At 32.9% G+C, this 72,089-nt stretch overlaps 2 protein-coding genes across 2 annotated transcripts; one reads left to right on the top strand and one right to left on the bottom strand.

Annotated features, from left to right (window-relative positions):
• Positions 1–15,994: 15,994 nt before the first annotated feature.
• Positions 15,995–33,899, top strand: LOC133202211 (heparan-alpha-glucosaminide N-acetyltransferase-like). The gene is made up of 17 exons (XM_061337987.1): positions 15,995–16,125; positions 19,351–19,526; positions 19,882–20,012; positions 21,102–21,217; positions 21,622–21,691; positions 22,278–22,347; positions 22,677–22,813; positions 23,560–23,667; positions 24,188–24,336; positions 25,488–25,606; positions 26,394–26,515; positions 27,389–27,515; positions 28,057–28,143; positions 28,457–28,531; positions 30,914–30,984; positions 32,723–32,835; positions 33,372–33,899. The coding sequence occupies exons 1-17, from the start codon at positions 16,092–16,094 to the stop codon at positions 33,548–33,550; spliced, it is 1,884 nt and encodes a 627-aa protein (XP_061193971.1). The 5' UTR covers positions 15,995–16,091; the 3' UTR covers positions 33,551–33,899.
• A 6,314-nt stretch (positions 33,900–40,213) lies between these two features.
• LOC133201943 (papilin-like) lies at positions 40,214–49,344 on the bottom strand. The gene is made up of 7 exons (XM_061337731.1): positions 49,338–49,344; positions 48,721–49,116; positions 47,311–47,673; positions 46,459–46,853; positions 45,922–46,318; positions 45,561–45,652; positions 40,214–40,405 (listed from the first exon to the last, which is right to left on the bottom strand). The coding sequence occupies exons 1-7, from the start codon at positions 49,342–49,344 to the stop codon at positions 40,214–40,216; spliced, it is 1,842 nt and encodes a 613-aa protein (XP_061193715.1).
• Between the last annotated feature and the right edge of the window lie 22,745 nt (positions 49,345–72,089).

Genomic DNA, 72,089 nt, shown 5'->3' on the forward strand with positions numbered 1-72,089 from the left:
TGCGATGCCCACATCATTAAGGTACAAAAGGTCTATCAAGAGTTGGGGTTCTCTTTTCTAGTATTTTTGAAAATTAGCGCTATTAAAAAATGCTGAATCTTAATGATTCATATCGAATGAAATGAAATTAGGCAACTGGAAGCAATTATACCTCTGTCTTTAATTGCAAGAGTTTTTAATTGTGCAAAAAAAAAAAAAGCATTAGCTATTACTGAAATGGAAAGAATATCAAGCCAGACAGATTCCAATTGACTATGGAATGCTGGAATTAAAGCTATGTGGCAACGCACTTTGAAAAAATTACACATTTGAAAAAAAAAATTTCAAAGTGCGTTTAAATTGGGACACAATCAACGCACTTTGAAAAAATTTTTCAAAGTGCGTTAAATTTTGGAAAAAATCAACGCACTTTGAAAATTTTTTTCAAAGTGCGTTAAGAGTGTACATCAACATTTTTTACCATGGAGACACGTAATGCACTTTGAAAAAATACGTATAAAAAAAATTCTAGACTTAGATTTTAATTATAGACAGCATTAATTTGTTATATTTCTTCCGAAAAACTGATGAATTGATCTACCCTCATTGAGAACGAGGAGAAGACAGGTAGAAAGTCCCTCAGCCCAACTCTCTATCTTTCCTACACAAATATAGATATTTACATTACTGGTATGACATTGATATTATATTTCTCTCTTAAGAAATAAATAAGTTTAAAAACTTCAATGGGAATTGAAGTGGGTCGGTCACGTGATCAAATCCTGTGTTATTTATTACTTATATATACATTTGAGACGGACAATCGAATATAAATATTGAACTAACTGCACGTCGTAGATTTTGACTAATTACGCTAGGTGTAAATCGGCTTGAAAAGCGGTTATGCTTCAAATTCATCTGGCAAAGGATTCTGTTTTGAAGGGAATATTCTGTGAAAGGCTACTTGTGATCAATTATAGTGAGCATATTGGTGTCTTGGAATTTTTGTATTCATGAGAACCCATATTCGATGTTTAAAGACACAAGAAACACGTCCGATGTTTGATAATAAAAAGTTGGAGGAATTTCGGTCGGAAAGGGATGGATGGAGACACTTGTCCGGACCAGATAACTTGAAATCAAGTACAAAATTTGATCAAAAACATAAAATCTACGATTTCAGTAAGGCATATTTATTAATTTATGATGTTGACATGGAGACACTGGCGACAGCTTACATTGTTAAGACAACGTCACAACGATCTCGATGATGGAGGTGTGCATACCGAAAATCCAAAGTGCAGTGTTTGTCAGCTGTTTGTGGCGTGATTGCATTACATTGATATTTTTCAACAGATTTTCAAATTTATTGTGAGTAAAGTTTAATGAAAAAAAAATTATAGCATTCAGAGGTCTGCGAGAAAAATAAGGGTAAACGTAGAGACTATGCAGCTCAGACATGAAACTTACAACACGTAGTTTTCTATTCTCTATGTAAAATCGATCAAAAACGGTATTAAATACTCGTTTACATTGTAAATAAAATGATTATTATTTTACTTGCGTATTTTGTACATTTTTATGCATGAAAAACATGCTATATTGCTTAGTGGAGTAAGTCTTTTTATGTAGATATTACTGCGCTGTGTGATTAGGTCACGTAATGACCTATGACCTTCGAAAAACTTCATACAGGTATGAAGATATTTGCTCTCTGCATGTTTATATAATAGAGAGATACCACAAATGTATATATTGTCATATTAAGGATTGTAAATTTGAGTTAACGTAAAATAGATGAAAAAATCGAGATAAGCTTTCCTGAGAAAAAAATACACACCCTTTTATATTAGAGAAGAGAGACGCATAAACTTTATTCAAAATCTATCCACAATGATTCCTCTGAAAAAATGCATTTACATGGTAATTAAAACATGCTATTTGACATTTCTAGCGTTTTTATGATATCAAATTACAGATTTAGAAGTAATTTGACTGCATAACTCTTTTGAGAAAAAGTGAACGAGGTAAAAATTTCAGTCGAGTGAGTAATGTGGCTAAGGTTTATTTTCTAGTATCAAATAAATGAGTCAACCATTGTTTCATATATGTTCACAATAGATAGATAGATGAATATGATAGAAAAATAGATGAGAGAGAGAGAGAATTTTCATGGTATGAAAAAATCATAATGGCTCCCTTTTCCCTAAGAAAATGCGATGCTTTAAGTCACTAATCGACACCTACATCTACCAAACTTATTAGCGACTGGATAAAATTTAAAAAAAGAAAAGAAAAAAAAGAAAAGAAGCGAAACTGCTATTAAACAACCATTATTTCTAAAAGACCCATTTCCCTTTTATAACAGTTATGAGAACCTTTGGAAACAAGACAACTCCTAAAAATCTTTAAAGCGTCTATATCTCAGATCCTGATGTCATCACCGAAAAGTTATCTAACCAGATTCAAATAATTATCTATCATACCTAAAATTTGCAAGAATATTGACCAAGCCGTGCACATTTTTTTCAAAGTGCAAGAAATTTTTTTTTTTCAAAGTGCGTTAACGTGGAAATCAAAATTGACGCACTTTGAATTTTTTTCAAAGTGCGTATACGTAAATTTTCAAACTGCGTTGTAACAAAGCCAGAGGGCTTATTCATGTCATTGTTTTTACCCCGGCCACATCACTACACATATCGACTTCAAATGTCTCAAACCAACAGGATGGACACCGCTGATGAGTCTGGTTAACCTACGAGTCCATTTTTTTTTTTTTTGCAAAGCCCGAGGGAAGAGTCAGATTTCATCAGCTTCGTAATGCACATTTTGAAGACAACTGCCCCCGGAGGTTGATAAAAGTGGTGATTGTATAATGAAATGGTCAACAGTATTGGTTCATATATATTCCAAAGACTTTGACGGTACAACGGTATTCTGACGATGTCCTACCTGCATAAATAAAGCAGCATCCTGGAGTCGTTACGGTATTTCAATCTGACAATACACATCTAATAACTACTCGTTTGACAATCGCAATCTTGTATAGCCACGGCATCCTGTTCTGCCTTGGCCATCTAAATCCCATTGAGTAGGCATTGGAAAAAATGGATAGGCATATCCGCCAAAGACAACTGCATCCCCAGACTTTGCAACAGCTGACCCAAGCTCTACATTTAGAGTGGGATAACATTCCTATATATACAATACACTCATTTGTTCCACTGGGATAACGTTTTAGGCTATCATTGGTGTCGGGGGGATACCAGACATTGCTCTTTAATGATCTTGAACTATTTATGATTGATTTTTACTGTGTCGCTAAAATTTTACTAAGTGTGTGTGTGTGAGGGTGTGTGTGTGTGTTGAACAGTATACTATATGAGGCGCCGTTTTGGTATTTACTGCCAAAAAGTGATATCACCTATTCGAATAGGTGATATCACCTATTCAATTGGTGATATCACCTATTCGAATAGGTGATATCACCTATTCAATTTGAATGAGTGATATCACCTATTCGAATAGGTGATATCACCTATTCGAATAGGTGATATCACTTATTCGAATAGGTGATATCACTTTTTGGCAGTAAATACCAAAACGGCGCCTCATAATACTAACCTATTGATTCGAAGAAGATATGCAGTTATTGAGTGAGTAACTCATACCACACTCTCTCCAACTTGCATTTTGTAGGACCCTGCACTTTCGCGATTACTACGAAGTTCCGCGAAAATCATGGAAATGTTGAAGACGTAATATTTTAATGTGACAGGGGCTTGAATATTTCGCCAGCAACGATATATGCACACCGGCTTAAGATATATATAATATTTCGCTAGCGACAAATTATACTTTAATAACCAAGTTGAACTCTTAATGCAATATCAATCTCTAAGTAAATTATCCACTAAATTGGCGATCTTTTCTTACGCTCGTACATAATAAATAAACAGTGGGACGGACAACTTCGGAATGGACATTTTTCCGAACTTGCGCACCCTTTTCCTTTAAAGCTATTATCTTAGGATTTTTTTTAAATGGTGGGGTTTTTATATTTAAATTGATTTGTGAAATAAAAAATCCAACATTTTCAGCTAGTTTTTGAGATATTAAGTGGCAAAGATAAAAATCCCATGGGGAAACATGTACTTAAAATTACCCCATAAAAAACCCCACAAAAACCCCATGGGGTTTAAAATTTTCCCCATGGGGAAAATTTACCCATACAATTCAGTGTGGGTTTTTTTAACCCATGTGTTGCTTATATTGTAATGTGGGGTTTTTTCCCCCACATTTCTTCATCAAGGGGTTAAAAAACCCATATATCAATATTTATTTTCTCTAAGATAATTCCTAAAGACTGTCTTTTTAAATGCATCATTTTCTTTTTTGTCTTTCTATAATAGTTAATAGTTATTACAAATATATATTTTCATTTATTTGTGTATCTATTCCTTAATTTCATGGGAACGTGTTTAAAAAAGTTTCATATGAAATAGTCAAGAAAATAGTTAACTCTTTTTAATCATTTCTAGCTGTTGGCAAATTTTCATCCCCACTCCCCTTACATCCACCACTCATAAGTTTGGATCATGGTCATCCATTTCTAGTAAGCTAAATGTTTTATGTCTAAACCTAAACAGTTATATACCCTGAAATAAAATATAAAAATCCTTTGATCCACCACATATATTTAAAATTTTTAATGTCCACTCCCCTTGGATCCACCATTCATAAGTTTGGATCTTGTTCACACATGACTTTGAAGTCAATTAGACATAATTATTAAAGAAAAAGAAATTATCCCAAGATCCACCTACCAATATTTTGGATCCCAGTCACTCATTAAAAATATTCATATTGATTTAAAGTCTTGATATTTGACGTTACATTTAAAATAAATAATCAATAAATATCTTCAAAATCTTGAATCCCATTCCCTTTGGATCCACCATCAATTTCTGGATCTTGATCATCTATTAAACTTGCCTCGGGTAAGACAGAAACCTAATATAAATTACACCCCTCCCCTAATATTCACCTCATAAAATACTGATCAGAGTCAATCATGCAACTGTACAATAAACAAAGTGTTTTACAGTTTAATTTAAAATGCTCACATAAACCAAATATTTTTTGTCATGTTCCATTCAGGTATATACAGGCCTAAATAAAGTTATATACAGATATAGGTCCCCATTCAACTTGCCAGGATTTATAGCATGCCAATAACTTACATCAGTTACATGTAAACAAAGTTGCTTGTCTGTAATGACAGCAGAATGGACAGGTCAACTGGTGATGTTAGTGGAGTAATTCACACATGCTAAATCAAATAGATTGATTTAAAACTTGCATGAATTAATCCTTGTTATAATAGACTTCTACGATAGGGATAGCCGACAGGTGATGTTTCTATTCTGTTCATAAAGCGCTCTTCTGACTTGGACCAAGTGTTGACTAAAACATGAACAACACAGAGAAATCTTAAATCGTAATCCAAAGTATTTTTTTCTGGTACCTTTTTTTTTATTTAGAATAATGACAATTATTTAGTACGTTTTTTACTTATAATATGATACTTGCGAAATCGTTCTCTGTGTTTTGTTATTTTTCCTTTTTTTTTTTTTTTTTTTTTTTGCCTGATCAGCTAAATAAAACGCAATGAAAGCTACATGCTGAAATGTTATATATTAAGTGGAAAACCTGGGCGGTCTTGCATGGCTATATAATTATCTGATTATTCAGTAGTTGCGTGGGCTATTACGATGATGTTTTGGGTGACTTTGCTTATAACACGGAATGAAGTCCCACGGAATAAAGAACTGAATTAACATGTTCATAACACAGTTTTATCGTAGCTCTGATTTTACTTCTTGGTTTTATTTGCAATTAATAAGTTTCGAGAAAACAATTATATCGTTTATAGTTAGATCGAAATTTTTCCGTCCCTCCTTTTCCCTCTTTTCCCCTAAAATAAAAGTGATATGTTGTTAATTTGACATAAATGATACATCCAATTTTTTCTATACAAACATCATTTCCTATCAATTAATTACCTTGATTTATTCACGTTTACACGCACGTACCGCATACATGGCTATTTAACCCAAAGAAGTTAACCACCCCCCCCCCCTTTTTTGATTATCTTTCTTAAATAGATTTTTGCTTTCAGAATCTTTTATTATACGGGGTTGAATCCTCGAGAGCTCCTAATTATATACTAGAACAATTAGCAATTAGCAAACATAACAATATAGAAGGTGTTCGGATATTTTCTAACCTTTTCATATTATCGTAGACTGTGACTATATATATAACAGAAAAACTGGACCCTTTATAGTTCTGGTCTATATTTGCTTATTTTTATTCTTTCAGCAAACCAAAGTACACAAACAAAAACTTAATCAGTGAATTCTTTTGTAATCATTGTTTTTACAACACATTTGTTCTAGACATCTATATCTTTCGAAGAAACCTGAAAACTATGCAAAATGACGTCCGAAAATTAATGTGAAAATAAAGAAAAAATAATTAATTCAGCATGGCAAACGCATTAGATCGCATAAAGCACCCCTTCCCCTATAGCATGTATAGTCCTATCCTATATGAACACATCCGCTACACATCGATGAACTTACAATGTGTATATATCTGCTATCGATGTTCACCTCTGTTTACACCCGATAATCAGCCATTGTCACAGTTCACGAAAGCGTGACTGATCCGCCACCCCTTCCCAATCGGATCATTAATTTTATTTGTAACTTTGAGACAAGGAAATCGGACTTCCAAAAGACTTAATTGTTTGTAAATGATAGAAATATCAAATTTCTAAACACATCAAACATTAAACAAAATTGTACATATTTAAAAAAAAAATAATCTAGCTATGTTTAAAATTCTTATTCGAGAAACTTTGAATGAAAAATTAAACTATTAATTTAATCAGTATTTTATTATGTAAAGTCAGTTTACATAATTGGATTGGACATCAGATTGGACATCAGGCATGACCTATATAAGTCCTCTCCAAGAAGGTCAGGGTTACAAATGTTAAGAATTGACAATGATTTACAATCATGATGAAATAATTCATAACAAGTTACATTAATTTCTTTTGTTAACTAGAAAAATTAAACTATATGGCTAAACTGATTCATTAATACATAAAGCCATTGATTTCTTTTTTTTTAATCTTTTTTTTTTTTGGGGGGGGGGGATCTGCCTTTAATAAATGTTGTTCTAAGAGGAACTTACGAAGTTATATAAATTTGTTTCCAATCCATTTAATGTATTCAAAACAAATCTTTTGTGGTACGGGATATGCAAACTATATGACATGGTACGTACAGGTATACTGGCATTTCGGTAGATTAATTTGTATTTTATTCTTGAAACCGTTAAATACTATTTCATCCCATGCAAATGCACGGAAATCATGTAATAGGGGGTACAGTTAATCAGTGATTTAAAATACTGCATGCTATCGATCTTTCAATTCACACCTTTGATTGAAAATCGATTGCAAAATTCACCCGCAGGGCTGAATTCACACCTTATAGAATTACCGGCTAATAGCGGCATATCGAAACCAAGACATATATTCAAGAATTCGGCTTCACACCAATCGATATCTGTCATTACATAATATTGACAGGATTGTCCCTAAGACCCGGGAGCCGGGGAATTTCCCCGCCTTTAAAGACATAATGTCCCGCGCGGTTAATCTGGCATTCCCACTCAAATCCCTGTTACATGTAGAGGAGGAACCCGAGACCCCCTTCAGTGTTCCCTGCTATTTTAATTCTTGGGGACAACCCTGATATTGGTAGTCCTGTATTCATGCAAGTGCATGGTAGCATTGCAAAAATAACGAAGGCTGTGTAATATAAGAGAGTACATGTGAACTCAAAATTAATGTTGTATATTTCAGACTGAAAATCACGGTCATACTACATAAAAATAACCAACGATTAAACTAACACATAATTTATAATTAGTAATGATTATCCAAGCTTATCAATGGTTGGATTAAATTTTCTGAGTTCGAAGCATCTATATATTTGTCATTGAAATGCTCTTTTTTCTGTAATGTTAACATTTGTTTTTAGAACCTTTACGAACTCCTTAATATCAGAGACATATTAACCCGATTAAAAAATTTCACGGCTCATGAAAAAGAAGACAAGCCCTGAAGGGGGCTTGGCAGGGTGGCCATTGTCCTTTTGTTCATGTCAAAACTTCTACTTCTTTAAAGGTAGTAAATATTCTTTGGATCCGTACTAATGTTTCTTTTTAAAAGGGGCGCCTCCCAAAAATACTTACCCCCCCTAAAATCTAAATCCTATTGAGGTGGGGGGGGGCTGGACCTTCCTCTTACTTCTTGGTACCTTGTTTTTCAAATCCTGAAAATTTGCCTGTGTTTGGGCTTACACAGCAAGAAGTGTGTGTGTGTGTTGTTGGGGGGGGGGGGGGGCTAACCAGCATCTGAATGAAAATTTACCAAACTGAAAGACTATAATAGTGGGGGTGGGGTGGGGGGTTCAACATCTAATTATAGGTTTCTCTTAATCATTTCATTAACATGATTAAAGCTTTAGCCAGTAGAATTAAAATAATTGCATGATATTTGTGGTTTTCTTTAATCCAATGATCACTTGCATGTCTTCAAAGCGAGAGTTTTTTTTTTTTTTTTTTTTTTTTGTAAAATTATTTTTTCTTCATTATAAGATAATTGGCAGTGACGTAACGTTTTTAAAATAACATAGTTGTAGTATCGTATTGTTTTCACAGTAAATAAGATAATTTGCATGCAGTGACGTAACGTTTTTAAAATAACATATCTATAGTAGTATCGTATTGTTTTTACAGTAAATGGTAGGCCTCCTTTGAGCAGTTAGGACCAGGTGAACTACAAATGGTTCAGTTAATGATAATGATTACAAACTTGTATCAGTGTTATCACTGTCAGTCTTGAGGTCATCGGGTCATTGTACAGCACAAAGGCCAAACGTCAAAAGTTAAAAAAAAAAAGAGTTAGGTGTCAGTCGCATACAGGCTGTTAAGCTAATACGTCCGCTAAGTAACAACGATAATTGTTAATTACACACATTTGTAAATAACATACACATAGCATAATTTTTATTCCTGTGTGATGGAATATTATTTTATTAATTTGTTAGGAATTGTTTTCAGATGTGACACGGTGTAAAGCTTGTGGTGATCATGGTGATAAAAAGGTTGAAGTGGTAAAATTAACAAAAAAATGCATTGAGTAACAATATGGTGACTATGGTGTTGTATCAGGGACTTATATACTAGTATATAGGTCCCTGGTTGTATTATAGTAATACAACTAATTTCAATTGCATTTTAAACAAGCACTGCACCTTTGCCCCCGTTAAGTTATCAAAATTATCAGTCTCACTCAAATTTGCTCATATTTATATAAATATAGTAGTAGATACTACTTTATATCTGTATGCTTTTTCATCAAATTAAAACATGTGAAAGTGTCTGTTTGAAAGAAAGAATGGGAGATTCAGTTCAAGATTGCCCTTTTCAGTGTTTCGGCCGTAATGAATTGGACCGTGTATACATCTTCAGACTACCCTCTATTGTTATCGATTGGAACTGTATACCGTGGTATATACATAGTACAAACACACAGGAGTACTGTATCTAGCGGTTGCAGGTGCCCGAACAGAGGCGGATCCAGTACATATTTCTTGTCATTCGAAATACGTTTACAAGGGGGTGAATCCGAAAAAAGATCATATGATCATGCACTCCCAAAATGCCCATAATCAATTAATTGCAATTATATGATAATAAGCACAATGTATTGTCATATTCACCACTTATTCAGTAATTAGATACCTGACAGGCGTACAAAACTCTCATTCACTCGAATTAAAATATAGCCCTCCGTTTTCTCCGTTTTAATTTTTGTTATGGCACAACAATAAAAAAAAAAAAACGTATTGGGCGGGCTAATTTTAATTAGACTGTGGCATAACAATTAAAATGTTAAATAATTAAAAAAAAAAAAAACGTAAGGGCTAATTTAAATTAGTCTAAGACTGAAATCTCATTTTACAAAAAAAGAAAATAATTGTGTGAGGAGGGGAGTTGACTTTTTAAAAAAAACTTATTCCAGCACGTTCAATATTACCTGAAAACAACGTCAAGAACGTAAAATTTATAATAATATGATGAAGTTTGCCTTCGCAGATCTAAAGGGGGGGGGGGGTTAAGGAAATGTTGAAACCCCAGTCTAATTAAACTGTTGGAAACCCCCTCCTTATAGAAAACACAGACCCCTTGTGAAATAGTAAGGAAAGTTGTTTGCTTGACAAAATAATTTGTATCTGTGCCTGCGGATATTTCCTGGATCCGCGCATATATTCATGCCCGAAGGAAGCAATTTTAATTTGGAAAAGAGGGGGAAATCCAAACATTTTCAGGGCACTACCGACCAAAAATACCTTGTCGAGAAGCAAAATGAATATATATATAATAAATAAAATAATATATGTAATATTATTGTCATATAATGAGGGGCATATCCATAAAGTAGCTTTGATTTCTAGTATACAATAAATCCTAAATACCTGGTCAGTATTTTAGGAACTGTCATCAAATAGTATGAAGTCTACAGTAACATATATTCATAAATCGTTCATTCAAAATGTAATCTTACAATTGCATTAAATCAAACGCACCCGGGAATCGGACAATTAAAAGCACGTGCACCGACTACCAAGATCGGCGACTAAGCATGCAAAATTTAGACTGCTTAGTGTTTTCTCAGTGGATTAAATACGAAGCTGTAACTTGTGATTTATGTGATGTATGTGATTAAGAACTTTTTATTGGTTGGTATACTAGGGAACTAAGTCCTAACTTCGACGCCGTCATAGGCGACTGTTCAGTGATCAGCTGTTCCATTCCAAGATATATTTCGCGTGCGCATTCACCAGCTGTCCACGATGTAAGTATCAGTGAGTATATACACATAAACAAACTTTATCTGTTACATGTAGAACTGTACACGCGGTCCTCAGTCACAGATATATATACATGTACATGTAGTACATTGTCACGCACAACCTATTAAATGTAAATATTTATAAAATACAAAATATCTACATGTATACTATAAAATTAGTTTATTCATGCACCAATTAAACATGCGTGTTGCTTTAAACGAACGCAGGCGTGGGTTCCTCTACTTTTAAAGAAAGCCAAGGGCCCGTTAAAGAGAGAGAGAGAGAGGATGTACAAATCAGACATGATTTTAGACATATGGTCAATTGACTGCTCCTACTGACAGTGCATGTAATGTAGGGGGCCTACCTATAAAAATATATTTCTAAAGGCAGTTATATAGTACAGATTATTAAACATGATTAAATGGTCAATAATTAATATCATGGTGAAATTATACCAATACATGGGGCAAGACAATGTGATTTATGTGACATTCACTGTCATTTTCATTGGTAAGAGGCTTAGGGTTGTTGACGAAATTTATTCTACTGAAATAAAAGCAAATTTCATACTTATCAGATGATTTCATAGATATAAAAATGATTTCAAAGAAAAGTCCATCTATAACATGTATAAGGAAAGATTTGTGTGTCCTTTAGTTAACACATAATGTCGCACATGGATTAAGCCTTATAATTCTGTATCAAAAGTTAAGTTATTAAAAAAAATATATTATTGACTGCTTAACCCAACAACTCTTACTAATTAACCTGTTACTGAAATAATTGATGAGTAAGAAGAAAAACAAGTGAAAATAAATTGAAATAAGGAGAAGAAACAGGGTCTAGATGGCTAATTTAGTTGTCTTTGATATCTCGAACCCAATATCTTGAATACCAGGGATATGTCAAAGAGAGTTGTCTGTCCCAACCATGTTCTTAATGTTTTTTACATTTAGTTATCTCAAATCTTTGGATACTTTTAGGTTTGATTTTAATTTGGTCCTATCAAGTTCGAGATAACATTTAGGTTTGACTGCAGGTATATCAAGTAACTCAACAGCTCACTCTGCTACATGCAAGACAATTTCCTTGATTGAATATTGCTATTATAATACCTGGGTATCTACATTAACTAAGAACTGCATGTTGATCTAATTTTTTACCAAGATTTAATTGACAATTTTTAGTACAAAATAAATCCTATACCATTTCAATTAGAATTTTAGATTCAAAAAGTTGACAAATGGAGAAATATTGACATCTTGTACAAGTTGCAACTTTCACCCCCCAATTTAGGCTCACTGAGAGTCTTAAATTTTGTAATGTATGTTATTAATATATGTTATTTTTGTAAACTGATGGGCTGTATTGCCCAAAATTACATCCTGAATAAGCTTATATACATTCTACTGCAAAGTAAATACAAAAATTTAGATTTCTGATGAATTACACAGTGCTTGTCAGTGAATTTTCATCTTGATTTTGGGGTAATTTTAAAAGGATTTGTTTGGGACTGGGTCCCAGCTGGCTTCTAATGGACCTACATGCATCAGATATATACACATGTATACATAGCAATAGATACATGCAATCTCTATAATACAGTGAAATTAATGGTGTTTACTAGTTAGGTCAACTGTCATTAGGTGTGTTGGGTTTCATGGGTTTTTTTTTTTTTATGTACATGTACAAAGATTGCTGTTGAGGTTTGGTCAGTTAAAAAAATGTAATATACAAGGGATATTTTAAAGTGATTAATACATACAAGTTTTGGAATTAAAGATATGATTGTCATCTTCATTATCTCAAACCCTCAAAAGTTTCAGAAATCAAGCAACAGCTATACTTTTTAAGGAGGCTGGGGGGTCGACAAATTGACCATCAGATATATAACTTAATTTTTTTAGATATGATATTTTAAGCTGTCAACTATCATTTGGCAAACAAAAATTTCATACATTTTAGTTTTAAAATTTGATCAGTTTTGTATATCTTTATATGGAGCTCTTCTTCTAAAGGAGATCAATATAGTCTGAAAATGGCCACAACCACCCAGCCCTCTTAACTGCATTCAGTCAATATGCTTTAATTTCTTTGAAGTAGTATACTTATTATTTTGTGATATTTAGGGCCTTTCATGGAATGCGGGAAAACAATTAGAATCGCATTGTCCATCCATCAACACTTTGTTTTTACACGATAAGTCAAACAATTTTTAAATTTTGTACAGAAGTTAATTCTTTACAATGAAAGGAGAACCTATATCATACAATCAGATTATACTTGTGAACAGTCTGGGTAATTGGGAGTGATCCAGTTGTTGATAGCAGATTTAATTTTATTTAATTTTTTTTTTAATAATACAAATTGTTTGAAAGTTAGCATTAATAAAATATTATCAGGTGGAGATGTAAATGGAAGGATTATTAGTAGGTTGTACATGTATGAACATCTCCACTGACAGAACCAGAAATTAATCTTTTTTTTTTTTTTTTTTTTTTTTTTTACAAATTGTTTTGTTGTTCCCCTTGATTTCTTCTGCTGCCATTTTCAACATACACTCATTTAGGTGCTGGTTCCAAGGAAACAACTGAATCAATGCTGTTGGCTTAGATGTGATTTTTAAGTTAACCTAATTTTTTTTATTCTGCTCTCAAATTTTATGCTATTGTCAGTGCATAACGAACAAGTGTAGATGCTGGAATTAATGAGAGTACATGATAATGAATTCTTTCATCTGCATTTTTTAAATTTCTAATTTTATTTCCTTATAATATTTAAAATCAAAAATACATTACATGTGTTTACAATTTAATAACAGGTATTAGGGATAAAAATCTTAAGTTGTGGATCCAAAGGAAGAGGAACTTTTTCTAATCACATACAATGTATGTATTGATTTAATTTGAAGAAAAAATATTCAAATATAGATCCAGAGAATTTTGTGGTGGATCCAAGGGTCTAATCTTTTGAGAGGGGGATCCAAGGGGAGTGGGAAATATATTATGAATTAAAAAGTTTGAGATATTAAAAGTATTTTATATTTAAGAATAAATGATTTTTGATATATATGTTAAACCTATGAATAATTGAGAACATCAGACATGTCTAATGTTCATGGCTCTTTATCGAAAGGGAGAGGAATGTAGCTTTATCTTATAATATGAAGTTTTGTTTTAAGCATAATGTCAAAGTTACATAACTTTAAGCTCAATATAAGTGAATTATATAGATCCAAAGAATTAAGTGATGGATCATAGGATCCAGGTTTTTGAATGAGGGATCCAAGGGGAGTGGGGAATAATTTATCAATTTAAAAAAAAAGAAAGAGATATTCATGAAAAAAAATTTGAAATATAGCTATGTAACTCTTCTGTATGGGAGATAAGAAAAATTTATCCTTTATATAAATGAGTCATATATTATATATAGGTTTGAATTATATATAGATTCAAAGAATTTAGTGGTAGATCCAAGGGTCTATTCTTTTGAGTGGGGGATCCAAGGGGAATGGGACATAATTTTTTAATTAATTTATAAACAGCATTTGCATATCCTTATATTTGAAAAAAAAGATATTACATGTGTTTACAATTTGATAACAAATAATAGGATCAATTAAATTTTAAATAAGTTGTGGATCCAAAGGAAGAAGAACTTTATCTAATCACATATGTGTTGATTTAATTTGAAGAAAAAAATATTCAAACATAGATCCAGAGAATTTTGTGGTGGATCCAGGAGTCTAATCTTTTGAGAGGGGGATCCAAGGGGAGTGGGAATATTTTATGAATTAAAAAGTTTGAGATATTAAAAGTATATTTATTTTAAAGTAAATGATTTTAATATGTTAATAAGGTCTCAAGAATAAATGTTTTATGTTCAGGCTGTTGATTGAAAGTGAGAGGAACATACCTTTATCTGATAATATAAATTATTTTTTGATTTCAACAAAATGATATCAAGCACACGTACATAACTTAATTAAGCTTAACATGAATGAGTTAAATAGCTCCATAGAATTAAGTGATGGATCCAAGGATCCAGTTTATTTGGGGATCCAAGGGGAAATTTGAAGGAAAAAAAGAAATATGAAATAAATATTGAAATATATATAGCAATGGTACTCTTCTGTATGGGAGATAAGAAAGTTTATTCTTTATATGAATAAGTCATATAGAAAATATATCTATGTAACATGAATCATACATAGATTCAAAGAATTTATTGGTGGATTCAACGGTCTCTTCTTATGAGTTGGGGATCCAAGGGAAGTGGGACATACCAAGATAATTTATGAATTAATTAATAAACAGAATTTGTTATCTCTAAGAACAAATGATTTTGCTACTAACAAGGTTTCAAAAATATTGAAAAAAAAATGAGGAACAGACATGTCTGAAATTATTATATCTTGGAAATAAGTTTGAAAATAAGACAAGACAATAATTAATGTCTCCATTCCAATTTTCATGAAATCAAAGATATATAATGAAGATTACATGGTTTTTTTTACCCTAAGTAACAAAAACGTGGGGGGAAAAAACCCACATGTAATTTTTAGTCATATATGGGTTTAAAAACCCCACGAAAGATTATATGGGTTTATTTCCCCCATGGGGAAAATTTTAAACCCCATGGGGTTTTTGTGGGGTTTTTCATGGGGTAATTTTAAGTACATGTTTCCCCATGGGATTTTTATCTTTGCCACTTAATATCTCAAAAACTAGCTAAAAATGTTGGATTTTTTATTTCATAAATCAATTTAAATATAAAAACCCCACCATTTAAAAAAAATCCTAAGATAATAGCTTTAAAGGAAAAGGGTGCGCAAGTTCGGAAAAATGTCCATTCCCAAGTTGTCCGTCCCACTGTTAATAGTTTTCCACCGTCTCTAAATCCCCCCATATTAAATCACCCTAAGTTTCTACTGATAACGATTTGTTAAACTGTCACAACAAAAATGCGTCCGATGAAAATGAGCGCCAGTGTGTTTCACCGAGGTGTTTTGAATATTCCACCTGTATAAATCTTGTGTCGTCTGACAACTTAACGGCAGACGGGAGCGCATCAAAGAATGTAAACAACACTGGATGTTAAAGCTGCACTATGAAGGCACGTGAAGAACTTGTCTTAATATTAGGTATGTAAAAATTTTAAATATCCTTTTGATCAAATGTTTCCAAACGTATCTCTATTTCATGTTTAAATCTTTGGTGTTTAAATGAAAGGGAACATATTATGTATCAGTATCTTGTATGTGTATTAAAACTCGAATGGTTTCATGCATTCACCTTTCACCTAGTTTTAACTTATAAATAATTAATTGATGGCAATGATTTTGTGTGGAAAAAAAATTAAGTCCTTAATTTTATGCATATTTTTTTTTTATATATGAAATGAGACATCATGGTATTATTCATTCAGTTGTCAGATCACTTTTATACTAAATTGATGATAAATCATATATATAGCTGTCGACTTTCTTATTTTTGTAGTAGTCTCTACATCTTTTTGAACAGTTATTGAAGTAAATTTCACCGACTACATATTTCTTAACAATCAAAATCAGGTGTTTTTTTGTGTAACAAAATTTTATAAGCCTTCTTATATGTAAGGAATATTACAAAATTTTTCTTATTTAAAACATTGAAAAATATTCTCTATATTTTTTGAGATAGTGATGTTCAGTTTACCGAACACGCATTGCGATGATTTTATGTCATGATTTAAAGTTCTAATTAAGCAAATGAATTTCCGGAATTCCATGAAAGGTTTTCATATAGAATGATATTTAGAATAATTTGAAATATTACACATGCTGAAAATCATGCACTTTAAAACTGAAGTAATCTCACATTTGCACTCGTTTAAGTAAACAGACAGTAGAATAGGACTAACGGGGGGGGGGGGGGGCAGATAAGTGGCAAGAAACTTTTGAATATTAGAAAAGAAATCTTTACTTTGCCATTATGCACTTATCTAAAGTATCAAATTTTTTACTATTAGTAAATCAAAGTTTTACTATAATGGTAAATCAAATCATTTTTTACTATAAATTTCAAATTGTTATATTCCTTTTCTCAAATTCTTATAGCCATCTTTTTTATACAAAGGGCATATTTCTTGATTATTCACGTTACTTATTTGAGAGATATCAAGACTGAACCTCCAAAAAAGTTCTAGAGTAAAGTTTCATGCATATATATGATATAATGAATCACTGCATAAAAGTATTTCCTATAATTAATTATAGAAAACTATAGTAAAACATTAATTGTTTGCTAGGAATATGTTGAGATCTTGACTGAATGTGTGGGTTGCATTCCATCGAACCCCTACCTTAATACATTCCGCTTGGTCACATGATTTTGGTTATGGGTGCTTTGGGGGCCTTTATTCAATTGTAGACGTACCTAAGATTTGAGACAAGTTGGGGAGGGGTTCAAAATTCCTCTAATGTCCCATAAAATTACTTATTGGCCTCATTTATGTGTCTTGTACTATGATTACTTAACTGTTTGGATATAATCTGTTTTCTGCAGATGTGTATTCAACATTGAAATTTCTCGTCATACGCCCAAATCTAGGTAAATTAAGTTTATTATGTAAAACGTTTCATTTAATTGTTTAGTAAAAACAAAACTTTCTAATGCGGAAAAAATTCTTATGATCTCATTGATCTGCCTTCGAGGACGTTATATACTACTAACACTAGCAGAATTTTCTTTGATTTCGGTCCAAGTCCCATTAGAAGGGTCCAAGAATACACAATCCAGTTGAATGTGTTTTGCCGATTCTTTTAACGAAAATACACTGTTATGTACAGTATTAAGTGATTCTGTGACTCACTGAGAATGACATGAGAGAAATTCTACTACGGAAACCATTCCAGCTTATTACAAAAAATTTAAAAAATGTAAATTTGAAATAAATAAATAGTTTTTTGTTAAATTTTAGATAAATATATTCGTTTTGTTTAATTATAGCATGATAATAATTGTGGTTTGATGACTATAATAAACATAATTTAATAAATATTGTCAAATAAAATTCCCCAAAGGAGTTAAGAGATACATTTTCCATTTGAAAAAAATTAAAATGATACATTAATGACATCATTTCAGATGTCTCCTCCACTTTACATTAATGTATGTTTTTTTTTCTTTTTACAAATTAGGATGAGCGTTAAATAGCGCCCTGAAGGAATGTAGGGTATTTTGACCTGTGCATCACACCCTCCCAGCAAATAATGTCCCTGTTTCTCTCGTATATACTAAATCTTGTGCACATTATTTTAATGTCATGGCAAAATTTTGTTGTTTCTGATATTCAAGAACACGTGACAATATTAATGTTAGATGTGTTCATCAATCATGTTCGTAGGATTTTTACTACACGTAGATTGTTTTTCGTGTTTGATTTTATACCAGTGCATCGGTTTTGTTTCTTAATTATTATATAAATCTGCAGCATAAATATACTCCAATATGTATGTTAAGGAAGTATATTTGCATTAATATCCTTTATAATGAGATGCTAGGAATTTATTTTATCACATTTTTCCTTCCTTTTAATAATTGACCAAAAAGGAAAAAAAAGTCTTAAAGAATTTTCTTAAGTGAAGGAAATTATGATTAGAGATCTTCTGCACTCAAGTTTAAGAATAAATTATTTTCAAAACAAACTTTAATTTTGTTACCTGTAAGCTTTCAATCTATAAATAATTTTAAGTGAAAAAAATCAGTAAGCACTAATTTTCTCTCTTATTTAAAAGTCAATATTTCATTGTATTTGTTTCATTAAGCATTGGTATATGACGCCATCTTCACCAAATGTGAAAACAAGAAAAACTTTAATATAAGCAGCATACAAAAATAATCCCTTCAAAATTTAGAAAAATTAGAGACAATCGGGTTAGCCATAAATTGTTTATCTGTTAGGTGTTATTATCTGACATACTTAAATGTTGTATTATATCTTTTATTAAAAAAGATGAACATTAAATATTTTCAAGTAGAAGTGGGCATAAAATGATTGTTAACAGTAATTTTTAATCCTTAATGTCGTGGGTAATTAAAACATTATGACTTTAGCTTGACCTGACCTTGCTACTAAAATAAGATGTTAAGTTTAACTGAAATAGTGATATGCGTCTTGAGTGTGTGAAAATACAATAAATATTTGAAGAATGTACATGTAGAAAGTAATATTGTTATCAATGAATTTTATTCCATATATAATGTTTTGAAATACTTTCAAGACTTGAATGATATCCCAACCCCTCCCCCATCCCACAAAACGGGGAAAAGAAACTGAATAATAAGCATACACAAATATTATATCATTTTTTATTTATTAAATAAAGGGTTTATACTTGGAGTCTCTGGATTATCGGACTTGGAATATGCCAAGGAATACTCCAGTAAGGCCGGAAATCTGAAAAAGAGACCGGAACTCAGGCTGGATGAAGCATGGCTGACCATCAACTCCACCGTCAACTTCAACATTCTACTTTTCTCATTAAATGATCAGTGTTGGAAGGTGAAAAATTAATACCGTTGATATTTAATCTTTATGCAGATTTTTCAAAACTTACTTTTCTCATATTATGAAGTGAAAATTGTTTTAAAACCATAATAAAACATTTATAAATGTCATCAATGATTTCAAGTTGTTGTAATGTTCAAAGCTTAAGAAGATCGTAGCGAGTCCTCCGATATCTTGACGATATGCTAACCTGGTCAGCATAACAAGCGTTAAATTACAACGATGTTAAGGCTGCCCAGTTTAGCAGAGTGGCCTCACATTACTGTCCATTGCTGCTGTTTATTGCAATTCATATAATGTTGTTAAAGAAAACAGAACTGAAAATTATAAGTATCTTCCACCATTTCAGTGTGACCCAGTGTTTGTTGACACGATACCTATGCACAGCACCTACACGCTAAAAGTAAACACGACATTCGGAACAACGACTTATCTGAAAGAAAATGACCTCACAGGGAAAGCGGATGAAACGTTCTGCACGTAAGTTATAAAGTACACACAGTCTGAGGAAAAAGTTGGATTTAATTTGCTTGCGCATGTTTTTCTTAAATTTTCTTTGCTACGACTCTTCAAGGTTCTGTCCGCGATTGATGAATCTGCTAAAGGTTCATCATCCCTTAGTTAACTCATATAAAATTTTGCTTTGATGCTTATGATTTTCCAAAAGAAATCTAATCTATAATTAAAATACATACTTACGATTCCAGTGTAGCTTACTGAGGAAATAAATCAAAATTCCATTTTGAAACGTAGCTTGATCATTATCAAAGAAAAATTAGTAATTCATACCAGTAAGAGTAATCTATCTTGTCAGATGGTCAATGTACCATAATCCTTCTTTGCTGTCTATATCACCCGATGGAATATGTTAAGATAATGAACAGTGATATCATGCTCAAAAGTGCAACTGTGAGCAAAGCCAACATAGACCTCTAAAAACAGAGTTGATCTCAGGTGCCATGGGTGGAGTAAACATACCCTGTCAACCGGTTACACCCACTGTGTGCCCCTTGTCATGATCGGATAAACGGAAAAAACGAAAAATTCCGTAGAAAAATCAGTGTGAAAATAATGGTCTATTAATTTGTATGAAAGATGTCAGTCAACATTCGACTTAACGACAGACTGTTTTTGCAAACAAAGTCAGTATGTCTACCATAGAATTTGCAAAATGTTGTTTTTAAACAAATTGTTGATATCCTTGTATCATCCACTTGTTTGTCAATAGCCTGCCTCATTTTAGGAATTTTCAGTACGTAGAACAAAAGCGCGTGCCCCTGCATATCGAATCAACTGGTGATATAAACTCCATAGTTATGCTAAGGGAAGTTGACGATAGGAAACTTGAAATCATCACACTAATCATAAAATTAGTTGTTAGTTTGCCACCAATGTCTTTCTCTAGTGAAATATATTATCCAAATATAAAACAGATGTGTCAGACTCTGTGGTGTCTCATTTAGAGTTCAGTGGGATATATTGAATCAAAGTAGAAACGAAAATTAATATTGTTAATTTAATTTCAAGTGATTATTAAAGATGGAACTGATTTAAATGATTGGCTTTTAGATTTCACGAGAAGTTTACAGAGACGGGGGATTATTGGGTTTTTGTTACAAATCAAGAATTTCTCAATCACCAATGCAACCTGCTTCAGATCAACGACCCACTCCCGGCGGAAATGCGTAAGTCATGATAGAAATTAATCTATGTTCGTTTTGCATGGAGTCACTGTATTAATTATCATTACCGACATCATCCGATGTTTCTGACGAATTTTAACACATTCACAAACAGCTTCTTCATATTCTGTAAAGTCCATGCACATAGTTTCCTATTCTCTATTTAACATAATTGATTTAATCAAAGTGTTTTTTTTTTAAACTTTTATCAATTTTAAAGTACAGTTACAAAATTACTTATTGAATATGACTACAAAGAACATTTCTTCTATCCCGCATAATTTTTTTCTTTCCGAATAACAGCAGGGCTAAGGTGAATAGAGGTGAGCGTTGTAGCCCTTGGACTCAGGTTGATTATCAAAAGGTATTATTCATATTTTGTTTGTTGCATCGCTTTTTTCTTACAGCGATAGTTTATGTGTTTGGTGGACTTCTGGTATTGTGGGTCATTGGTGACATGATAGTTAGACTAGACAGGTACGTAGTGAATGGCGTTTGGCTGTTTCAATATTTACATTTTAAGATGTCTTTGTCCAAGATATAAAACTACAAATAGGGAAAATTTTAATAGCTTTATATCTTCATAAAGCCATTTGCATATCACGTGACAGAATTGCCTTCTCCCTATGTTTCTTAGTACCCCTGTAATACACTGGGCGGGGCTTGCAGACTATTGAATAAAAATAAGTAAATATTGCACTTCTTTTATTGAATCAAGGAATCGCGATCGGGTAAAACAAGTAATTATAAGAACCTTATCTAATCTTTTGATTTAAGAGAATGATCAAACAGTTTGCTAACATGATATTTTTACGCACCTTTGGCGGTTTATGCAAATTATAACGAAAGCAAACTGTTTTATCACATCGTAAAACTTGTTTGACAGTTATTTCTCAGTTAAATGTATCATTAAAACACAAAGCTTTAAATTGGTACTAAGTAATATCTATTTCATATATATGTGCTAGTATTCTTTGTTCTTTTTACAAGTTTGATGACCATCCTTGACCTTCATTGCTGTATTGCAATACGTATAGAAACATTCTATTTTATTTTTCTGCAGAAAATACAATAAATCACAGTCCTTAAACATAACGGATCCGGAAAATGCACCACGGAATTTACGTATGAAGGTATAGTGTATACCAAATTGTAATCCTTTGCGTGCAAAACATTTTCTTATAGTGCACTTATTCACAACAGTTTTGTCTTTCACTTACTTTACTTTTCAATTGATAATGAGAACATGGCTTATTTTAAAGTGTTAATAAATGAAAACAGTCTTATGATGAAATAAAATTTTAAAGAAAGTAAAAGAAAGTAAGATATAAAAGAACTTGAAGTTCACACAGCACCCCCTTCTTCAAAATTATTAGATGTAACAGTTTGTTTATACTTACACTACATACATCTACATGTATATATATGTATTTTATTTAATGTTTAATTTGGTTATTTATAGTCTCTTCGACAAACAGCCAACGGATTTTCAGACATGAACGGACAGAACGGAATACCGAGTGATCAAAGCGAGGCTCATCGTCAGTATTCAACACACAATAAAAGAGAGCGATTGAAATCATTGGACACATTCAGAGGGTGATACTTTACATGTATAAATGTATCTGAATGTGCAATGAGCTGTCACCCATTTTTATTTGCATTTAGAATCAACACAAAAATATCCCCTTTTGTGCATTTCAGTGGCCTACATGTAGACACTATGCACGCCAGTTTTACCCTTAAAAATTAATACTGTAACATAAAACGCAGAGAACGCGAAAACAAACCTAAACCATGAGTCCATAGAGATTCATAATTTTGTAAATTTCACTTGCAACCAGAGGGCCTTTCAGGACTTTTTAGAATCTCCTCCACTTCGTGGATTTGGCTTGAGATCTGTAATTTGGTTCCCCCTTAATTTATTTGTGAGTCCTAAAATCTCCTGTCTGCAATTAAAGTAAAAAAAAGAATTCGAGGATAGCGTTTCTCTGAAACTTATACCCGCGGAAAGATTTTTAAATAGTAATTAATCGTTATAGGGGGACGTGTACATGTAAGAATGAATATTTTACAATTATAATAATTAATGATATAAATTGTTCTTGAACTGAAGACATGTGCATGTAGGCTTATATCGAAAATAATGATTGAAAGGAAAGAAGAACTTAAGAATTTGAATGTGACACAGTTTCTCTGGGCTTCATGACTGTATATGGATACACATTTGAATATTATATAATATTTTCTTTTCTTATCTTTATCCTGACGTGTGTGGATGATAATGAAATTTGTGAACTAGATGGGGGATACTAATTATATGTATTATCCTCTCTTATCTTTAGATTGAGTTTGATGATTATGATATTTGTGAACTATGGAGGAGGGGGATACTGGTTCTTTGATCACCCTCCTTGGAATGGGCTAACAGTTGCAGACCTGGTGTTTCCATGGTAACATTTTTCTTGTTTAATATATTTTTAATTACTCTTTTAATTCATTTATTAAATTATCTTCAGTTATCTCCTTAACTTTCTAGTGATTTTGATAGAATTATAAAAATTTAACCAAAAAAGTTTCAATAGGAACATGTATATATGTTTAATTAAGGAATAACTGTCTTATTTTTTGGATTCATGATGTGATCAATCGAGTGGCTTGCGTGATAATTTGCATAAACGCCGAAGGCGTTTATGCATAAAATTATCACGCAAGCCAATCGATTGATCATCGTCATGAATCCAAAAAATCTGACAGTTATTCCTTATATTTACATGCTCCTGATTCTGCAAATTCCCGTGCTAATAGCCCCGCTTCTGTCTCTATTTGTCCCGCCCCGCACGTGATTTTTTTTTAACCGCGCCTATCGATGAACCAGTAGATTTATGTAGAAATAAAGTATTTTTACAATTTGCAATTTTATCTCGGACAAAGACATTGGAAATGTAAATATTGCTTTTTATGTTTTTACAGGTTTATATTTATCATGGGTACAGCAATGAATTATTCCTTTCGCGGTATGAAAAAGAGAGGTGTCCCCAGATACAGAATGCTATATAAGGTTCTCAGAAGGGCAATTCTTTTATTCTTTATCGGGATCGTTCTGAACACCAACTGGGGACGTAAGTTTAACTCCTTAATAAAAATACAAATGTAAGTAAAGTGATATCCTCCTTTTTACCCCAGCCTGCAACTGATATTGCTGGAGGATCTATTGGAATTGCTTTGTACGTACGTTAGTTTGTATTCTATTAAATATGTAAGGGCAAACATTCAGATCAATATCTGGCTTGGCGACTCTTTGGAACTAGTAGTCAGTTGAAAGCATGCTACAGAAGCTGGCTCCATTGTTCTTTTTGAGTGCAAGGCGCACCTCAGGATCTGACATTTTAAGTGATGCAGAAACCAAACTTGAAAATGTGGTGCAAATGTTACAAATGTAGATTAATATCTTATGCTCCAATAAATCAGGTTATGTGCAATGTTAAGTAAAGCATTAATCATTTTTGGCTTAACATAAGGGATATTCAAACCGAATATGTAACACTACACTAAGATGGGCGTTTAGCTAACTTTTTTTACTTATCTAAAGGATTTTCAAACTGAATTTGTAGAAAGTTTTTCACATCCATGAGTTTTTAAAACTCACCACAACTACTTGTATTGTAAAACCAAACTTATACTTACATGTATATTGTATCTAAGTGCGCTTAGTCTGAAGCATATTTCAGATGTTGCATGTAGCCTACATTTCATTGGCTCTTAAAAAAGAGGATTTAAGGCTGTTCAAAGCTAATTACAGATAACACACAGTACATCTATGGATGTTTTGGGAAATATATACCTGAAATTTCTCACGTTCTGATTGTGTCCTCATATGGGGTGCCCTGTTACAATGTGAAATGTAATTATAACGCAAAATGCAATAAACCAATAAATTTTGCATTGAGATCAACAAAATGTAATAAAGCAAAACGAAATAACAGACTTTTAGGATTGTTACATTCTGCGTTATTACTCGTACATTTTGCGTCGAGATCAACGCAAAATGTAATATCCCAGTTTATTACATTTTCAGTCGTTATTGTATTTCGCGTTCTAACAGTGCCCTCATGCGGCGTTTGAATGTTTGCTTTTTGTTTGATTGTTTTTGGGCTTGTTTTGCAATTACTAATATAAAGTATTTTTGGAGGAGTTGGTAAAAATATATCTTAGTACTTTTATAAATATTGGCTACAAGTCCGTCTTCTTTCATTTATCTCCCTTATTTCAGCCGTTGACCTGGATACTATCCGTATACCGGGTGTGTTACAGCGGTTCAGTCTGACGTACCTTGTGCTGGGGCTGATTGAGATCTGCTTCTGTCGGTACGATACCCCGGATAAATATCAGGTATGATCAGAATACGAGTTATCTCTCTTCTTTCAGGTAATGCTCAAAAGATAGTAAATTTACCAGGGGTTTTGAAAACACAACAATACAAGGGGGAAAAGGAGAGAAAGAAAGAATTATATATGTATACATGAATGCTTTTTCTTCAAACGTAACATTGGTTTTCAAAAATGATGAAAGTACAGTGTTCAGTAATCTTTTAGTTTTGGAAATTGCATCTTAAATTACCCCCGTATTCAAAGAATATTTCATACAAGTGCAAGTTGGAAAAGTTCAGACGTTGTAATTTACCTAACCATGATAAGAAAATTTTATCAAAAGATAAAAACTTTAACGGATCAGATGTGTATTTCACGTTTTCACGTGCAAAAATAGCGTGACACTATCAAAACATATAATTTCCCGTGCAAAATATCGGGTAAATACAAAATTTTATCGGTAATATCTTCATAATTTTTTTAGATTAATGATAGGTAAATCTTTCTTAAAAATTAATATATCGATTAAAATAATATAAATTTTATGCAAATCTCCTGAATAATTTTGAACTTAAAAATAATTTCTTCACCATTCACGATCGACGTAGCAAATATTGTATTTTCAAGCTGAAATATAAAACCCTAGTCAGGAGTACAAATTTGAAAAAAAAAACAAAAACCCAGGTATCCATTAATTAATTTCCTATTTGTCTGCTAATAGTAATGTACATGTTACACGAAAGATGCCGCTATCTTCGCCCAGACTCTGTATGCTAATTAAGTCCTCCTCTTTGATTGGTTTGTTACAGGACAGATGCTGGTCACCGCTTAGAGACATTCTGTTGTTCCTCCCTCAGTGGATTTTGTCCCTGGGTATCTTAGCAGCCTATGTGTGTTTGACCCTGCTTCTGCCCATAGGTGACTGTCCCACGTAAGTCTGAAAGTCTGATGTTAAGTCTTTATAAATGCAAGCTGCCCCCCTCCCCTCCCCCCGGGTACGATTCACGATAAATTACTTGCTCAGTGAGTAATTTAATTTGTGCCAAAAAGCATGGTAATCAAAACGCTTAATCTTCGTATGTTTAATGTCTGCCTCATCTGTTTCGTATTTGGATGTTTTACTTACTATAGACGATAATGGCCAACTAAAAACAACACTATGACAATCAGGGTGACTTCAGCTTTTCCATCGTCAACTTCCCTTATTTACAATAATCCAATAGCACCTGGTACATGCTATTGATTCAATACGCAAGATCATGCTCTGAATACGATTACTTGTTTTTTTTTTAACCGAGACAAACTACTAACAAAAAAGTTGATGTTACAAGGATTTCTACAATCCTGTTGAACGAGTCAGTTTATCGCAAATTCCACGGTCGTTATGGTGACTTTCTTTGTAAATACAACCCATTGTTAGGTCGTATTTTGTGTGACATATTTCCTATACCATTTGCTTTAATACTATAAATTTGACTACCGGATACTCTGTCTACGTTATCAATACATACATGTATAAGGCTCACGGCGAGGGTGTCCGGTCGACATGGGATGCTTTCTCCTCCTAGGCACCTGATCCAACCTCTGGTGTTTCCAGGAGTCTATGTTTTTTTTGCCCTGTTCATGATTCGTTTTTTTACTGAATTTTATGAGAATTAATTACAGTTTCACTTTATGTTGAACGTAAATCAATAAACAAAACCTGTATTCCGTTGTTTTATGTTCGTTGCAGTTTTATCCATGTGTAAATTGTTTATGATCTTGTATTGATTTGTTTGTTTTGTATTTGTTTTCCTGTTTACAGGGGATATATTGGACCTGGCGGTCTCCACGACGGAGGTAAATTTTATAACTGCACGGCAGGAGCTGCCTCTTACATTGATATCAAGGTGCTGGGGAAAAACCACATATACGGAAAACCTACACCGCATGTAAGGTCATTTACCTTCTATTTTATCGTGCAATTATATTTTCAATTGAAATAGACATTCGAAAAGAAGAACATATAGTCAATATTTTTGTCGGTATTCTATCTTTCAACGTTTGTTTTGCACATATTACCGTATATACTCGCCTATACGGTTGTATTTTTTGAGGTTATTTTGGAGGAATTGCCATTGACCCGCTTATAAGTCGGTAAAACTTTTGGCCAGAATATATGCTTTATCGTTGGCTTTTATCTTTTCTTAAACAGCAAAATGATAAGTTAAATGTGATTAGTGGATATGATGCATGTATATATCGATATTAATGTAAAATATTGACCATGAAACAAGCACATGAAAAATACACGAACTTTCGTCCACTACATGTACTAACATTTCAACTAACCATGAAAAAATATTTTTTTTTATCACTGTTAGTGATTTGGTGCAGGCTTACATCATCAAAATGTGAATCCTGCAAAAATAGAAGTTCGTTTTTAAGAATTATTTTGACCAAAACTATAACATGACTGCGCCCTATTTTCAGATTATCTATCAAACAACTACTCCTCATGACCCCGAAGGCATTCTGGGAACACTGTCTTCCATCTTTCTATGCTTTTTAGGATTACAGGTAATTCATATTCTCTATTTCTATATGATTTTGTTTTCATTTAATGTAAAACGCTTAATTGTGTGTTAAATGGACCCTCCCCGTTTATAATATTAAGTCTGATATCACCAAAATTGTGAATCCTGCTAAAATAGAAAGTATACGTCATCTTGAAAGTAATGATATGAACTGAATATGACAGTTTTTTTTACAGTAATATTACTGATCTACTGTCTTGAAGAAAAAAAACATTATTTTGTTCATCTAAAAATGAACCAAGAAATATATTTTCCACTTTATATTCAAAGCATTTACTTGTATATATTCTTTGCAGTCTGGCCGAATTCTTTTGTATTATGTTGGCCATGCCAGTCGGGTGGTACGATGGCTTATTTGGGCGGTTATCACGGTATGTATTGGAACTTATCTGTAAATATAAAATTTCTAATGTACAGAGGTATTCAATATTGTTATTCCCATCAATTACAAATGGAATTCACATGCAAGTGTAAACATTAATGGTATATTAAGCAGAACAAATGGAAATAATAATAAACAACTAAATTCATTGTAGAATACAAATGGAAAATAAAAGAAAGAATTCAAAATTAAAACAAAATTTTTAAAATGCCCCCCCCCCCACCCCACCCCAAAATATGCAAGCAACAGTGTATGTCACCCCAAAACTGACTTTCTTCCATTTCCATGGAAACGGCAGCTATTTTGGAAAATGCATGCAAACAACGCTAATTGTATTGATTATTAATTAGTAAATTACCTAAGTTTGGAATTTCATTCACATTATCGATGTCATCTGCGAGAACTCCTGCAGACAAAATTAAGTTGGAGAAATAATGATTTCAAAATAAATAAAAAGATTTAATTTTCCAATGTCTGACATATCGTGTATTTGGCTTCCTGGATGATCATTACTTGATCTATATATATTTGATAAAAGTATTCACGATGGAAATTTAAACCGGAAGGTGTAATTAGTGACTGGCAAAGTGTCCTTCCGCGAAGATTTTATTTTTTTGTAATTAAAAACAGCAGTTTTGGGGGCAATATTGATAGCATCGAATCAGATTAAAATTAAAAATGAAAGCTTCGTTCAAGTCGTCTTTGATATGTTCATTAAATAATCGCAGGTCTCTAATGCATTTTAATTCTCTATTAACCGGTTTATTCAATTGGACCAAAAGATGAAATCGGAAACAAAAAAAAATAATAGTTCTACAAGAAAGGTCATTGACTTTTCCATATATACATGATTAGATTGAGTATCTTAACGACTTTGTATATCGTGAAGCATTAGCATATAAAGCCTTCTTATACATATCAATGGATTTGAGTAATTTTTACACAGGAAAATAAGATTACTTTCCATCACATTATATGTGTTGTTATCATGCTGAAATATATTGACAACTTATACATTTTTATGAGATGTTATGTACAAGGCATTACAATTTATATTGAAGTTCATTGTTCTGGGTAGAAAAGATAAACCTGACGACCCATACTCGAACAGTAACAGAACTCAGAAAGGACACCGAACTATTGACAGTAGTTCAAAAAATGTTGTGTCAAATACATAGGTTGAGAATGTGTTCTTGGTACTAAATAAATATGTCTATATCTTGATCAGATTTTGGATGATACACATTTGGAAGCAATCAAAAATTATGCCATTTTTACTAGGTCCCAATAAAAGATGAAGAATAGTTTGGGAAAAATATTATTCCCTCAAAGTTACCATATTTAACTAATTTATTTTTTATTGTCTTTGTCTTGTGCATGCTTGTCGGTAGATTTTAAGCCAATGAGGACAACAATATTTTTCTTCAGTCCATATTTTCTCAAACTAAAAGTAGAGTAGAACAGTAATTGTATCATGTGATTTTTATCTTTTTACAAGATCAAAAAGTTAAATGATACTTACATTGTACATGCATGTCCCCTAAAAAATAGAATTTATTCAATTTAAATTTATATTAAAATCAATTGTCATATACAAATTTAAATTGAACCAATTTTAAATTCAATAATTATCCACAATAAAATTGAACAAATTCTAAATTTGGTAATTGGCTTATACAAATTTAAATTGAATAAATTCTAAATTTAATAATTGTCATATAAAGAGAACTACATGTATATGCGATATTTTTGCTCCCATCAAAGCCAGATTATGAAAATATCTAGAAATACACAATTGACTGTACACATTGTATGAAAAATCTTAATTGACAAAAAATATTGTAGCAAATAAGTAGATTATCGGCAATTCTTTTTTTTCTGTGGCATCAAAGAATATAATTTGGATTTTTCCATTATATTTATGAAAGACGACACAATGGACGAAATTCGTTCAACTATGAGTATAAAATTTATTGGGCGCCGCAAGCTTGCTCCAGAACAATGTTCATATATTTCATTGATGTTATAATTCTACACATTATACTTATAGTATCAAAAGATCGAACTGGGGCAGACCTGCGCTCCATGATATCGACATAAAAAACACTTTTTTTTCTAAAAATCATTGAAATTGTGAATTTAGTCATCATTTTTGACGTCATATCTACAAATGTAACATATGGGGTCATGGCTCATGAAAATGGATAATTCTTTCAAGTCTGCCGAAATCACCAGGTTTAGAACTTAATTATAGATTTCTACATCAAAGTTCAAATTTGGGACCAGATATTGGTCATTATAGAATATACATGTAGTCCTTTAATTTGAACAAATTCCTAATTTGTATGTTAATTATTGTCATTGTTTTCAGGGAGCCATAGGAGGAACTCTGTGTAAATTTTCCGCCAATGATGGCTGGATTCCACTCAACAAGAACCTCTGGTAAATAAAGAAATGTAGATAATGAACAAATATGATAGTGACGTGTAATGTAAACCACCTTTCATTTGTGCTTCTGAACTAAAGGATGGGGAGTGGGGGCTATTCTGCATGTGCCCCATAAACTTAATAAATTGAAGCCGTCCTTTTGCTAATATTTTGACTAGTTTTTCGTTAATATTGATTTGTTTTTAATTTGTTTCTTATTTTGTTTTTGTTTGTTTGTCTGTTTGTTTTTGTTGTTTTTTGATTTCTTTATTTTATTATACCCCCGCTCCGAAGGAGAGGGGGGTATACTGTTTTACCCTTGTGTGTCTGTCTGTCTGTCTGTCTGTCTGTCTGTCCGTAACAAATTTTGGTCGCAGTTTTCTCAGCAACTACTCATTGCAGATGCTTGAAATTTTAGCACAATCTTTGTTGAGGCATGCCATATGGTGGGATTCATTTTTGTACGAATTCGATGTCAACTTCCTGTTTATCCGTGCGTCTGTCCGTACCATACATAACAAATTTTGGTCGTAGTTTTCTCAGCAACTACTCATTGCAGAAGCTTGAAATTTTAGCACAATCTTTGTTTAGGCATGCCATATGGTGGGATTCATTTTTGTACGAATTCGATGTCAATTTCCTGTTTATCCGTGCGTCTGTCCGTGCCATACATAACAAATTTTGGTCGTAGTTTTCTCAGCAGCTACTCATCGCAGATGCTTGAAATTTTAGCACAATCTTTGTTGAGGCATGCCATATAGTGGGATTCATTTTTGTACCAATTCGATGTCAATTTCCTGTTTATCCGTGCGTCTGTCTGTACCATACATAACAAATTTTGGTCGCAGTTTTCTCAGCAACTACTCATCGCAGATGCTTGAAATTTTAGCACAATCTTTGTTTAGGCATGCCATATGGTGGGATTCATCTTTGTACTAATCTGATGTCAACTTCCTGTTTATCCGTGTGTCTGTCTGTACCATACATAACAAACTTTGGTCGCAGTTTTCTCAGCAACTATTCATTGCAGATGCTTGAAATTTTAACACACTCTTTGTTTAGGCATGCCATATGGTGGGATTCATTTTTGTACGAATCTGATGTAAACTTCCTGTTTATCCGTGCGTCTGTCTGTACCATACATATCAAATTTTGGTCGTAGTTTTCTCGGCAACTACTCATCGCAGATGCTTGAAATTTTAGCACAATCTTGTTTAGGCATGCCATATAATGGGATTCATTTTGGTACAAATCCAATGTCAACTTCCTGTTTATCCCTGCATGTGTCTGTACCATACATAACAAATTTTGGTCGCAGTTTTCTCAGCAACTACTCATTGCAGGTGCTTGAAATCTTAACACAATGTTTGTTTAGGCATGCCATATGTTGGGATTCATTTTTTACTAATCCAATGTCAATTTCCTGATTATCACTGTGTTTGTCCATAACTGAACTTGTGTATTCACATCAGAGCGGGGGTATTATTAGTGAGCATTGGCTCGCAGACTTCTTGTTAATTTATTCACCATTAATATATATTTCTTTATTTGTTTGTCTTTCATGTACCTCCTTTAATGGAAATCTTTTGTTATATTTTCAATATGATTATTCCATTGCGGAATATGATCTGTTGATCTGTTTACATTCCATAAATGTTAAACATACGTATAATATATAAAATAAAATGCTGTACATAATTCAGATAACAAAATGATTGCTCCCTTAATATTAATATATCTGTTATATTTGCAGGTCAGTTTCTTTTATCATGGTGACCGCCTGTTTTGCATTCCTTCTCCTTTCCTTTTTGTATCTTATCATTGACGTTGCCAAAATATGGGATGGGACGCCTTTTATATTTCCTGGTAAGATTTATTAAAGAAAGAGGAAGGAATATATATATATATATATATATATATATATATATATATATATATATATATATATATATATATATATATATATATATACTATCATTATTTTTTAATAAAATTTCTATGTCAATTTCAAAAAAATTATTTTGATTGATGAAGAGCTGTTTGAATACATTGTCAAATTTGTTCAGATAACTTCTTTAGTCAGATGATTTATTTTTAGAATATTACATAAGGTATTTGGAATTTTCTGAGAATTGCATCCTTGGAATTCTTTTGAGAAATACACATTTGGATTTTTTTTTCGGAGAATGACATCTTCAAAATTATATATTTTGAGAAATTCACCTTTCGGAATTTTTTTTTTTTTGAGAATTACATTATAGGAAAATCTGATGAGAAATTCATCTCTTTTTTTTTGTTTTGTTTTGTTGTGTTTGTTTGTTTGTTTGTTTAGTTTTTTTTTTTTTTTGAGAATATCTTCGAAAAAAATTTTGAGAGTGACATCTTTGTCTTTCTATTTAAAGGAATGAACTCTTTAGTTGTATACGTGTGCCATGACGTGTTTTATCGATTTTTCCCCGTCAACTGGTCAATGGATAATCCAATGCACTGGCACTTACTTCTGAAAGCAGTGTGGGATACGGCAATATGGGTCGTTCTGGCGTATATTCTTTACAGAAAGAGGATATTCATTGCTCTATAGACTTGCATGTGCCAAGGTTAAAGATGTAGGGAGAATATAAAATGTTTTCTTTGTAAGGATAAATGAAAAATGTTCTTAATATGGAATTGAACAATTCAATTTATATGTAAACAAAGCAAATTGATTTAATGCTTTAATAACTTCAGTGCTACAAATATTATTTATATTTTTGTTCTTTGTAGACAAACGTCGCTAGCATATTACCGCACGAGAAACGATATGTACATTGCGTCAATCATTTATGAAAGATGAAAGCAATTCTCCAACTTTGTGAAAATTGTAGTTTAAATATTTATGTTCTTATTCAAAAAATTAATATGTTGCTAATGAAAGTCTTGCAATGCTTGAATCTTTTTATTAATGATATTATTTTTATGTTAATCGTGATATGAAGTCTGAACATATATTTTGCGTACTGAACATGGTCATTTTTACAGGGTAGAAAATTGCGATTTCCAGTTATTGTTTGCTACGGAAGTTCAAGAATTCACAAATTGTGTTGGTTTGTTATTTGGTACGGTACCTCGATTTTTTCGAAACTGTTCACTGTGATGATAAATTTTGACAAAAAGAAAAGTATTATGTTCTTTAAATTTATTTGAATAGAAGAATTTGCCAAAAAGATAACCCTTTCAAAAATTACCACATTTACAGCAGATCGACAAATCTGTTCTTTTCATCCAGCAAAAGTATAGAAATAGAACATCTGAAAATATTAATGGAAAATGAATCATTAATAGTGTATGACCAGTTTCAACGATACACGATAGTAAAGTTTTGGAAATGTAAAGAGGTAATCAATCAAATAGAATAGCTGAAGATTAAAACATATAAATCATGTTACCTGTTCCGAAATCAATGTATTACCTGGTGAGCTTATTTCTTGTTCAGATCGAAATGCTGTTAAGAGAGCATGTCACTAAGCATTGAGCTTCATGCTATATAAACATGGAAAGTGGAAAAAATTATTTCTAGCTCAAATTTTGTGAACATGATGCATATGAATAGTCTTTCAAAAAAACATACCTACCCAGGCATATGACCTCTTGTTTCCATGGCAACCAGGGAATTTGCTATATTTTATTACAGAAATACTTGAACTGCCTTATCCTGTTAGAATTCATGTATTTTACATCCAAACTCCATGTATAATTTTATAATGTGGGTCATAAAGTGCTTTGAAATACATTTTTCTGTTTTATAAGGAAAATTTATTTTGTAATTGATCTTTATTAGATTTTACCTATAGAATTATATTGCATGAAGAGCTACGTAGTTTGCAAAATCCAGACAACTTTAGAAAATTCTACATATATCTGTAGAAGGAGAATACTCTGTTCAATAAATTAAATGAATAAAATTGGGTAGACAATCAAGACTTTCAGAAAAATATCTGAATGAAATGTTGTAAAACACTGTTGAAAAATGATTGGATTACCTCCCTTGCAAGAGCTCTCTAGCAAAGGAGGTCAGAAAGAATGAAACAGACAACAATAGAGGAATTGCGGGAGAAAAAGGAAAACTTCCAACTTGGAGTAGTTGGACAAAAACAGATAGTGGTATGTTGAATATGTTTTTTTTTCATGTACATTTTTGGTTAAACTTTTGACAAGTTTATCTTTTTAAAACAAAATTAAAGATTAGGAAGGTACTCACAGATTCATTTCTCTTTCCCATGATGTGATACAAACACTGACTGCATAAGTGATGCAACATACCTACAGCTTGTGAGCAACCTGTTATATGACCACTAATGTTTAATTCAGCAGTTGTTAGATTACTCTTAATGCAGCTAAGGATAGATAAATGCTATAGTGATATTTAAAATATTTAGAGATATGTCTATGATGTTTGTGAATATATACAGTGTATAAAGAGGTCATAGGGTCACACTGCAGGTAAGACTAAAGTCCGCCCTTACCACACAAAAAAGTCATTCTTACTCACCCCTTCCTCTTTTATAAATCAGAGTTTATATTATTTCACATTAAAACTAAAACTTTGTTCAAATCTTATTTTTTTCTCCTGCATCTTCCATACAATCAATGCAACAAACATATCAAATCAGGGTTTTTTCCCTACCAAATGCCAAAATGGATTGGGAATGGTACTGATACCAATTCAATGTTGAAAAATAGCATCGAATTTATTTACCTTTAAGTTTTGGATGAAATAATAATATATCTTGACACAATGAAAAGTTATTCTACAGAAAACAATGGATTCTGTTGAATCTATATCATGTATATGAAAGGAAGTATGATTGAAAATGTGTGGGTAGTTTATAAATCAATATATGTCTGAGTGTTAATATAATTATGTAAAAGTGTGAATAAAACTTATGAATTGAAAAAAATATATATGAATTATTGGGTACAATTCCCAAGTTTATAAAATGTATATAATAGAGTAATCAATAAAATTATCATACCACCCCTCCATCTTCAGGAAACCAGACCTCATTATTTGGTCAAAAGAGAGTCATACATATGAAGGAGGAATTAAGTGATGTTTGTCTATGAAAATTGACCCCACCCCACCCCCACTCCAGAATCCAGAACTCCTATATATATTTTGCAGCTTGTTCATATATCTGAATTGTTCCCTTGTCTGCATATATGTAACTGGTTCATGCTACATGTAATTATTAACATTGACTAGCATGGTGGAAATTATACATGCATACATGTATATCGTAAATGCAACCTTTACAGAAGATAGGATGTACATGTGTGTTAATCTACTACTGTATCACTTATTCAGTAGTAATACACAAACTTTTGTTATTTTTACAGCTATCATAGATAGCTGAAGATGACACCCTGATCCTTTAAAGAAGCCACTGGAGGAAATACATCTTGATCGGAACCATTATTAAAGTTTAATCTTGTTTTACCATGTTCCAAATCAGATATCTGTCTAATAACCACATACAGGTAATCCCCAGAACTGAATCTGAAGGAATGGAGGATTGCACGTGTTATGTATTTTTTGGATGATATAGACAGTTAATACTTGCCCAAATCACAGGCAAAACTTGGACTTGCTTGGACTTTTTGTATTGTTTTTGAGCCTCATGTGTGTATAACCTGAATATTAAATGATCTAATATAATGACTTTTGAAAAATTATGAAAATTCTTTTTGTATTTTTGAGCTATTAGGAAATGGGACTTGCAAGAATAAGTAGCCACTAAAATTCTATTTTTGGTTCTTAAGATTTCCAAGTTAAAATTGGGGACTTGGAAGAACATTCTGATTTTATTTATTTTCTTAAGGACTAGTTGTCAAAGGTTGAAGCATTATTCATGTACTTTAAAGAAACCTCCTCCTTAAAAAGAAAATTGACGGTTTTACAAAAGGGTCAAATTATATTTTTTTCATTTATTTAAAAAAAAAAAAACAAGGGGGGGTTGGGGGGGGGGGGGGGGGGTAGGCTGAACTCTAAGGATGTTTTTAATGAATGTGGTCAAATTAATTTTTGTTGAATCATTTTTAGTCTAAATAAACATTGACTTTAGTTCAATCTGATGTGAATTAAGAGGTTGAATGATATAAGCAGAGGGGGGAAATAAAATAGATTTTTCATTGGATTTCTCCAGGACCTGTAATTGCTTTCAGTAGTGTATTTATGGAACTATTGAAGGAGAAAATTTTGAAGGGGCATTAACCATAGCTGTACTTAATGGGCTTTTCTGTTGAAAAATTTGTGTTGTTGTTTTCATCATCTTAAACACTTCTGCATTTTCATCTTTAAATTTACTGAAAATACCATTGGACCATGCTTGACACTGAATATCCTTCAGTAAAGGGGTTTATTTCAAGTTCGTTCAAATAAGTGGCCGAGCTCCTTCCCAAGAGGAGATAATCAGGAAAAGCCAAAAATAGGGTGGGGTCATTTATATTTGCATAAATCTTAAGAAAAAAGATGATGTGAAAGCTTCCTGATATATCAAATAATGGCCATTGGGTTTAGGGTGAAACCACAACAGGGAATCAAAGTACAAGGCAAAAAATAAAAACAGTGAAGCCAGGATTTGTCATATTATGCAAGGAATTCTCAGGTAGTGCAGATGTCATTGTGTACTAATTGTGGTCCCAGGGGCTAAGATGAGGCTAAAATGGAGACTAAATGAGAATACATGTACACATTTTCAGATATTCTTTTCAAGAATAGCAAAACCAAACTAAATCATATCAATTAATTTGCAAAGATTCCCAATTTATTTAGATTTTAGTTTTTTCCCTCAGATTGTCAACCTCTAGGTATGGATGGGGCTAAAATTTTACATAGTTCAGTGGAGAAAAATTTTAGGGAACATTAAGGTCATTTTAATCTTTATTGATGTTGAAGCATCATTATTTAGTGTTGACTGAAGGTTGTTCATGATGCATTACTTTCCACATGTTTCAAATACATGTATTTCAAGAACAGGTCATAACAGATAAAATTTTTAACTTTGACCTCAATTAATTAACTGACCTTGCCATTGGGGTCAAGGTCAACAGTAGAGCATGAATTTATCTTCTTGAATTGTCTTACAGTATACACTGTGCATCAATGTATGAAATATTTGGAGCAAGGTTCAAAATATCAAGAACCATGTAGATTTAGATAAGAAATTATTAGACATAGAATATATAATACAGAATAATTTGACCTTGGGGTCAAAGGTCAAAGTGAGGAGAAGGTCATAGTAGTGCATGACTCATTTCCTGTTACAACTGCACCCATGTGGAATAAGGATATCTTGTTTCTGAAAGGACAAATTACTTCTAGTAATCTGAATTGTTAACAGGAAATCATCTAAAAATGCCCAAATTTGCATATTTTTGAATCTCTATGGCAACAATGTTTTTGAAAGTCTACCCAATTTTATTTTTTTAATATTTTTGTATACTCAAACAGTTACAAAATTTCATTATAGAGTTTACAAGCAGTTGTACGGATTTTTGTCAAATGCCTTTTTAAAAATGTCTTAAATTCAGCTATTTATTCAATGCTAAACTTGTCGCTTTTTCCCATTGCCATAGCAACGTAACGGAAGAACTTAATCCAATTTAATCAGGCAAAGTAGAACTATCAATTTAGTCATCTTTAAAAAATGGGTAGTTTTAAACCATTTTTTGAGAACATTTGTGTGAAAAATACATTTAATTATGTCAGTATTTGCCCGTTTTGAATGTGAAAAATTGTTCTGGTAACTAAGGAAATGTTTCTCCTTGGATACGACTAAGTGATTATGGTTGAAATCATTAATTTTGTATTTTTCATGTTATTTGTGACAGAAATAATCCATACACACTATTTTTAAAAAAATTCATATTTTTGACTTTCCATAGAAAGCTCAATGCTTACTGACATGCTCTCTTAAAAGGGAATTGTGGGTATTATGAAGCATTTCCGGTATTTGATTGGTGATACTTAAACTAAAAGTCGTTAGAAAACTCGCTTATAAACGATTGATTTGTATCGTGCCTAAATGACGGTTATCTGACTATTTTCTGTTTGCTTGATTTTCAACAAGAAAGCCTAATAACGCAAAAAATATATCCACTTTCGTTCAGTTACGGCTTCAAGCAAATAAGATTTCTCACAGAAAAATGCAATTTTTAAAACTGACATTATTTGTTAAACAAATGATTAATAATTGTAGAATTAGCAAAAACTTATAAAATATCTCGGAATTACATTTCAGAGCTAAAAGAATTCAGGACATATACACATATCGGCATTATGATATGTTTAAAAAAGAAAAAAAACGTGTCATTGGTCAAGTTCAAGGTCACCAAGTCAGTAACCCTCGACTTTTACAAAAACTCTTGTGCCAAATTATTCAAGAACAAAATATTAAATATCCTACCTCTTGCAGTTTTAAAGATATAAGGCGTGACAGAAGGACGAATAGACGGACTGACAGCGGGCAAAGTGATCCCAAATGTCGCTTTACTTTACAGGCGATACAACCATGCATATCTTCGCCACTTCTTTTATTCTGGTAACCATATAACAAGATACAAACAGATCCAAACAGACATGATCCCCTTGCGTCTTTTGTGCTCATAGACCACACATATTGGATGTTGGATGCATAGGCGTCGGAAGCAAATTGAAAGTAGGGTGGCTAATTGAAAGGGGGGTGGGGGGGGGGGGGGCTAAACCAACCAAAAAAGGTAAGCCCCAATTTCCAATGCCTATATTATGTCTATCTTTGCAAAACAAAAGTGAGGGGGGGGGCTAAGCCCCCCTAGCCCCCCCCCCCTTCGGTTCCGACGCCTATGGGATGGATCAAATGAAAATTTTTAATTCATGTACAATCAAAATACTCAATGGGGATGTCCTTTTTGAGTGCATTTAAGAACCTTAATTCTGAATCAGATTCTTGGATACAATTACTTTAATATCTTCAAGAAATTAAAAATGTGTTTTACAAAATCTGCATACTCGATGCACATATTTTGATTAAGATGTACTTATTGGTACAATATTTATGTGCCTACATATTGTAACAAGATTTCCTAGTAAGTATATTCACAACAAGATTATGTTTTCCGATACATTCATCCATAACGTGTACATCATCACAATTTGTTTCACCACAACAAAGTCAATAATCAAGCAAATTTTTATCCAATTCTTTCAAAATCGTTTTATATTCTATGTTTATTCGTGAATCATCAGACTGATCAAGGTTGGTTCCTTTTCGTATTTACTGGACGAGTGCCCTTTATTAGAATTACTTCCCTTGTCATCCCACGCCATTGTTACTTCCCTTGCTGGAGGAAGGCTAGAGATCACCGGTAGATGGCTCTGTAGAGCAGGATCAATGGTGTCATCCAATACTTGATGCGTCTTCTGAAGAGAAATTCATGTTAATTTTTAATGACAACATGAAGTAAATTGGCTGAAACAATATAAAAAACACATTTCTTTCATAGACATTGTATATACACGTTCAAACACGTATTCTTTATGTACATATATATATTGACGAAAGACCATCTTGAAACTCAGAGATGTACAGATCAACTAAGCATTTCTTTTTTTAAGTGAAAAAGGTGAAGATAACGCACAGAGATCGATCTCAGAAATCTACAAATAATACAAATCTGTGGACAGGGCATAAATCACGGACCCCCAGAAATCCCAGAGGTGGGATCAGGTGCCTAGGAGAAGTAAGCATCCACTGTTCACGATCACACCCACTGTGAGCCCTCTGTATTGACAGGTAGACGGAACATTCCGTACTCAAATCCGTTACTTTAGTTTAAGCAGGTATGAAACACGTCAGCGGAAATACGACCCAACGATAGGTTACCTTTTTAACGAGGTTATTATAACGACCATAGAATTACTAAATGTTGACGAGGTTGTTGAAATCCCTGTAACATCAACTTATATGTCAGTAGCTTGCCTCGGTTTAAAAACTGATCGTACTCGGAGTATGCTCTTGAGTATCGAATAAGTTGGGAGACTTAAAAACCATATGCAAGTGATAGCGGAATATTACTACATAAGGAAAGTTGACCATAGAAAAGCTATTTTATTTGTCATACAATTATTGTTGTTAATTGGCACTTATCGTCTATAGTCAGTAAAAGATCCAAATATAAAACAGATGTGGTAAAACTCTGTGGTGTCTTTTATTTCAAGTTCACTGGGATATATCGAGTCATTATATGAATTGAAGTAACCAGTATTAATTGATAAATCATCGTCGATATATCTTAATGTCGAGCTAGCTGCCGCAGCAAGTGTTTTCTTCTCTTCCAGAAGTGTTTTTAGATAAATTCTGCTTCATTAGTCAGCCCACGGGCTGACTAGTTACGGTGGGATGAAACTGCAAGTGCGCTTGCTTAATTTGGAATTCTGGGAAAAAGATGTACACGACTTGTTCTAAAGAAACTCGTGCTATTTGCTCCAACCAAAGGGCGTGATTCTTCACAAACACCCTCTAAACAAAGACGCGACCTCGATCTATTTATAGACTGCATTGTTCTTCGTCGTTCTCGACGAAAAATTAAAGAAGAGATTGTTCTAAGTGGGAAATATGATACTATGAAAATATTTCAGTGCTCCTTATAGAAGATGAGAAGTTTATATGCAAAGCAATTTAACACTTGATATATATACCCTCAATCGCCGTTGCAAGTTCACGGATTCGTGTGTATTCCTCTGAATGCCTGATGCAAGACTCCCTCGATCAATACCTTGCATAAGACATGTACGGATCGGAATTCACACAATAATCCACTTGCACAAAAGGTCCCAAAACAGCGAAAAAAAGAATCTCTTTTCACTTTAATGATAAAAGTTATGAAAACGTCAGAAGATCACTTAAGATGTGTAAAGTCTTATAATTTACACGATGAAAGACATGTAAGTGCCGCTTGTGCACGTGAACCGCGCCCACAGGTGATAAACTGACCACAGTAGAACTTGAGAGTTGAGAGAAACTGCGCGGATTTATAGACAGCCCCCCCCCCCCCCCCCCCAATTAGAGAGAGTAAGCGAGATGGAATCCAGTATCATTTTAGGGTATACGTACTGTATACAGTATAAAATATTTTGAATTTCCAGTTTATTACTTTATTTTGGAAGCAATTCTTTTCTTTCCTAATAACACTAAAATGAATGCTTAAATTTAGAAATTGAATTAAATATACATACAGTATGCACCCCTCCCCCTTCCCCTATCATGCATTGCCTCGAACCTGCACGATTAAAAACTTTTATCTAATAATAATTAACACAATCTAACCCAAGGTATACCTTCCTTTTAAGCATCATAATCTATATCATTTATAGAATTTAACAGTAAAATTGAAAATGTATACATTCTTCAACGTTCAATGATTGGGATCATAGTGCCTTTGTTCATTTCTGACACGAACTTTATCTCATGGCCGTAGGAACCGGGGGGGGGGGGCACGGGGACCGTGCCCCCTCCCCCCAAATATTCGATATATAGACTACTATAGAAAACATAGCTACTATATGCTTGTGCCCCCTCAATAAAAACGTCTGATGACCTTTTTTTTTTTATTTATTTATTTATTTTTTTTGCTTGTCAAGGAATTTTTGGTAGTTAATAGTGCCCCTCCAACTGAAAATGTATGACTGTGCCCCCCCCCCCCCCCACTGAATTGCTTCCTACGGGCCTGTATCTGATGTCCGCGCCCAGGAAGTCATCATAAAGATCACGATGTAGTCTAACTAAAATTTATTCTATGCTTTATCATTTATTATGTACAGCATTATTTTACAAATAAGAAAACGACTGGGCGAATTTTAACTTAGACGACAATGACTTTTAATGAACACAACATGATGGATAAAACAAATCATATACCATCACAAAACAAGAAAGAAACTTTCTGTATTCCAGAGGCTGACTCTCAGCTTTTTTTTTAAAAGCTAACCTTGTAGGAATTTGAAAACAAGTCTGCTAATAAAGGAGCACAATTAGTACCCATCGAAATTCCAACACAGTTTAATGGAAGACCTGTATACAAATATAGATGTAATGTTATTTCCATAATTTCAGGAAAGAATGGTTTGTAGCATTTGTCGTTTTTTTTTTTTAAGTTTTAATGACTGGAGACACTGTGAAGTCCGAAATTTTCCCAGGGGATGGGGTTGGGGGTGTGGTTAATTTTCGCTGTTTTGTGGTATAAAGGTATAAAAGTTTTTTTACTTTTACCTCAAAATTAAATCTACTCGAACCAGTAATGTTTTATGAAACCACGAAAATCTGACACGATAAAAATCAATTTTCTTTTCTTTTCTTTTTTTTTTTTTTTTTTTTTTTTTTTTTTTTTTTTTTGAAAATGGGCTACTCAATAGATTAGAATTGGCAATAACTCAAAAAAAAAAAAAAAAAAAAAAAACCACACACACCCTCACTGTATGAAAATGTATGAACAAAGAAGTTAGCTGGCAAAAATGTACAAGTAGAAACAGTCAATTTTCAATGGTCTTTTTTCAATGAAAATGAACACACGTCCATAAAAAAAGTGTAAATCCCCTATGGTCCATTAGATTTAATTGATCTTTATTGTTATCAGAGATTTCAAGCAGTGTTACCTTTTTGCCACTGAACTGCCAAGGTACCTGTATTTTAAGAAGCAAAAGGATGTTTATTGATTTTATCTTCAACTTTGCCTTAGCGTCTTAGCCATAAAATTATAATTTCAATTCCATTAATAAACTTGAGGTAGAGTTTCAACTAATCCATATAGCTCTGTGTAACTAATACTTTATTTTATATCTTCATTCTATTTCAACAATCAATGTTCAATACTGTTAAACACAATGGTCTGCCATTTGAAATAAGGAGTAACTTTTGTTTAAATGTTGCAACAATTAGCTCCCGCTAACGAACTTGTAATGAGATCTTCAGATTTCTTTGTTCTTCTCCAATTCATCTGTTTGAAAGTTATAAGATACATTAATTTTAAAAAGGGATTTCAAAAATTGTGATGGAAAACCATACTTTGAAGGGTTTAAGAAATTATTATATTTGAATAGTTTCGCACCTAATTTCACCTCTGACAATTGCCTACAAGGCTTTCTAAATAAAGTTAAAAAATGTTTATGTATTTGGACAAGGAAGCATAAGTGAAATAATTTGTAATGAATTCTATAACATTACACGAGGATATACCACGCAGGAACTGATAAAGAGAGATACATCTAGTTTGTTTTTGTTTAACGTCCCCTTAGAGAATTTTTCACTCATATTGAGACGCCACCACTTGCCGGTGGAGAGCTGAAAATTTAGACCTGGCATTAAAGGTGCTTAGACACAGATTTAAAGTTAATATTTACTCGAATTTTCTGTATGATTTCATGACTTATATGTTGCTATAGCATTTCATATGAAAATTTGATAAAAATCTTATTTTATCTTGAAGTTATTGAAACTTCGAATTTCTGGACGCGTTTGATAGACACATCCTTGCACTTTCACAAATTTTATCTTCATCCTTATTACTTTAGAAAAGTAGCAATTTTGTTGTTTATTAATGAAAAATATTAAAACTATAATGCAGAAATTCCAGAGTAGAAATGTAGAAAGCAAAATCCTCTCACCAGTATTGTCAGTCCGTGCTTAGTGGTGTGTGCAGAGTTTAACAATTGAACACACCCGGTGAAACGTAAACATTAACAACAACAGAGCTCGTGCCCTGTTTACAAAAACAGTTTACGTTTCGCAGGTGTATTCAATTTGTTAAACTCTGTACACAACTACACAACACTGAGCACGGACTGACAATACTTAAGTGAGTGGGTTTTGCTTTGGCACATTTTTACTCTGAATTTTCTGAATTATAGATGTAATATTATTCATTAATACACAACAAAATTGCTACTTTTCTTAAGTATTAAGGATAGAGTTAAAATTTGTGAAAATGCAAGGATGTGTTAATCAAACGCCTCCCGAAATTCGTAGTTTCAATAATTTCCAGATTAAATAAGTTTTTAATTTTATTTTCGTGTGAAATGCTATAGCAACATATAAGTTGTGATATTATACAGAAAATTTGAGAAAATATAAACTTCAAATCTGTGTCTAAGCACCTTTAAGGGCCATTGAGCAGTGAGGGATCTTTTTCGTGCCAGTACCTACTGCGAAACGAGACCTCGGTTTATACGGTCTCATCCGGAGGACCGGTCTCCACGTCCCGCAGTGGGATTCAAACCCTCGAGGTAAGGATCAACTCCTTACTTCGCGACTCTAAAGCAAACGCTATAACCATCTGGACAGATTCCAAAAATAACGTAGTTCTGAATGTATTTATAAGATATGATATGCTTACTGATACATTCATAGTTACATAGATGATATCTGGAAAGCAAATGATGCCCAAAAAAAAGTCTTGAACTTATTACATTTAAATTAAATTGTATCATATTCGTAAGAAAGATTGACCGTTTATTTTCTTTGTATAAACCTATCACTAGTCCCCAAAATAGATAAACTATATTAATTTTAAAGGGATGATACCTTTTTCTTATATTTCCAATAAAGGTAAAACATTAGGCCTGCCATTGCTATGGATGCCAGCATTGCTCCTAGAGCTGGTAAAAGAGCAGAGTCTGAAATGAATGAAAATAATAACCGTATTAACGTTTTCATTCCAGTTTATGCCTGTAAGAACTGAATTCTAAACAAAGTGAGAAAATTGTATAATAAGTAGATACTTTTGCAAAAAAGAGGATGACATTTTTCTACATACACTGCAGACTTAGTAAATTATCACAAATTTAATAATTCGAGGATTTGAAAACATGAATTATAGTGAGATGCTGAGAAAATCCTATTTTAAATAAATTTGAAAGTGTCTAGTTTACCAAAAAATAAATACCTCCACTACTTTGACCTTTGTTTTCATTATTTTTGATTTTTGGTTGCGAAGTAGTAGCAACAAGTGTTCCATTTATATAGGAAAGTGGAGTTTGATTAGAAACTCCAGATGGCGTTTGATTAGAAACTCCCGATGTTGCTTGATAAGAAACACCAGATGGCGTTTGATTAGAAGCTCCAGGTGCTGTTTGATAAGAAACTTCAGATGGCGTTTGATTAGAAACTCCGAGTGCTGTTTGATTAGAAACTCCAGATGACGTTTGATTAGAAACTACAGATGGCGTTTGATTAGAAACTCCCAATGTTGTTTGATAAGAAACTCCAGATGTTGTTTGATTAGAAACTCCAGATGGACCACGTGATGCGTCTGTCGTAGTATATGTGACACTGATAGAAGACTGAAATTTCATAATAGCAGGATTTGTAAAATATTACTTTATACTGAGACAAATTGCTAAAACATAAGTCTACTTTTAAGATTTGTTTTATCAATTGTACTTGATATTTTAAAATCATTAATGAGTGAATAAGTATTTACAGTGAAATTGAATATTGAACTGGTTTTTGTTAACGCAAAATCTGTAGTAGTCTCTGCTGAACTAGATGGAGTTCTGATCGTTGATTTTTCTGTCACGGTATAAGACGTTGATTTACCAGAACTTGTTAAATTTGTTGTTGTCTTTAGTGAACTGGTGACAGGTACTGTCGCACTGATTGCTGTTAAGGCCTCGGTACTACTCATTACACCCGTCAGAGATTGATAGGTGGTTGACGAGACGCTTGTCGTGATATCAATGGCGGAAGTCGAAAGTGAAAACGATGTCGTCTCGTTAGTGCTAATTGCCGGATTGAGTATGGTGAAAGTGTCGTTGCACGAAACAGCTGGTGTGGAATTTTGGCAGATCACTGTTACCTGCTCCGAGGAATTGGTGGCTATTGAGATTCAAACAATTCTATCAATTTGATAAATTCCCAGAAAAAATTGCTCCGTATCTTATTATTGTACAGTTTAACGATAATGCATTAATGAATGACAATGAAGAAATATGATTAACGACACGTGATATAATTATACATATATTTATCATATGCCTGCTCCTTTACCAAGTGAATATTTTCATTAGAACTTTTTTCATATCCCAAAGGCTTGTGATTTGTAATTAAAAACGTGTATGTGCATTTGTAAAAAAACGGAACTTCTAGGTAGAATTCAAATTAAATAAAGTTAAATGATTGAAAGAATAATCCTACTTTTGTCTTGAAGTTCTTTTCATGACACAACTTATGGCACTATATTGTAGAAGACGAGATTTTAGAAAGCCCCGACTGGTTTAGTATACATTATTATATGTATATATTATATATATAACTGGGATTTTATTTTTGTTACCCTCAACTTGAATCCAAAATTTTCCAGCCGTTGACGTATCTGTATTATCTAATCGTATATCGATGCTGCTGGAATTACTCGTATACAGAGTTGTTCGAGCAAAATTGTTGACGTCATCACACGCAACGTCAGTAGTCGAAGCGCCATCTGTTATGAAAAGTCTTTGTTTACAAACACCCGAATTCTCACTGAACTGCAGATCGAATCCCGTGATACGAATTGTGGAGTCTCTGCTTGCCGTGACCTTGCACGTAGCTCCGGAGGTAGTGCCACAAGGCGACATTTCTAACGGATATCCTGCGCTGGAGAGGAAGATTGACTGTGCTGTTTGTGAGGCATTACTGATGGATATCACGTCAGAATCTGAAATTTAACACAAAATTATTTTATATTCCAACTTTTATCTTTTCATTCCCTTTCTACGTGTCTTTAGCTTCCAGGCTGGGTTTTAGAGTTTTGAGCAGAATTTTTTATGTTCTATGTAACAGAAATTGCTTAACAAGTTTAATTAAGGTTTCATGTATAATTTATATAAAATCACAAAATTATTCAACAATACTAAGGGACAAATACGAAATTTAGGGGAATATATTTCAAAAAATGACATCTGATAAGGGAACCCGTTTGATTGATTGATTGTATGCTGTTTTAAGCCCAATTAGAGAAATTTTCACTCATAAAGAGACGTCACCCTATACATGTACCAGTGAAAGGCTTCAATTGCAGACTTTAACTCGGCACTCAGGGCCATTGAGCAGTGAGGGATTTTTATCTTTCCAACTCCTGACACGGAGCCTTGGTTTTTAAGGTCTCATCCGAAGAACCCGCAACTTTCATTTCCAATTGCCAACGCTTGGCGAAGGAACAGTTGTTACCTATTTCTTATCGACTTAGACAGTCGCGGCCGAGACTGTGATGGTTTTAAGGGAATGTGAGGACAAGTATTGTTTAATGATTTGCGTGTGTCTTTGAAAGAACAATAGGAAATAGTAGTATCATACAAAAAAAAATTCTTTGCCCTTCGAACAATATACATGTACTTGAAATTTTCTTAATTATGAAATTCCTAATTAATACAGGAACAGCATCTTTTACGACTTGATTATAGAGGGGGATCATTGTAATTCGATGGGGTTCAATTTGATGGATTTCCAAGTTCTATTACCTAATAAGTATTATAATATACATGTATATTTACAATCCCAGTGGATATTGTAAGTATAGGCTATAATTTTTAAAACTATACGTTAAACCACAAAATTACGCCAATAAACCTGTGAAATTTAACCCCCCCCCCCACAAAAATTAACCCCTAACAAATTAAAACATTCCAACATAAACAGCACTTATTATACATTCTGTTACTTAGAATCTCTGTGTTCATCTGTCTAAAACCAAGCCATATCTGACCTGGTAGGCAGTTGTACCACATTTTCATGTAATTAGACCTCTCCATGAATATATTGCTGTCACAGACGTCTGACGTATAGTTCCAGGAGACTTGAACTCCCTGTAAACAGTTCTGACGACCTGAACATCTGGAATAATGTTCATGTTCATAAGGCACTGCTGTACCATAATACCTCTTCCCACAATCCTCTGTTTCGTTGACGTAATTGCAACAATAAGTTATGTTCCGGTTTGTAGCATAAGAAATAGCAGGGCAGTTCCGGTCCTTTCTTTTAGAATATGTGTAGACGTCATACACATATATCTTTTGTCCTTGTGGGCAAGAGGGTTTCATGTAGTCTTCAAACCCATTACCATAACAGGCCTGGAAGGTGTAGGTTGATAAACATTGTGTACCTACAAACAGAGCAAGAAATGGCCACCAAACAGTTGGAAATGATATTTAGAAATATTCTTTAAAAGGACCCTGCCTCAATTCCATCATATATTTTTTTGTCATGTTTATTTTTTTGTTACTAACAGAGTTACAATTTAAGGACCCCTTTATAAGAAAGCTTTTTAAAGCATTTATGGGCTATCCGTTAGTATATTTATCATCTTTATGTGATGTAACTTACATGACATACAGATGATAAATATTACCTAAGGATAGCCCATAAAAGCTTTGAAAAGCTTACTTCTGATGCGGTCCTTAAACTATATCTGTTAGTAACAAGTATATGTGCCTAAGTAGACCTTTAACAAGTTGCATAGTGCTGAGATAATGTCTGTTTTCTATCTATTATATGTAATTATAACATTCTAATTTTACCTGAATAAAGCGAAATGAAATATTAATTTTATATTCCCATCAATGTCTTTCCTAAATTGAGTAGTTCACTAATCCTCTTTAAACATACAGTTATAACAAGGATGAATATCTCAAATGCATAACATAGTTCTTGTTGATATTTGAGATTCGGTGAGAGTTCATACTGATAAAACAGTTAAAAATCAAGTGATTTTACTACCGTCATAATTATTTTTCAGTAGTTACGATATATATTTGAAAAAAGATCAAACAATATACTCATATTTTATTTGAGAATTTTAAACGATGTAGATTTATGAAAGTTTGAAATAAAATAAGGCTTTTGTTGACACTTCATTTCCAAACTTTTCATAATGATTTTTTTTCTTTCTTTTTAAAGAAAAAATAAAGATAGTAAAGGTTAGGTTATGAAAACTTACCTTTGTAAGTCCAGAAGTATAGGAGTAGAATATAAAACAACCAAAATAATAATTTTGCCATTTAAAAGAAAGATCCTTAGAGCATAGATTAAAAAAGTAAAAGTACTTAAAAATTAAAACAAAAGTTATCAACGTAAAAAAAAATCATGAATGGATGGTCAAAGATTTGCCAAGATACCTTTTACAAACGAGTATTCATTTGAGATTAAGAAATCCGTAAAATTGACTTATTTTTGTTCATTTATTGAGAAATAGTCAGGCGTGTCCTAATTCGACACTGCCTATAGAAAGTCAGGTAGGAAATGTAATGCGAGACACTTTGACTCGGTTTACCCTCATTCTTTACAATTATCAAGCAGTGATTGAATACACATCTTAGTTATAATAAAAAGAAGGATAGAGGTTTAAAAATAAAACTTAATTGTCTTTTGGAATTTTAAATATCGATTAATTAACAATCAAAACAATCTACAGATCACTTATACTTTTCCGTTTTTACCCTTTTACATTGTATTGTAATACACTTTATCTATTCATGTCGGTAATGAATCTCATATATATATTTATATATGAAGCCCTGTAAAAAAAGACACGTTACGTAATTAATAATTAAAAATTTCTATGTCGATTTGAAAGTGCAATTCAAATGTTCAAATGCGAAACATCAACGCGAATTAACAACTTTACCCTTTAAAAAATATTTGCTTTAAATTGCCTTTCGTGATATTGTACGACAGTGACAGAGTCGTCTTTATAACACTAGGGAGTTTCTTAATCACGTTTCTTGAAAAATACGCATCAGAAATATACATCATATTGAAGTTCATTTAGTAAAAAGCCGTGACTTTTGAAGAATGAAACCTTCCAAATTAAAAACAGAATTATTACATATGTAGGAGTAACTTTTTCATATACATATTTTAATAACTAAACTTACATGTATTAGACCTTTCAGAGAAAAAAAATAACGGCAAGGCCACCTTTAAAATAATGTTTGTTTGCCCTCTCCCGACGCAGGGTAAAATTATTGGGTCGGTAGGTAGGTGGGAAATTTTTTTTCCCGAAAATTTCAACATATTTGTTGACGGGATAAGAGGAATTAAAAGAAAAAAAGATATCGTATCCTGGAATGTAAAAAAAAAAAAAAAAGTTTTGAGTCGGGCCATTTTTAGTCAGTCGGTCGGGAGAGGGCAACCAAACAATTTTTTAAAGATGGCCCAAGGTGTTGAAAGCTGCAAGCTACAACTGTTTAATAGTAACAGATAGAGCTAAATAACTAAATATCGAGAATGCTGATAATGTGGGATAAAGCTTTCGATTATACTACACATTGTGTCAAGAGTACGCAGAAACGTGCACTGATTTATATAGTCAAGCCTTGATATCAGAAACTCAATTGGGCCGAGAACATCTCCGAGATGTCTGAGAATTTGAATTATTGAGGATGAAATAATTGTTATACTGTGATGAATATGTATTCCGATGCCTCATGTTTTGGTTGTTTGTTTATTTTTTAACGTCCCTCTCGAGAATTTTTCAATAATATGGAGACGCCACCAATTGCCGGTGGAGATATACTCGGCACTTAGGACCATTGAGTATAGTGAAGGATCTTTTCGCGCCAGCACCTACTGCGACACAGGGCCTCGGTTTATACGGTCGACTCCTTACTCCGCTACTCTAGAACGAACTCTCTAACCTCTGCGCCACGCGGGCGACACGATGCCCCATGTTGTCATATAAACAGATACTATATTTGTTTTATTAACATGGAAGATCGAAGTAGAATTCCAGAGAGTTACTAGAATAGTAAAATCAGATCATTTTTTTTTTCTCATACCAGAAGTTTTGTCTATCCCCAAACTTTAGATTAGAATTAGCATTGTATTTTCTCTGGATTTGTTACAGAATACAATACAAACACGTGTTTCCATCAAATGCTATACACATGGTAGTTTTATTTATCAAACATATAAACATAACTAGCTTCTTGTTATTCGATTACTCTCTATAGATTCCCAAGTTATAAATACACCGTTAGAGAGTAACAAAATGACGAGTTCAATCTGGAATTTCAGTTCCTGAAAGTAAAATTCCTTCTCTTTTCCTGTATCTAAGATGTACATGTTGTTCATTCAACTTTACAGAACATATCGTAAAATACCCTTTTTTCATTTTCTTTTGAAAATAAGTAAAGGGATATGTTTCATGTTTTCTAAAAAAAATCAAAGTAAAACGTTCATACCAGATGCGCCATAATTTGATACATGTTTAAATTTAAACGGTGCTAGGTTGAAAAATTACGCTCACTAAAACACTCATCGGACCTATTACTTCAAACAATATAGTAAACTGTTTAGAGTCTACTGTGATTGTGTAAATAAGCAGTAAATACTCTCTTTGTTTATTTAAACAACATTTAACGATTGCAACATTACAGAGAGAGAGAGAGAGAGAGAGAGAGAGAGAGAGAGAGAGAGAGAGAGAGAACGTATAAACAATTTATGTATTTTTTCTGCAATATCTGTGGTCGTTAATCCCCTTATACCCCCCCCCCCTTTAAAATAAATAAATTAAATAAAATAAAAATAAGAAGGTTTTAATGACTGTTCATATTTATACCAGTCTTTAAAATATTCATATTCTCTGGACTAAAATATAGAAATTTAAGCCATTTTATCATGTATATAACCACGAAAGCCGGATAGGCTCATTTTTGACAAGACAAAAAAATTTAACTCGTTATAACGAGATAATTATCTCGTAATAACGAGTTAGTATCTCGTTATAACGAGTTAATATCTCGTTATAACGAGTTAGTTATCTCGTTATAACGAGATAATTATCTCGTTATAACGAGTTAGTTTTCTCGTTATAACGAGTTAGTTATCTCGTTATAACGAGTTAATTATCTCGTTATAACGAGTTAGTATCTCGTTATAACGAGTTAGTTTTCTCGTTATAACGAGTTAGTTATCTCGTTATAACGAGATACTAACTCGTTATAACGAGATAATTAACTCGTTATAACGAGATACTAACTCGTTATTACGAGATAATTATCTCGTTATAAGGAGTTAAATTTTTTTTATCTTGTCAAAAATGAGGCTATCCGGCTTTCGTATATAACAAATATAATTATTACTTATTTTTTATGATTTTAATGAGAAGTCGAGCTACATGCCAATGCACTCTTCCAAAACACTACATTTTATGTTTACATTTCTATAATACTTTTCAAAAAGTAGTCGAGGAATATGTATATTCATACGCTTGCAGATGGCGTTAAAAAACGGATCTAATTTTTTTAGTTATTGTGTTAATTGCTTCGCTAAATTAAATGTTTTTATCAAAAAATAAAGGAGAAAACACTCAGTTCATGTAAACATGAATTCTATAAATGCAAGATTACATTGTTCACGTTATGGTAATATCCTGAAAGCATACATGCCAGGTCTGAATAAGACGTAATGTTCTGTAATGGATACAGAAAATGCCGTTTATTTATAGATTTTAGAGGAGCTGTATGTTCAATCTTTAGTATGGAGATTTCAAAGTAACCAATTCCTTTCTCGGTTTACTAGAATTAAGCAGGTGAAGAAATATTTAATGGTATAAACTCCATGACTGATCTTTAGAAAGAGTTTTAAAAGCATTAAATTAGGCTTAATTGGAAAGAATTTTAATTGCAATTCTCTAGCTAGCACGCATAGCATGCATAGTCACAGAATTTCTTCAAACTTTCTATGGTAAAAAATGTTGATTCAACAAACTTAAATCCGAAAAAAACGTTGCTTTGTGTCATGGTTATCATGGCAACATATTTTAGATTTCAAAAATAGCATTTTTAGCACGCTCAGAGTCCTATCAGAGTTCCAACGTTGGCAGAGAAGTGACAGTGACTGGATTTGATGTCCTGTATACAAGTAAAAATATTTGGAAAACAACCATTACATACGTATACGTTACCATGTAGCAAAGTTTTGAAATGCTATATTTTTTTTCAATCAGTTTTATTAGAAATATGATAATTTTCATTATTTGGCAATGGTTTTTATGGCACTCTATCCGGAAAATGATTTTTATTTAACTTGCATCTGTTTTTATTATTTTTATTACAGAGCATATTCCTTTATGACTGGAAAGCTATCCTAAAGGCAATGGTGTGGTCTGATTTTCCACATTTAAAATAAACCAATTGAAACTTTATACTAAAACAGAGTGTTTCTATAAGAAATATACATTTAAAAATCTGAAACGTTTTCATTTTACTTGGTTGCGTACTTTTGTATGTATAAATGCCCAAAATTTATGTATACAAGTTATGACCCTCATGTAATCTCTAACAGGATGCAAGAAGCCACACGAGGTTCAATTTTGCTACGAAACTAGGAACATTCAATATTTTTTCTTCTTGGTAACCAAAGCAACAATTGTCTGTTCTTCATCGAAATCAATCAATTCAGCTACAAATGTATTAGATTAATATAAATTTAGATGACTAAGATAGTATATTTTTGATGAAAGGTAACTAAAATAATAAATATCAATACTTTAAGGTTCATTAATACTCTGATAAGAGAAATAACTCTTACATGGATAAATGACTTTTATATCTTTTTAAAATTGTCAAGTTATCGGGCCATTCCTGTCAAATTTTGCCCTTCAAGGTATGCTGAAATTAAGTACATTAAATTTCTATTTATAAATTAGATTTCTTTTGGATAACCAGGAGCGTAGGAAAGATTTTATATGAGAGAGCGAAGGGATCTTAAATCTACTATGTTGTCTTCTCCGTGGTAACCATAATGTAGCAATAACTTCCAAAATTTTCTTTATTTTTTCTGTGTTACAGGATATTAAATATATTCACTTGGTAGTTTCGATTCTACGTGTCTTTCCACGACAGCAACCACAAACTGTGATGCTATGCTGTGTTACCATGGTAATTATGATGTTTATTATTAGAATAATATTGTTATATCCTATTTACATAATATCAGCTATTTGTATCTATTCTCTACCATTGGCGATAATACCGCATATTTGAGCTCGTCTCACAATATGCGTCGTTATCAAAGCTCTACTCTGTTAATAATGTCATCATTCGCCTCTTATTTTGCGAGAAACTGATGATTGAGTAAAGTCGGAATTTTGTTATCCACTCATACAGTGTCGGTACTTAGTCACTATGTTTCGGGTTATCTCCCCCCTTTTCTATGCATCAATGAAAGTGAAAGGTGGGTGATGAAAGTATCTGATTTAATTTTTGTATTTTGAAATCGTCTATCACAATTTATGTTTTTTAAAGTTAATTTTCGGTCAAAATAAGTAGCATTTATTATTTTATTGACATTTATATCGCTCGATGGCGAATATTTGATTGGATGGAAACAGATTGATTTGCCACCCCATTCTTCCATTGTACTGGCACATGTTACAAGGGATAACAATGGCAATAACCAATTTCATCAACAGATTTTGAATAAAGAAAATGTTATTTAGTTGAATAATCGTAAAAAGAGAGCCAGCGTGAAAATGATGATTATTAAACTTCAAATTTATTTCGGTACCCTTCTTCAAGGTCAAAAACGTATCTGGATATTTAGATACTTATGTCCCTTGGCCACAGTATTTAGAGGAATATCCATATTATTCTCACAGTGGCTTCTGTAACATAGATTTGTTTTATATATTTATCAGTTTAATACTTGGAAACATTTAGTGATAAAAAAAGGTTATTGTACAAGGATAGTGCTACCCTGTACCTTTAAAGCAGTAAGTAAATAAATACAGATTGAAAATTAATTAGAATACAGTAAATCTATTGCAGCACATCAAAATGTTATATAGCGGAATTCACAAAGGGAAGTACTGTATTTATTTTTAAGTGTATACATAAATAATGGTTTATTTCCAATCAAGCCCCCCCCCCCCCCCTCCCTGAGAGGCATGAAAAAGATACATTTGTATACAAATGCAGTAATTAATTGTGATATAAAATCATGTAAAATAAAATACATGCAGAGCAAGTTGTTGTGCTTTACAATGTCGTATTACAATAATGCATTATAATATGTATATGAATAAAACATGAAGTAGATGTGTATATAATTGTACAACATATTTACTTTTGTCACATGTAGTGGCAAAGCTCTAGGTAGGTTAAAATGAATGAATGAATGATGACTTAATATATTTGAGACATAAATATCAGTTGGATGGAAGCATTACAATGAGCAATTCAGGCTATTTAAAATGGAGGCATGAGCACCCTAAGTCGAATTGTACATTGTCCAAATCCACAATACAGTCAAATTTGAGCCAGCAGCATCCTCACCTATCAGGATATCACTTCTCTTATAGGGCTTGGCAAGGAGGACAATTTCGGCCTCCACCAGACCGATAATAGAAGGGCATCGCAATTTAAAAACACAATTGTTCACCAGTTAGGGTAGATAGGATTCCCCATATTTTTAATAATTAGCTAAAATTCTATCAAGGCTAGCTACTGTTTTGCTTGTCGGATATCAAATGGGTTCAGATTAATTAAGATGGGGTCAAAGACATGTTTCAGATATATATTCTGTGTCTGCTCATTGGTTCAGTTTTAAGATTATAAAGGAAATCAAGGAGGTTTGGGCTATTGGGTCATTTTCAAAACTGTGTCCACCTTGCATAATCATGAACTTCTCTAATAGAGCCTGTACTTTAATTGAGTGAAGGTTTAATGATAACATGTTTATTGTCCTCTCTTTCCTGCCCCCTAAGGCCCCTTGGGTATGATACATAAATTTATAGAGTTGTGTTAAGTAAAAGTTTTGTACCTTCTCAAGTTAACCTCAAAAACTCAAATAAACTTACATTATTTTCACATTATATAGAATATTTCTCATTTAGGCTTGGGAAAGTGTTTGATTTTACATGTAGGAACTAATTTCATCATGGGAGTTTTCTCTCAATGTAATAAAAGCTTCTGGTCTTGTCTGATATTTTTAGGCACACAAGGGCCTTGTAGGTTCAAATATAAATACAATTATACAAATAGTCTAAGTAAATAAATAAAAAAATAAATAAACTAGTGCTAATTGTAACGGGAACCGTTACAGATGTTCCCCAAACGGCTCCCCAAATCCCTTATGATGCCCCATTTTCTACAAGCTTCAATAAATTAGACAATACTTTTGTAATATAGATGGACACTTTATTTTTAAGGGTATTTCATTGGAAAACTACTCCGATATAGCCATATGGGTATTAGCCAATCAAATTTCAGCGCATGTGCTTGCACATGTTTTCTACATTTTTCACTTTAATTTTCTTATAGTGTCTCACAATACATACAGTTGTGTTAAATATTAAAGAATTTCATTGAAAAATAAGAGAGATGTAACCCTTTAAGTATTAGCCAATCAGAATTCAGCATACGCACATGCAGGTCCTTGCATTCAATTTTGATAGTATTATAATGTAGGAGCTCTATGTGCCTATCCATGTCATAAATTTCATCCTGTTTTGTTGAAAACCAAGGGAGTTATAGACATTTAAAGTTTCAACCAATCAGATTGCAGCACACCTGCATGCGCGTGTTTTCAAGAAATTTCCTATATAACATGTTGTAGCACCTTATAATATATACTTATATTCTAAATTTCAAAGTATTTTGTCAAAAAACAAGGAAATTATTGAGATTTTTGTATCAGCCAATCAGAGAAGAGCGCACGTGCATGCGCATGAGTTCACGCTAATTTGACCATGTTTTCTTGTCTAGACTACTAATGTATCTTTATATTTTGAGTTTCAAAGCAATTCATCAAGAAATATCAAAGTTACGGCTTCATCAAGTATATCAGTCATTTCACTCATTGCACGCGCGCGCACGTGCATGCATGTGCGCGCAAAATGACCTTCGTTCCGAACACCTACACAACATGCCTATTAACCCTAAAAAGGTTTCATGTCAATCGGATGAGTTGTTCTATGAGAACACTCGCGGACAAAAAAGTACCGGAGAAGAAAGTAGAAAAAAAGAATAATAATAATAATAATAATAATAATAAACAGAGTAAAAACAATATGTTCCCAAACTTCGTTTGGGGAACATAATAAATAGGTAAAATGAAATGCATATAATTTTAGCAGAGCTTCAGGATAAAATTGTCACAAAAGACATTTTAACTTGACAAGTTTATTAGAAATATGCACAGTTAATCCATTGAGTTATCTGTCTTATCAGAGGGTTGGTTAACCTTAAAATATGATTATGCAACTATTACTTAAATTTCCTGACCTTTTACAATTTTACTCGAATAACTTAGTTTTGACAAATGAATGAATTATAGGGTTCCTAAATTGTTGTCAATGCTGGCATATTGGGACAGGGCTGTGGATGTGAATCTTTTGTTTTTTTTGGTTGGGAAGGAACATTGATCAATGGTCAAGCAGTAAGGGGGAAAAAGGCTATAATAAAACATTATGTTAAATTGGGGCCTAATTTTTGGTCCTTGATGGTTTCTGTTGTGTCTCTAAGTGGGAAAAATAAAAAAAAAAAAGATTTGTAATTTAACCTCAGGTAAAAATTGCTTTAGTTCAAATTTTAATTCACGGTTCTTAAACTCACAAAAGGTGATATGTTTGGGAAACTGGTTTTATTCATCATGAAATATAAAACATAAAAAAACTGAGCATAAGGCAAGATTTACTATTAATCTGCTATGCAAGCAGATGCAAATTCTTGGGGTTGAAGGGGGAGGGGGGTTAGACATATATTGTTCCACAGACCTGAATTGAATAGAATCTGATCCATTTCCTGATATGTTTTGTATGTAGTTTTCAGAAATGAGGCGACGGGTTTGTAAAAGACAGCAATTCTACAAAAACTGCTGACACATATCATGCATATATATAATGGGCATTTCTCCATTGAAAAATGTCAGTTCAAACCCAATTGCCAATTACATATATGTCACTGGTGTACACCCCTCAACTAAGCAGTTAGCATACATGTACTTTTATAATTATGTTTATATATTAATGTCAAAGGTTATTCAGATGCATCTTCAATGCATATATAGTTTACATCCATGTATCAGCTGGTGGGTACAACTGCAAATCTGAGGGAGTTAAAGATTCATTTTAGCAAAACTTCCCTAGCATTTTAGGGTATTAAATAAAGGATAGGTTGCCATTGCCTTAGCTCATACTTGGACAATTAATTTGTACACTTGCCTTCATATAATTATGCATATTTACAACTTTAAAACAGATTAAGTCCATATCTCCCCCCCCCCCCACCTAGTCTTAACCATATTTTTGCCATGGGGTGAGGGATGGGGGTAACCCATTCTGAATTAATGTTACAGTTTCAGTATTCCTGAAGTAAGAAGTTTAAGGTGATAAGTTGCAGTTTTTGAGAGAGCATCAGCTGGGCAAGGGTCTGGAATATAGAATTATTCCTATAGGTACTTCATGTCTGGTGCAGTACATGTACATTTACAAATACTTTGGAAACATTTCATCGTCCTCCATTGTGTCTCAAGACTCTTGGGTTGGAAGGTAATTAGTATATGTTTTAATCAATTTTAAATGGAGAGGCTTTAGCAGAGCTTGGTTTCAAAAATAAGTGGTGTGACCTCATTCCTTTAGAACCAGCACAGCTACTGTTGAGCAAAAATGGTTTTCCAGATTAGGTAATAAAGATAGCAGGGAGATAGGTATCCCTTAATCTGTTCTGCAATTTACAAAGTGGGAATGTGATAACGCTTAACATTTTGTCATTGCAACATTGTCAAGAATGCAGGAACTGCAGCCATATGCAGATGGGAAAGGGGGGGGGGTAAAGAGGATTTGTGCTTGTTTATTACTTGTTTGCAATCTCAGCTGGAAAGTAGTTTAGAACTTTCCAAATTACTTAAAAAAAAATAAATAATGAATAAATTAAATAAATAAATAAATGAATTAACAAATAAATAAAATACAAGAATAGGGTAAGTGGGGATTAGAGATTGATATTATTTACATATTTTCTTACACCAGGCTAGTTTAGTTCTTATTCATGCCTCAGTAAAAATAACATGTCGTTACTAAAAATATTAGGGTAATAAAAAGACCCAAAGCAGAATAAACAAAAACTTGTACTAGATTCCAGGGAGGGGGTGGGATGTTTTCAGGCACACTTAATTTGTAGGGAAACTAGATCATTTATCTTAATACAGCAGGGATGGCTGATAAAGAATTGATTTAATCTTGTATTGAAGATATATTGAGTAGTGGAGACAATTAGAAAGTGGTATTCACAGTGGGTGGGGTGCTGAGGGTTTTGAGTAGGCTAGGGGTCCACGGTGGGTGGTTAAATTGAAGCTGCCTACCCCCACCAGGTGGCGGTGAGCACCTGCGGTGCCCATGTGGCGAAATCGTCACCTTCAATTTAACCATTGAACTATTTATATTCTTGACTTGTTGTGGTTGATGTTGATATATGTGATGGTTGATGTTGATATATGTGATGTTGACTTTGAAAATTATATCTCATATAGAGTAAATCTAAAGCAAAATTATGTAATATAATTGATATAATTAATTATAATTAATATAATTAAAGATAATTTGTGTTGAAATGTGTCCGTAGCACGATTGAGGTCAACCCAGCGTGCTATTTTCCCGTCAGGGAGGGCACAACTTAATTGTTGATGTTGGGGGATGTGCCAGTTTTCCGGCTGCCCCACTGTTGTGTAGACCACTGTGGACAATACCTGCCAACTCGAATAAAACATATAAAATAAATAAGGCATTTGTTTTAAATATATTAAGGTCTTTGATAAAGTTTGGTTATGTAACGCCTATGATTATTACATGTAAACACTGCGTATTTTTCACCTTGTTAAATTGTATGTCAAAAGTAGCCATGATTACCACCTATTTAGAGATTATATTTCAAATATTTTTTTCTTACATAATAAATAGCAATTGGGTATAGCTTAATGTTTTGTGTAAGTGGTCATTTGGTTTTCTTGGTGGCTAAATAAATTCAAAGAAGCTTAAACCTCAACTTTTGCATTTTTTTCCGTGCATTTTCATTTCAACAGGACACATAGCAACCAAATGTCGATTGCTTTATATTTCTGATATTAAACTCTAATAAGAATCAAAGTTTTAATAAAAATCGGGACCATGCATGCCAAAATTATTAAACTGGTTACAGAGTTCTTAGAAACCGTTAGGCCATAAGTAGATAAAAATGTTGATTGGATTTTCAAGCCCCTTCTTGTACTTAACAGCTTATGTTTAGCACCAAATTCTCTCTCTCTCTCTCTCTCTCTCTCTCTCTCTCTCTCTCTCTGTCTGAAAGGTGTATTACATCATGAACCAGTTTCAGATTCTTGGTCTATCTACAGTTCAGATTTTTTGTCATCGAGTAATAAGTAGCAGAGATCATTCTGTAGATCCAAAAAAAAAAAAAAAAAAAAAAAATTAACGCTGTTAGACCATAATTGAATTTGTTCTATTAATACATACTCTAATAATACTTTTTGCTTCTAATGAGATATTTGGTTTTGATCTCGATCGAGTCCTTGCTACAATATCAATGTGTGATTCGTGAAAGGAATAATTGCTTATATACTCAACGTCAGGTTGACTAACCATTCTATATTTTCATTTCACTCTTAACACTAAATACAGTAAGAAGGATTACAACATTTTTTCAATATTCTTCAGAAAGAAATTCTACAGTGTATATTTATCCAGCCATATTCCAATAATATGCCTCCAACTGAATGAGACTTAATCATGGACACCAAACATCACGTTCTCCTTTATTCCTAAATAAAAATTAAAACTGATGTCATGTCATCCATATTGATGTGCATCAAAACAAAAATTCTAAGGATATGTCAATTAAACAATAAAATGCTTTCTTTGGTTGTTAGTACGGGAATTAATGTTGTAGCTGTTGCAGAAAAAAATGCATAACCCGCGTAAGCGGGATATAATTTTTTTTTCTGCAATAGCTGCAACGTTAGTTCCCGTACTAACAAACAAGGAAAGACATTTTATTGTTTATATTTATATCAGTGCAAATATTCATTCAAAATAGGATTTAGTAGATGAAATAGTGTATTATTGATATGTACGTCATTGTACGTTTCATTGATGGACCAGCCACTGCTCCAGAAAATCTGTAGAGGTGATGTTTATGGACTGATGAACGGCAATGGTTTTTCTTAAGAAAAAGGAGATAATATTCAGTGGATGTAAATGTAAACTAATTTGCAATTGGGTAAAAATAGCACAAGGTCATACAATAAAAAGATTGAGGGGATAATTTTGTAATGCCTTGAAATAAAGTTTAAGGGTGAAGAAAAAAAACATACACCCTAAACTAACTTAAAATTTCCAAAGTCATTCGAAAAGCATTTTATTGAGTTATATTAATATTTAAACATCCATTTTGCAAAGTTTGTCCTTTTTAACACAGGGGAATGTTTTGTTTGTTTGTTTGTTTGTTTGTGTGTTGTTTAACGTCCCTCTCGAGAATTTTTCGTTCATATGGAGACGCCACTACTTGCCGGTGGAGGCCTAGAGCTGCAAATTTATACCTATACTCGCACTCAGGGCCATTGAGCAGTGAAAGATCTTTTTCGTGCCAATACCTACTTCGACACGGGACTTTGGTTTATTCGGTCTCATTCGAAGGACCGGTGTCCACGTCCCCAATGGATTCAAACCCGCGACGTAAGGATCAGCTCCTTACCGCACTACCCTAACCACTGTGCCATGCGGGGGATTACAGGGGAATGTGCAGTGGAAAATAACTGCAACAGAGCACTGGGAGAATATCATGAGGATAACTACAGCAAGACGCTTGGAATTATTGGAAAGCTTATTTCAGGAGGACGCTGGAGAATGTGGAAAGGTTTATCACACCAGGGTATCGGGAATGTTGAAACTTGAAAGGCTCACTACAGCAGGACACCTGGGAGTGTGGGAAGAAAAGGTTGGTTACTTAACGTGTGGGAGTTAAAGTAACCTTTTTTTTTTCTCCTACTCGAGTTCTCTTATCTTTTTAATTGTTAATAGATATGGGGCTTGCTGCCAGGAATGGAACCATTCTCTCTCTTGAATTCTTCTAAAATTCTTCAAAACTATCTGTATATTATTACTGCACGACTCAGATAGGTAGAAGAATATGACGTCATAATATTTGTTCTTTACCACTGCACGGAGAGTGGTGCAAAATATAGCAGAAATTGCAGAAAGCTCATTACAGGAGGACCGGTCACGGTAGAAGGCGTTTGCTTCTTGATCTTGATCGAGAAGCCTGGGTTCGATTCTCGTTCTCCGCGCCCCGTCAAACCTAAGACGTAACATTGGTAGTGACTGTTCCTTCGCGAGCACCTAGCACTAGAAGGGAAAGTCACGGGTCTTTCGGAAGAGACCTTATAAACAGAAGTCGCATGACATGGTAGGGTTCGCATGATAAAGAATCCTCACTGCTCAAATGCCCTGAGTGCCAAGTATAGGTCTAAATTTGAAACTCTTCACATGCATACGATGACGGCTCTATATAAGACAAAAAATTCTCGAAGCGGACGTTAAACAACATACAATCAATCAATCATTACAGAAGGACGCTGGGATATGTGGAAATGCTCATTACAGCGCTAGCAGGATGCTGGAAATATGAGAAAGCTCATTGTAGCAGGACGCTGGGAAATATGAGAATGCTCATTACAGAAGGACGCTGGGAATGGGGGGGGGGGGGAGAGAAGTTCTTCACAGTAGTGCACCTAGGAATGAGGGAAAGCTCATTACAGCAGGATATTGGAAATATTGGAAATCCTATAAAAGCAGGACGCTGGAGAATATGGGAAGGCAACTGTAAAGGACGTCAGGGAATAAGGGAAAGGTGCATTACAATAGGATGCCATAGAATTTTAGAAGACTCATTTAAGTGGAGCCCCGGGGATAACTCAAGAAAGATCAATAGAAAGCAAGGACTAATTGTCGATGCAGATGTCACAAATCATAGAAGTCATTTCTGTAACAAGGTATATCTAGATGAAATTATGATACATGTGAGTAATGCATCTTAGAAATATCTGATAGTATTCAATAACTCACCGTAACAAAGAAAATGGCTTCTTCTCCGTCCCATTGAGGTTGTTGAAAGATTATTAATTTAATCTATTGTAATTTTACTCTCTTTACGGTGGAACTAATTATAAAAATTTCCATATGTAAAAAGCTCTCGTCTTTCGATTTCTGTCTTTATGACCGTTATGGGTCTGTAGATATAGATTTTTCTAAATAAAAGAGAAAATCTTATGATCTTATGCATCATGAGATGCAAAGAATTTCTTCTTATTATTTTTTATAGTCAAAGTCATCAATAGAAAAAGACTATTGCATTTTCTCATCTTGAATTAGTATAAATATCGGTTACAATTTTAAGTAATCTTCTGGCTGACATTTTTAGTCTTTTACAGAACATGGAAAATCATGGCATGAGTTATAGTGTTTCCGACAGTGTATGTGCTTTTCCAGAAGATTCAGAATCTAATAAAACAATATAAAAAGAGTGTAGACCATATTGATTTTATCAAAGATTTTATTTTTCACTTACTTAGTATGAAAAATCAATTACTTATATGAACATGGCCTACAATTTTTTTTATTTGTTGTCGAGTTCTTATCAAAAATAAATACATTTAACTGAAAATAACTAATTCAACATTACTTAAGCAAATACTGTAAATTGCAAAGTATAGGTCTTCGAGAATGTTTAATGCTCTAAATTAATTTCATTTTTCTGTAATACATGTAAAAGGATATTAATGACTGTCTAGTTTAGTAAGAACAGACTTAACTCATCTGTTTGGTTGTGATACAGATAATGTGTCACTGAGGTAAAATGTGAAAATAACGAACAGTGACCAATCTCATAAATCCAGGAAACAAAACGAACCGTGCAAAAATACGAACTCCTTGAGGTGGGATCAGGTGCCTAGGAGGAGTAAGCATCTCCTGTTGACTCACGCCCTCCTTGAGCCCCATGTATTGATCAGGTACACGGAGTACTCCGTGTTCATATTAAGTATAAAAGTGAATACCTAGCTATAGCAAATGGTTTCAAACATGTTAAATAAATTTCGACCCAACGCTAGGTTTTATTCACAAACATCATTATAACGACCGTAGAATATGCGAAAAGCTCACTTTAGATGTACTTGTTGAAACGCTTGTAACATCTACTTATATATCAGTAGCTTGCCTCGGTTTAAAAATTTCGCGTATTCAGAGCATGCTTTTGCATATCGAGTCAGTTAGGAGACCAAAACAACATATGCAGGTGTGTTTGGATTAATACTACATAAATAAGCTGTGCAATCTCAGTACATTTCATCATAGCGTTTCTGCATAGTTTAAAAACATTTATTTGATTAATCGATTTTAATTTAAAAGTCCATGAAACAGTAGAATCTATTTCCTGCAAACTCTAAATCAACAACTGCATCAAAAATCGGTAATGTGAACAAATCTCGTTTTTCTTGGTCATTAGTCTTATTTAAAAGACATGAAGGTTTTAATAATGTAACCGAGTTTTGTTTTTGTCTTTTTTTTTTTCGTAATAAATGTGAGACAGTAAAGTATTGAAAGCTGCCAGCAACTACTGTTCAATACTAACAGATAAATCTTAACAAATAATAACATATCGAAGAAGTATATTATGGGGGACAAAGCAATCGTTTAAATACTGCATACCTTGTCAAGATTAACTTGCAATGACATTCATATGCACTATTATACAGTAAAGACTTAAAGCTTGATATATATCTCAGACTCAATTGGGTCAAGAAAAACTTCGAGATATCTGAGAATTTGAGTAATTAAGGTTTCGAAGAATAAAGAAAAGTTAGAGGAACTTTAGGGTCAGCTCAGATTTTATTATGTTAAGTTTGTTTGAAAAAATTCTCTCTCTCTTTCTCTCTCTCTGAATAACTGAGAATAAGTAAATAAGGTCTTGATTTTCTTAAAGAATTAAGAACTAGTTCAAATGATCAATAAAAAATACAAACAATAGGTTTGGTAAGAAAATACCCGTTCGAAGATAAGAAGATGGGCGTGTTTGGCGTGTGATCTGCAGGAATAAGGCGTACGAAACATTTATAGTTTAAATGTCTAGATTTGGTCGGCTGACCACAGCTGGACACACTTTACAAAGTTACGCACATGGGAAAATGTAACATTTAGTTTGAAATACTTTTTCGAATTTAATAAATTATATCAGTCCGCTTATATTAATAATTACTACAAGTAAAACGAAGTAATGCTTCACATAAATAATAAACACCTATAGGGTATAGTTAAATGCAATTACATGTACATATTAAAGTATCAGTAGGTTGGAAGAATTGCTTAGAAGAAGTGCAACAGAACCAGAATTTATCTATTTTAAAATAAACCAGTACATAAAATTAAACTGAAAAAAGAATTGATTGTTTTTTCTAAAAAAATATCAACGCTCCTTGCGAGGATCGAACCGAAAATAATTCTTTTTCATTGCACTGGACGGGTAACGCATACTACTGAGCTATCACCGCTTCACAAACTTTATGGTTTTTAGAGCGACAATGAAACACCGCATTTACACATTGGATTTTTTTTTGGGAAAAGTCCATTTTTTATTGTCTCTGGGTCTTCTCTCCATTTTTTTTTTTTTACAAATGCTTGCTTGTTTCTTTGAATTAAAATGCACATAAATAACGTTTCAAAATCATGGAGAGATGACCCAGAGATAGCAAATTTTTAGAAAAATTTTCTACCAAATGACTCATCTAGCCAATTTTCAAGTTCTTTTTTAGCACATCAAAATACAATATGAGGAAAATTTTTCCCTTTCCTATTTCACAGGAACCCGATACATCAAAAGAATGCTAAAATTTCATGTGACCGATTAATAAAATTTTAGCTTTTCAAGTGCGCCCAGATTTCCTGCCGAATGCCAATCAAAAGCTCCCTCGTTCTTTAATGTGGTACCACAGTTCGACTCATCAGTGTACGACATATCTAGAATAACATTGCTTTCTTGGCAGGTGTCTGCTTGACACATCCTGTCGTTAATTGTCATGTTTTACTAGTAATTGCGTCAAAATTAAGAGAAAATAATATCGTTTGATAAAAATTCCCTGCTTGATCTACGTAGTGCATTTTGTGTCACAGCATTGTAGCAATATCTCAAAAGTCATAAAACATCTTGAATAATTTTGATTTTATTTTGTTTCAATTAAAATTTAATAAGAAAAATATCAGTGATTATTGCATTGTAATTTATGTATTTTAACAATTATAGCCGCAAATACTGTGAAGGCAATGAGGGCACTGGCTCTGTTTTGCTTAAAGCTATCACTCCATTTCCTATCCTGAAAATGTGTTGATCAATAAAGTACATGTTTTTATCAATGATAATGGCTTCAAGTAAACCAATCAATAAGACGGACTTGGAATCCTTGGAGGACATCGAACATTCTTAAACCAAAAGAATACTTCAGCTAAACGAAACCGAAGATTTCGATTTTAATGATGTGGCTGAAACAACCCAGAACGCATTCTCCGAATGGAGAACATGGAATAAGGCAGGTAATGTTACCAGAATCCCCAGCCAGAGGCTTCTGCAAAGCAGCCTGGAAAAATATCAGAGGATACCAGTACTCTTTAACTGCATCTAACCTTACTGGAAATGAACTAAAGTATCCAGATGCTTCGAGATGAAGTTATCTCTTTAAGGTCACAAACAGTCCTATAGACCTTTTTACAAAAAAAAATCTGACGATAAATCAGAGAAATTTTCGAGTAAATCCCTTTTCACAAAAATTCTTACGAGATTCTTACATGTAAAATTTGTTCTAACTTTACGGAAACCTTAATCCTATCATAAGTATTTAAAAAACGATTCTGTTGTAAAAATATAGATTACAATGGCAGTTTCATTTAAGATTTTCGTATGACCTCTTACGTCAACTTTGTGATTGTGACGTCAGATTTCAAACTTTCTTGCTTCACAATAGATTGCATTCGATATTTATTGTTAATAATGTTTGTTTCTCTGACAAGGGTTGCAAACTTAGCCTTATTTTTCATCAACATTTTAAGGATTATAAAGCATTTTGAGACAGTTGCAAGGGACGAGGCCTGTCGTGAGTAAAATCTTAAGGTTTTTCTGTAACGAATGCGTTTTGAAGAGCACTCAACGTAGTTACGGATAGTGATCACGTGATATTACATGTGAATTCTAAATTAAGAATTTTTCGGTTCGCTTATTCCGGAAATGCGCCTTTTTCAATATGGCGGACTGCACGTGCAAACAACGTAAATAGGCAAACATGTACTTTGGACAATCTTTCACATAATAATATTGATAAAAAAATCTATTTGAACAGACATTTTTTTTCTAGATCTTAAATAAGAAAGTATAGAATTTGTTTGCACCAAAGTTATTGAAAATTTGTCAAGACTAAAAAAAATAATGTCTTTTTTTCATTTTTCTTTTCAAGTAATCTATTGTTGAAATAAATTAATATTTCAATATTGTTTAAAAATAATTTTTAATTAATTTTAATACTGTAGATTACATATCATTTAGAAAAAGAAGTGCATATTCAACTAATTTGTTATGTATCATTTGAATGTTGGATTAATCATTACAATTTCAGAGTGAGAGAAAAGGGGAGGTAACTCACGTAATAATTATTACTCTATGATTTGCCCCAATATCATATCAATATTTTCTTTAATCATTTTTTAGACATTGTTCTGTACTTAGGATTCATTCCATCATTTTTTTTAAAAATCTGCTATACATTATTTTAATAGAACTTCAATCATTATTCTAATTTTCTTGACAGAAAATGGGGGTGGGTGGGGGTGGGGTGGAAGTGTTAGGAGTGGACTTTTTGTTACCTATATTAGCCCTCAGTGTGACCAAGATCTTTTGAGTGAAGAATAGTATTTGAGAAATCTTTCATATAATAAAAAAAATAAAAATGTGTTGGAAAGATATTTTTTAGAATCTAAAACGTGTCAAATTTTTGTGCATGAAAATAGCCAAATTTGATGGATTTAAAAGGTTTTTTGTGCACTAGTTTTTCATAATATATTTCTGTTCAAACAATCTATTGTTAAAATAATTTCAAAGTATCAAAATTGTTTAACGAGGCCGAGTCTATTTCGAGTGCGTATGACTTTGCGTAGGTTTTTAATTCTGCGACATTGCACCTTTCCCAAATATTGTGATTTTAATACAAAGTTAACATTGTCTGTAACACCTATGGGTATGAAATTATGCTTTTACGACATTAATTAGGAAGAAAAACCGCTAAAATGACTCTTACGACGTCACTGTTTTCCGATTTTTTAAGCAATGCATGACGCTGAAGAATGACACATGACTCGCTTGTATTTTCAAAACGTCCATGGATATTTTACTAAAAAACTGTTGACAGAACATCAAAAGAAACATACTAGTAATTAAAGATTGATATATTTTTACCAAAACAATTCATCTGCGCCGATAATTCATTTGCACCGATATATACATATACCGCAATATGGCAACTTTAGAGGTATTGGGCATTGAAAAAATAAACTAATAACAATTCCTACACCAACCAAGATGGTCAACTTTTTTGAAATTTAACAATTTGGTGAGTTTTTATAATAACTTTCATGTACTTGGCTGAAAAGAAATCTCTAGGACAAAAACAAACAAACAAACAAACAAACAAACAAACCAAAAAAAAAAAAAAAAAACAATAAAAAAAACAAAAACAAAATCAAAATCGAAAAACAAAAACAAAAAAATATGAAAAAATTGTGATAATTTTTTCAGCGCTTTTTCAACAAATTCCCATAGGGTCCAATAGTAAAATTTGACAACTTTTGAGATTGCCCCCTAAGAAATCGGGACGGTAAACATTCGACTTTTTAATCTTATAACAATAAATATAATAGTAAAGATTAATTCAACAAAATTTATCAAAATCTCTAGCAATAATTAGACTCGGCCTCGATAAAAATAATTTTAAATATTGAATGGATATTGCATTATAATTTTTTCATGAGTAATATATATGTTGTAGTATGACTTTTGGAATGACTGGAAAGGGGAGGTAACAGGTCCATAATTAAGCCTCAATACCATGTTCATATTTTCACTTAATGTTTATTACACATTGCTTTGAGCCAGGGGAAAATTTCAGCAAAAAATATTGGGAGGTATTTTTGGGGTCAGGTGTCTTAGCTACCTTAATATTTGTCGTATGAGATTCTTAAGTTAAAATCTAACGCAGAAAAATGTGAAAAGGGCTACCAAAGTCTGATGTTGATTCTAAAGGCCAACTCTACAAAACATCACCTGTGCTGATAAATGAAGTTTTTGGTACAGTGAAACATATGGACAAGTCGCTTACTCCTTCCGCTGCTACAAGATTAAAAAATCTCTAGGAAAACCATCAGGGAAAGGGAAGGAACGGAAGCTTATTATATACGCTCGTATAAATGACATCTGTCAATCCCCCTCAAGATCCTTTTGAAGGGTCGAGCCGAGAACAAGCATTCCGCATTGTTAAATGTGGAGAATGCCGATTTCCAAGATCTCTCTTCAATTTATTTGAGCTCTACGTTTGAACAAGATTTTAACTTCCATTCTAGGAAGAAAATAGGTAGTGAAAGGATATTTGATGGCAAACAAATATCAACGCCTGCTGAAACGAAATATATCTTCACCAATAAGTTCATCACCGAATGATAACATGGCAAGACGGATTCGAATGTCAAGGACATATCCAGAAGCAAAAGCCAAAAGGTTTTGAAAATGTTGTATTCAAGGACACTGAGATACCAAATTGGGAATCTTTTATTTACTTGCTTGAACCGGTTGCTGCATGTCGTGGATGGTCATCTAATAAGAAGCCTTTCCGCCTTCTTAATTGTCTACGAAATGTGGCCATAGAATGTGCGAGGAAAGTAAAGAAAAATTGCGACTACAAAGAACTGATACGGTGATTGAAACAGATTCAGCAAAAAGAAAATGTCTATTCTGTCTCGTCACCAGCCTCCCTTTACCAAGCAACTGGAAAATGAAAATGAAAAAGAATTTGCACATTGCGTCCACTTCCTAGCATTAGATGGTTATGAAACTTTGAAGGGAACACGACTGAGGAAATAGTAACAAAGAACTACCGTTGCTTTTGGGTTAAAGAATATCATATGAAAGCTATGGATAGAGAACTAATAATTCTTCAGAAATATGTGAATATATGTGTCATGGCTACCCACTGCACTCTGTATGAGAGGAAAAAAAATGGCGGCTAGTAGTAGTGGACGCGACCTATCACCTCAACCCAAAAAAGCTGTCCAAAACCTTTCAAAGGTCTCGACGGATCATCAGATTGGTATAGAAAACGCATCTAGACGAGGTCTTTTGACATATTTGCTGAATTGTGATAGTTCGATGGACCACTATCACTACTGGACGAAAAAAGTGCTGAGAATCCCAAATTTTACTGATAATGTATGATAATTACTGATACTGTGCTGTTCTTGCTGATAAATACTGATATTTACTGTTATTCTTACTGTTGTTACTGATAATTTTAGTTGTTTCTGATAAATACTGATAATTACTGTCATCTTTACTGTTGAGTCTGATAAATGCTGATAAATACTGTTAATGTGCTGTCGATGCTGAGATTTACTGATGATTACTGTGGTCATTGTTCTTTAGCTGAAAAGGTGCTAAAACAGAGCTTAGGGTTGTTGAAACCTTCTTCAATCATTACTTTCTTTTTATTTAATTTTCACAACATTTTCATGTTTCTTTATATTTACTGCTTGTGACAAAAATTATGACACTGATCTCGATTACAATACGGTTGTGAAAATCTAGACAATTATAATTAAAGTTAACCATTAAATAAAATTGTCAGCGTAAAGGCAAATGTTTTCCAAGAATCTATGAAAATAGTACATGTATGTCTGTAAGCAGAATAAATGGAATTTTCCTTTTGCATGAAGATTTCATTTTAACATAAGTCACTGTAATACTAAAACTTTTAGGCTTTAAAAAAAAGGATTGATAGCCC

Source organism: Saccostrea echinata, unplaced genomic scaffold (assembly GCF_033153115.1).
Source record: "Saccostrea echinata isolate AGI-Se365-2 ecotype Australia unplaced genomic scaffold, CSIRO_AGI_Sech_v1 ptg000046l, whole genome shotgun sequence".
Classification (NCBI taxonomy): domain Eukaryota; kingdom Metazoa; phylum Mollusca; class Bivalvia; order Ostreida; family Ostreidae; genus Saccostrea; species Saccostrea echinata.

Coding starts and splice junctions, on each gene's coding strand:
- LOC133202211 (XM_061337987.1), top strand. CDS start 16,092: ATGAAGGCACGTGAAGAACTTGTCTTAATATTAG. Junction 20,013..21,101: donor GCGGATGAAACGTTCTGCAC/GTAAGTTATAAA, acceptor ATTGGCTTTTAG/ATTTCACGAGAAGTTTACAG. Junction 23,668..24,187: donor GCAGACCTGGTGTTTCCATG/GTAACATTTTTC, acceptor ATGTTTTTACAG/GTTTATATTTATCATGGGTA.
- LOC133201943 (XM_061337731.1), bottom strand. Junction 46,854..47,310: donor ATTTTGGATTCAAGTTGAGG/GTAACAAAAATA, acceptor GAATCTCAATAG/CCACCAATTCCTCGGAGCAG. Junction 46,319..46,458: donor GTTCAATATTCAATTTCACT/GTAAATACTTAT, acceptor ATGAAATTTCAG/TCTTCTATCAGTGTCACATA.